We start from the raw sequence: 54518 nt of genomic DNA, 5'->3' as shown, positions 1-54518 counted from the left end.
CATGTCATCTAAATTAAGAATCTCCAAAATTGCCTAAGGGGTTTAAATTGGTTATATGGCATGGAATTTCCACAGGTCCACGTTATCACAGAAGAGATCAATTAGACGCTCACAATACGACAAATAGCTAGGGCTGGTGCCTGCATGGAAATGTGGATATCGCTTTTTACTCAACCAAAGTAAATGCCCGTACCTCTGTATGACCTGCCACTTTTCCTCAACTTCGTTTACAAAATGATATAATATTTATAGAGCCGAGACTGATGTAGTTAGACAAGTAGATAACAAAGATAAGTAATGCCAACGTGGAGGCTCGTGTATAGAATTTACACATTGGCTGTCCTCTATTGTGAAACCTCCTCCCACTAAAATGGTGAAACAACTCCAGGTATAGTTTCAAGCATACAATTTATATCAAAGATGCACAAAAACTTTGACCATAATATATGTATACACACATTGCGATGACAGGACATCATGTTCGTGTTTTGTTCTTCAATTCTTTGACAATCAATTACCAAATTTCCTTTTGAAATTCAAGGATCAGCGAGTTTAAGGCAGGCACAAGTTTTAGAATTTGAGAAAACAAGAACAGAATAACTTTTACAATATATATATATATATATATATATATATATATATATATATATATATATATATATATAGAGAGAGAGAGAGAGAGAGAGAGAGAGAGAGAGAGAGAGAGAGAGAGATAGGTCTTGCTCCTCTTCAAAGAAGAGAATATCTACCTCCCTTGCCTTTAAAGCCGATGATAGGACATCCAAATCAAAAATACATACCTTTAATGATAATTTGTACTACTAAAAATGTCTAGAAGCCAAGAAACAAGCATTTTGGTGTTATGCATCTGTAAAAATAAGTAGCTAAAGTAATATAAAACCATTTCTCATATCATCGAAGCATCAATATATATACATACATGTTTTAATGTCGCAATCATATTCAATAAGATAGATTTTTAATTATATATTTTATCCTCTATTTTAACATGTTCGTGCAAGTTAAAGTAATTTATTTTTGTATTTACAGATGCATTGGCAAAAGATTACTGTTGGGGGGAAAAATGGACTACCCCACAAATACAATTAAAGCACCCAAATCCGACAGCGAGCCGAGCTAAGCTCATAGGCCGAGCTCAGAAGGCTGCCGAGCTCAGAAGGCCGAGACCAGAAGGCCGAGCTCAGAAGGCCGAGCACAGAAGGCTGCCGAGCTCAGAAGGCTGTCGAGCTCAGAAGGCCGAGCACAGCAGGCCGAGACCAGAAGGCTGCCGAGCTCAGAAGGCCGAGACCAGAAGGCCGAGCACAGAAGGCTGCCGAGCTCAGAAGGCTGTCGAACTCAGAAGGCCAAGACCAGAAGGCTGCCGAGTACAGAAGACTGCCGAGCTCAGAAGGCCGAGCACAGCAGGCCGAGACCAGAAGGCTGTCGAGCACAGAAGGCCGAACACAGAAGGTCGAGCACAGCAGGCCGAGACCAGAAGGCTGCCGAGCACAGAAGGCCGAGCACAGAAGGTCGAGCACAGCAGGCCGAGACCAGAAGGCTGCCGAGCACAGAAGACTGCCGAGCTCAGAAGGCCGAGACCAGAAGGCTGAGCACAGAAGGCTGCCGAGCTCAGAAGGCCGAGCTGACCTTAGAAGGCCGACCTCGTCGTCTATATGCTGCGGCCATGCCCTGCAGCAGCCTCACCGCACCATGCTTTACTTGCCGGCCACGCCACGACATATCAATCAGGAACCATACCCTGCTACGACTGTCAACGCCTCACCATTCCCAAGAATGTACTGCACTGCGCGCCACAAGCAAGCTCTGGCTACGCGCCATCTCCTTCCATGATGGGAACGGGCCATCCACGGCAACTCATTACTTCACACGCCCACGTTCAATCGTGACGGTAACCCATTAATTCGCCCAGTCACATCACAGATAACCCTGCCACTCTCCCTATAAAAAGGGAGGCTTCCTCCTCCCAAAAGAGGGTTTCGGACTTCTACATACAGTCCCTCTCCTCCAAAATTAAGCCCTCCTCTGACTTAAGCATCGGAGGGCCGGCGCCGGAAACTCCGGCCACCGGCATTTTGCAGGTCTCTCGGAGGACACCGTCCGCCGACGGACCGCCGCCCGCCATTCTCGCGCCGGAGCTCCTCCTCTTCAGCCAACGGCCGCCCCCGGATCCAAATTCCAGCAACAATTACAATTAAAAATGTGACTTTTAATTTCTAGTCCTTTTTACTGATCAATAATTTCTATCTTCAATTTCATTATCCCAATTATCTATTTTGGAGTTGAGGGGAGAAGATATTCTTTCCTTCTGGGAGAAGCATAGTCCATCCTATATTATACATAACAAGTAACATATGAGGCCAGAAATTGGACGAGAAACTCCCATGACTACCCATAGATGATGACTGATGAGTGACACTATATTTCAAGCCATACCAAGACAATGTACTTTGAAAGATGGCATCTGACTTGCGCCAGAGGTATTTTTATAGAAGATGAAACCAACATCTCAGCAAGAAAATTCCTCTATTTTTTTTTTTAAACGTAAATGGACAGGAGAATACAAAAGAAAATTTGCAGCAGAATCTCTGTACAAAGACAAGGATAGCACTAAACAAAGCGAGCCTACCACCAGCTGAAACTGGTACCACGCGTCTCTTCCAAGCTGATAACAATGGAAAGCAGCAACAACTGAGGACAGCTCTGGTCCGCGCGGCAGAGACAATGGCCTGACCCGAGCCACCGGCTGACACCTTCCTGACCGGAAGTGGAGGGAGCTGTTCGAGGCCCCACCCACAGACTTCAGCCAAAAGTGTCCAAGCGTTGGCGCAGCTTGTCACCATCGTCCACACCAAAGCCCATTCTCTTTTTCTCGAGAGCCAGAGATCCCTTTGTCCCTTCTCTTGTTTGTTATCTATCTGCACCTCCTTCCCTCTCCCATGGCTTTCCTTATCTTTTCCCCAAGTCTTAAGCTCGGCACCCTCTTTTTGACTATTGGCAAGGAAAGAAGAAAGAGAATCTCCTTTCCTGTGGATAAATACAGGCCATAACCCGCCAAATATTCTTTGGCTTCTCCACGAGGGTACTGCTAATCATTTCAAGGAAATACAAGAGGCTCTTTTCAGCTTTAACCAACAACTGATGACAGAGGTGTCTCGAGACCAAACAAAGCAATTTTGATTCGTGGCAAGCGGCCTGAGGCTTGAAAGGAGCTCCTGCGTCCCCTGAACCAATGCACGATAAAGCCAAGTACCTTCTCCCGAGTTCCGACAATGAATTACACCCAAACCATGTTCTTACGGCACTAAATTGAATGATGACATGCAAACGATATCAATGTCTACCTACCAGCATTTATAGAGCTTGATGGTTTCATGTGGTCATGATGTAGCCTCGGTTATATGCATCAGCTGGAGTAGCCGGCGAACTGTAAAGCTGCATGAAGTTCGTAAAAGGGAAAAATGCAATCTTTTAGATGCATCTTACAATGCATGAGATAATATCAGCCTCAGCTTAGCCTTCTAAATGGATATGTAGCAAGAGACGCAGTAGGTTTCAGAAGCATATATACGAAAATATAACAGCCAGGAAACTGCTTGAATAAATAAGTATAAGCAAAAACTTCATTATAAGTTCACGAGTCTGCTTAAATTGTACATAGGAAGCAGAGAGGAATAATAGATTATCGCAGCCCGTAGCATGCAGGAATATAAGGCCATCAAAAATAAATGCGACGTAATGACATACTTAATATCATAATTTATGAAGAATCTCAGTTTAAGAAAATTAAATAGTCAATGAAGGTAATGTGAAACAACATCTTTGTTGATCTGATGTTCCTCAACTGGACAGTGAGCAGAGTCGGCTACTTTAGGAGGAGAACTCTGAAGTGGGCATTTGAGCATGTGCAGGAGAGCAATTCTTATAGTTTGGAATATGTTCATCAATAGGAGTTCCAAAGAAACTAACGGCCAACGAGAGTTCCTTCACTTCAAAGCAATAAAAGATAGCCGAAGGAATACCTACCAAAACAAAGGAGCAAAAGTGAAGGCTCACAACATGTATAAAGAAGCAGAGTCAGCAAAAGAAAGATTTAACTTTGTCATTAAAGATAAAAGAACGTGAAGAAACTTTCAGCACTTTTTTGCTTTTCTACATATCAACCCTCCCAAAATACATCATAGACTGTAAAGCCCAACAAATATATGAGAAGGAAAAAAAAGGGAAAAAGATCTCCAACATGGTCCTCAGATATGATGATTTTCTCTATAGAATGAACATTTTCTGTAATCCCTCAGGTCCATCGCAATATTTTCAGTTGCTCCGAAAAAGAAAAATATGACATGATCTTCTGCGATCTGCCCATGAAAGAAGCAGTGGTAAGTAAGCTAGTCAAGAAGCGACCTCGAGCCTCGGCTCGAAGCAGAAACCGGTGAAGAGCTGGAGGGGGAATCTCTTGGTCACGGGACTTCTGGCCGACCATTTCCACATTTTCTGGCTCATGTCGAAAGTGAGCAGCGCCGGCGACCCAAAGCTCTGTATGTAGATGAGGTCGTCGGTGCCGCTGCTTGCAAAGACGTCATCAAACTCGCCAAATCCTTGGAAGAGCTTATGAGGCATCCGAACAACCTCTCGCCATTGCTTGTTGCAGAGCTCCCAAATGCCGATCCCCTTGATGATCCCCGGCCGGTCATGCTTCCCGATCCCGCCGACCATAACCAGCCTATCTTTGAGGTTCATCAGCCGGCCGCACGTCAGGGAGCAGGGCACCGGTATCGCCATGCGCATAAGAGACGCGTGTGATGACCTCCCTGAGAGGTCATACATGACCAAGCAATGCCGAGGCTCGACATTCCCCAAAACACCAGTGGAGTAGATCAGGTAGTAGAGCACCCCATTGCAGATCACACACTCGTCACCTCCCCTCCATCCCACCAGGATTTCATTGAAGGGAGTGGCCCAGGACTCGCTCCCCGACTCATAGACATGGATGGAGAAGTCCCATTGGTAGTAATCCTCGGGCACCTGCCTGCATTTGGCAACTGCAACGGTATAATTGTGAGACTTCCGGTCCACCGATATGGCGAGCGCGCTGTAGTCCGGGTGCTTTCCACCTGGAGCATCCTGAAGCCTCTTCCAGTCTTTGGTGATCGGGTTGCAGACAAAGATCCGGCTCCTGTCCTCGCTATCCATGAAGCAAACTAGCCCGCAGGAGGAAGAGGTAGACCAGTTGCTCTTCTCGATGCAAGGGAAGTCGAAGCCATACCATTTCCGGAGGCTCGGGTCGTAGGCATAGCCGGCCACAGCATCCTCGCTGCAAGTGAACATGAAGTACCATGGCTTCTGAGGTAACATGCTGGTCCATGAGAACCTAACAGAGTGCACGGCCTCGTGCCACCTTTTGCATACCGACCCTGATCGAATTATGCTCGCGATGGGCAAGAAGGAGAGGACTTTTTCCAGGAGGTCAGCAGGAAGAATTGCGTCCAAGGAAACCAATGTGCCTCCGTCCTGGCTGCCGTCGCCTTCAGAAACTGGTTTAGATTCGACAACCTCGCTTACAAGGTAGGAAGTTGAATAAGATTCCCATGATATCTCGCCCTCCATGAAGGAACCTGAGAATGAAACAGAGAGGAAAAGGAGGGGAGAGGAGAGCAGGAAAGCAGGGGAAAATATATATCAGGATTAGAACAAAACTGAAAAGTTACAATAACCATACTGATAGAAGAATGGCAACAAAATCGCATGCAAGCATCCCAGTTTAAGGAGAAAAATCCGTTAACATAAAGCAAAAACTCATTTGTATTTGCATCGAACTGCAAAAACGATCAGATACCCCAGATGCTAAAAAAAAAAAAAAACTCTCTACTTGTAAAGATATATGGCACAAAGGATCTCTCTTCAGAAAAGAAGATAGCAAAATCAAAGACCTTGTGTTAAAAGGAAACCCGAAGAAAACCAAAACAAACTGGTGAGAACAAATCGTTGCCGACTATATATAACGGAAGCATGGCATTAAGAACGTGATAAAGTTAATATCTTGATCATGTAACTGTTTCAAAACTGTTGTAGTTAAAATAATCTCCGCAAGGGACAAAGCAGACCGTTCACATCCACAAAAGATCAAGCACCTACGAGAGAGAGAGAGAGAGAGAGAGAGAGGCACAGCCAAGCCTAACAAGCAAATCCCATGTAATCCTCCCAGGCCATGCAAATCAAATATGCTGGCCTTGTCATATCTAACCATCATTTAACCCTTGAATGTCTATGTATACATACAAAAAAAAAAAATCAAGCAAAAATCCCAATAAATTATAACTCCAAAAGGAAAAAGGGTTGGGAAAGAAAGACCAGGGTGCTCTTCACTGTACCTCCACAGTTGTACCAATAAAAAAAAAGAAAAGAAAACCGAGCCTTTTGGTCTTCCCTTCCGTTTTTTGGGTCAGAAAATCTCTCTATCCGAAGATCCAATTTTTCAACACAGAGATGGTTAATAGAGGGCATGAACCTTGGTATTAATCCTCTCTGCCTTCAGATTTGGAGCTGGGGAGGAACGGAAAGGCCCATAGAAACCTCTCCCTTTCTTCGAGATGGAGATGAAACAGTAGACTTCGTCTCAAGACATAAAAAGAAACAGAGGCCCCAAAGCAAGGCGGTTCTCTTTAAGCAAGCAAGAGAGAATGGCTGGAGAGGGAGATGGGAATGGGAGGAGAGGGGTATGCCTTGTGCGGCGACACCATATATGTAGGGCTCTGCTATGAAACCTAAGCTCTTTTGGGCTCCTTTAAGGAAATGATGGCCTCCCTCCTCAACTCCCCACTTTTAGCTTTGGCTCCATCTCTCTTCTTATCTCTAGTGAAAATATATTTCTCTCATTAGCTCCTTCTCTTGCAGCTTCTTTCTCTCATCCTTTTCGCTTGAAGTGTTACCTCCTATATATATATATATATATATATATGTTTGAAGGGGAAGGGTGGGCCTCTAGTTGTTGATTGGGTTGGGTTCCACCTATGATTGGTGGAGGCACCATGGGCCATCTTCACCTAACCTAATGGCACAAAGCTGCCATGTCCACTGGGTGCATTAAAGTCATGCATCCATGAGCATGCTCTCCAGTCAAGTTGGGTGGCTCATGAGACCCACCATGGCCTTCATGCGTGCCTTCCCTGGAGCGAATGGTTAGGAGAGGGACAGGATGAGGTCTGCGAGGGTCATGCACTTGGGCGGCCTGCAGCAGCTCAAGTGGTAATAAATGCGGTCGCGTTTCAGAGTTCAGATGCATGCGCTTCAGATCCATTGCACCTCTCGCTGCTGCATGCATGCTGCTTTCCTACCAAAATTGGCTCATCAGACTGCCCCGGTTCCCGTGCCACTCTCCACATGCTTGTTTATGTCATTCCAACATGTCATCATGGGATTCGGAATATAATGCTTGGGGCCACACGTATGGGGACACTTGTCGTATTCCACCTGTGCCCCTGCTATAAAAAAAAGAAAAAAAAAGAAAAAAAAAAAGAAGGAAAGAGCTAATGCCTTAACATTTTTACTGCCCTGTTTTTTTGCTGCCGCTTCCATCGAACTCGAGCATTGGTCTTTTAGTTCTATTGGCTATACTCATACTAATATAGTACAAGCAGCCGTTGTATCAAAAAGAAAAAAATTCGGACATTGCAAATGTAGAGAGAAATTAGGATGCACCAAAGATAACCACCTAGATCTCCATCCACGAATTTCAGTGACATAAGATTGTGAGCGGATGAACTCACCTTTTGATTGTTTTCCGGGGTGCTCTGACCCTCAAACATAGCACCAGAAACTGTAGTACTGCACAGAAGTCCAACCGAGCAGTGGAAACACCAGCCAATCCCATTGGCACTTAGTCGTCCTCCTTTTTTTCTTCTTTTGGTGAAGACTTCGTCGTCCTTCACTTCCCATAGTTTAATACATGATACGATCACTTTGACATTGGATGTAAATTAACAGGACGAATGGCTTCAATTTCCCAATCAAAGCCGGCAAAAATTGGCTTCCAGATGCGTGCCGAGGCGGCACTGAAGCCTGCAAAAAAAGATATTTAAGTTCATAACGTCAGTGACATGTCATGTTGTACCTGCAACATAAACGAACACAAGCCAACAGTCCGAAGGGTGATGGACTGATGGGTGCAATATTGCAGCAACAAACAACAGAAAAAAAAAAAAAAAAAAAAAAAGCATACTTCAAACATGGAGAAGCCGATGCAACTTACCGAAGCGAAAGTCCCGTGTCATGAGAAGAATCACTGCACGGTCTTAAAAGGTGGAGACGATGTCCAAGCCCATCCATCACTCACGATTCCATCTAATGAATCTTGGAGATGGATGGGATGTGAAGTGAGAACCACATTATTACCCATACAAAAATGGAACCAATGAGGCCGGCGTATAGATTACATTGCCGCGGGGGGCTAAGGCCCTGCTTGGAAGCAGAGCTTTTAAAGTTTGTAGAACTAAACTTTTTATTAAAAAAATATTTATTGTTTAATAATTATATTTTTAAAGCACCGTGGAATTTTAATACAGGTAAACAAAATGGAAAAAAAACTTTTGGTATGATAAAATAACTATAAAAGACATTGTCTAGTATTATACAATGGAGCATAATAAAATATAATATATATTAATACATAAATATATAATATAGTATAATATTACTATAATATAATATAATATTATTATAATATAGTTAATATAATATCGTATACTAAAGCATAATAATATAACATAATTTAATATTATATAATATAACGTATCAATATATTTTGATATAATGCAACATAATATTTATTTATAGTATAATACAATACTCTAGTATAAAATATTATAATTATTAGCATTATATATTAATATTATATTTTAAGAACTAATTTTTGGATATTATGGGTTGGTTCCTGCTTTTTATATACAATGAGATATTATAGGTTGGTTTAGATAAATCACTAAATTCTAAAAACATATTTATGCAACACCAGATATAATAGAATATCAAGTATATATTCAATACCACTATATCCATAACAGATTCTCAAATATGCATTAAGCATTAATATCACCAAAGTATTTTACATTCTTTATGTAATAACAACAAAAATACGAGAAGCAACATTCATGTTTACTTAAATACAAAATATAAAGATATAAATCATAAAATTCATGCTACATAAACAATTTAATAAAGAAAAGAAGTCAACAGGATAAGAAGAGCTACGATACGATCATGCATAATATCTATCTCATGGTTGCCCATTATTTGGTTTTGCTCTATACTCAGTTCTTCTGGTGGTTCATTAATCTCTAAGCAATGAGTAGATCTTCATTAGTATCATAAGGTTGAAACTCAAAATCTTTAATTGCATAATTTCTAATAAAATTATGAATAGCCATGAAAGCTATCACAATTTGGACTTGTTTATGATAAGAAATATTGGGCATGGTACTTAATATTCTCTATCTACTTTTCCAACATCCAAATATCCTCTCAATAGTGCATCTCAGTGAGGAATGTGTATGATTAAAGATTTCATGCATACCCCTTAATTGACTTTTACGTCGAAAATCTAGTAGATGATACTTCTTCCCTTTATAAGGCCCCATATATCATGGCATGTGATGATATCCTGCATCCACCAAGTAATATTTTCCTGCATAAATATATATGAGTTAGTATTTTACACCTTTGCCTGAAAATTCAAAATGTATACCTGCTATCATAATATATTTAATTATCTTGCATATGCCTACTGTTGCTGGTGGTCCAAACCGAGAACGATTGGCACAGCGGTGTGAACAGGGTTCCCTTTGAGTTGCTTTGGTTGCGCTTAGGGGTGGCAAAATATGACCCGACCCGCCAACCCGACCCGTGTTCGACCCGCCATAAACAGGTTTGGGTTTGGCCTAAACAGGTTCGGGTCGTAAACAAGTCGACCCGTTTAACCTGTTTATTAATTGGGTCGGATACGGGTTTTAGATATCTGACCCGTTTAAACCGTTTAACCCGTTTAACTGTTGGGCAGGTTAAACAGGTCTAAACAGGTTAAACGGGTTAAACAGGTTAAACAGGTTAAACGGATTAAACAGGTTAAACAGGTCTAAACAGGTTAAACGGGTCTAAACAGGTCTAAACAGGTCGGGTTGGGCAGGTTAAACAGGTTGGGTTGGACAGATTAAACAGGTTAAACGGATCAGGTTGGGCAAACAGGTTAAACAGGTCGGGTCGGGTTGGGTAAACAGGTTACCTGTTTATTAAACAGGTTAAACGGGTCGGGTCGGGTTATCTGTTTAATAAACAGGTCAGGTTCAGGTTTGCAATTCCTGACCCGTTTAATAAACAGGTCGGGTTCAGATTTATAGTTTTCTGACCCGACCTGTATTTGACCCGACCTGTTTATGCCTAACCCGACCCGATTGCCACCCCTAGTTGCGCTCCTCCCTCCGCCGTGAAACCTGCAAGCAAGCCTCGCACCACCACCGGGGTAGTGGGGGCCCTCCGACGATCAAGTCAGAGGAGATCGAAGGAGAAGGAGAAGGAGAAGGTAGCAGGTGAGATGATACTCTGGAAGATATATCTTTCCCTCCCCCTTCTCCCCCAGCCTCATATATATCAGGCTGGGGGGTTTTTCCGGGGATTCGTCATCGTGTGGCACGATGGGGCTGCCACTGACATGGCCGTTACAGGGCGTCGTGGGGCAGCGCTGGGTACAGCCATGGCAGGGCATAGTGGAGCTCCGCTTTGTACGGCTGTTACAGGGGATCGTGGGGCAGCGCCGGATACGGCCGTTGCAGGGAGTAGTGGAGCAGGGGGCCGCGGCGTGCCTCAGAGGAACAGTCTGTTGTTGTCGAGAGATTGCCGACTCGGGGTCGGATTGCTGGATCAAGGGGCAGCCGACTCGGGGTCGGGCTGCGGAGCCGAAGATATCCGATCCGAGGTCGGATTGCTGGATCAAGGGGCAGCCGACTCGGGGTCGGGCTGCGGAGCCGAAAATATCCGATCCGAGGTCGGATTGCTGGATCAAGGGGCAGCCGACTCGGGGTCGGGCTGCGGAGCCGAAGATATCCGACCCGAGGTCGGATTGCTGGATCAAGGGGCAGCCGACTCGGGGTCGGGCTGCGGAGCCGAAGATATCCGACCCGAGGTCGGATTGCTGGATCAAGGGGCAGCCGACTCGGGGTCGGGCTGCGGAGCCGAAGATATCCGACCCGAGGTCGGATTGCTGGATCAAGGGGCAACCGTAGTCTTCCTGGGCGCGCGTGCCGGTCACGTGGGGCATGGTGGCTAAGTTCCCCCGTAACACCTACCATTATAATATACTTAATTAAAATGCATACCTATGGGTGGGTGTGAAAATTGGAGCTCTTCTCTGCGTATAGCATCTAAAAAATACGAGTATCATGAGTAGTACCCTTCCATCGAGCACAAACAAAAGTGAAACGCATGTCAAAATCACAATAGGCCATAACATTTTGTGTTGGAATTTCTGTTCGGCTAGTCTATGGCATTTGTTTGGATGGAAAACTTTCACCAGTATATGGGTACCATCAATTGCTCCACTGAAGTTCTTAAAATAAGGCCATCAACAACTATCATCACAGATTTTACTTGGAATATTTTTGAACTCTCTATCAACTAGGCTAATAATATCCTTGGTCATTCTTAAAACAACATTTAAAACATGGGTGAAATATCTACTAATTGTTTCTCCTGAATGTTGAAACCTCTTGAACTATCCTATTTCCAAACCCATGTGCTAGAATCATTAAAAACATAGACACCAACTCTTCGACAAGATTATTTTTAGAAGCTTTCAAACCATATCTGACTTTCAATTCCATGGACAGATCGATAAATACATATTTTTTCATTCAAAATTATTGTTGGCGTCTATCTGGATTGTGTTGTAAAATCTCTAACGCAAGCCTATATCCGATTTGATAGGAAGCCCTACAAGGCTTATTGGCAACATATTTTGTGTAATATTCACTAATCATAGCAGCAGTTACAGTTAGTAAAGCATAAAAATTATCATCATCAACTATCTCACCTTCATTAGAATAATTCTCCTCAAAACTATTGTCAATACTACCCATATCTCTAGAAGTAATATTATGCAAAAAATGAAATATCCATAACAAATAAAATAAATGATATATAACACTAAGACATATAATACAAATAACACAAACAATATAAAAAACACCAACACGTATCATCTATAATATCCATAAAATCAATAGCAACTACAATACATTATCTAAGACATAAGACAAATACATATATTCACCATAATTCTATAATGAAAGTTCATAATTAAAATTATAAAACGTATCACCATAATAATACATCAACAACTACTTTCGCAGGTTTGTCATTCGCTTGAGCCATTCAATCTGAAGATGGGTATCGTAGAGGGCCACAAACATCTCCTCTCCAATGCATCAACAAGACGACTCAACTACTACTATAGTTGCGCAGCATATTTTTTCATTTCTTAACCTGATTTTTAGGGTTAACTCTTGATGTTCTCTTTCAAGGAGTACTTTACCAAGGCGGTTCTGTGTTAGGGCTCCTGAGAGCACCCTTCTCTTTTTTGTCTGCACGATTTTTTTTCCATGCCTTATGATATAAAGGAACACTTTCTATAATTATATAATTTTATCATGAGTATTTTAGTTTTAAAAAACTATAAAACTAGAAAGCTTTCTGACGTTTGCTAAAAGTACTTTTCCGATAAAGCTCCATTTTGAAGCTTCTACTAAGTAGACGTTTTAGGTTTCTGACAAAGCGATTTTTTTTCAAACACTACTATACCATCTAAAAGTATCTTTAGAGATTCAAAAAATATTTTTTAGCTCACCAAAAATTCTTCTAAATGGAGCGTAAAAATACTCTATACCCTACCCATATCATAACGTACCAACCACAGCAAGAAACAAGTGAGATTCAGAACCAAACTTGATAGTGGGGAGGATGGTGAAGGGTCCCTCGCGCTGTCATTTTTTTTCTCCACCTACTTTTTAAGACGTGCACTCAATAATGACCCCAACTACCCACGGGCGGAATGAAATTAATTACTCTTAAAGTCGATGGTGTCTGTTTCTTATGATCGTTTTGGCTTAAATTTTTTTTATAATTTGTATATAGATTAGATTAAATTCTTGTGGTTTATGGAGCTAATTAATCATTATATTAGCTAAACAGACAATATATTCTTGTCTCGGCCTTAGACCAGGATGCGGTGAGGGAGACACCCCTGACAAGTGACAACAAAAACAATTATAAGTAATGCTTGGCCTACCCTTAGCATTAACTGGCATGAGCAGGACACCGGATTTTTATGTGCCATGCACGGAATAGGCGGTGGACGAAGGATTTTATTATCTCCTAGTGGCTCCAAAAAAACCGGGCCACATATATGCAAGGGAGACGCTAAAAAGGGTGCACGAAGCGATAATTATATATATCAAAATCTTGGTTTGGGGTAAAACGAGAGCATTGATAACTTGATTCTATGGTGGTACAAATCGAGTGATTTAGACTGATTAGGGGGCAGGGTGGCACGGCATGTACCCGAGGTCGTCCTCCGAATGCCGTGCGGCTACTATTTCGGCGCGTTGCTTGCGCGAACCAATGGAATTACCAATTTGCCCCACAATCCATTGTAGTGCGAAGGGATTCGTGCGAATTAAAAAAATGTAAATGTAATTCCGGCCAGATCTTTCTCGGAACTTTTGACGTATGTCTGCTCTATTGAGGCCTTCCGTTTAAAGCCAGGCTTGTTTATGGTTTATTACCACAAATTCACTTACTAGTTACGACTAGGCCAAGGGTATTCTTGGGCTTTTCTTCTGCCAGTGTAGAAGATAAGAGATAGAAAAGTTTGTTCGATGGATGACTACAATTCCATTAGATTGATAAAATATTTTAAATTGTAATTTATATTTTGATTTTTTTCATATATATATATATATATATATATATGAAAGAACTGTTGGTCAATGACAATCTGGTTGAAGTCTTTATTGGCTACCTAAAAGGAACAATAATAAGGAGTCTTACTGATAGGCCTACTGTATCTGGTTGGCTAGAAATATTCGAGTTTTTGAGAATAGAAGGCAGCATTTGAAGACGGTAATTGACAGGAGCATTATTCTATACGGCTGAGATCCTCCAATCTCATTTCTCTGATGTACCTAAAATTGAAAGAGACATCGTTCAGCTTTTGCAGCAACTCGAATGGCCTATATCTCCTGAGAGCCATTACTTCTAAGCTTTCTTAAGATAAATTTTGATGGAAGTGCGACCGATAGCGGGAATAGGTGCGGTGTTGAATTTGTAATCAGAAATATCGACTAAAACAGAATGATCTACCCAGTCTATTATATATTTATATTTATATATATATTCTCAAAAAAAAGAAAAAAAAAACTTTTATCCTTTTGTTTTGGCAGGGTAGATTCACATAGATGGGCAATGAGTTACACAGTGAGCAGGAGACAAGATTTGAATCCAAAATTGTGCTATAATCATAAAAAAACCCAGCTTAATAAGTGGGCAATTCCGACATGCATATATCTATAATGTGTATTAGAGAGAGAGAGAGAGAGAGAGAGAGAGAGAGAGAGAGAGAGAGAGATATTTTGGATAATGCATTGAATCGATACACTCCCCGCAAACTTCATAACAACCATTGTCAATTTTAAAATGCGTTATTAAATCACATAAAACATCAAATCGGGTCTTGTCCGGGTTCAGGCGGAGGTGGCTACGTGTCCAGCTCATCTGCAGCCCTTCATTTTAGGCCCCGTCTGGATTTGATCTGTGATCTGATGGATTGGAAAGACTGGTAGAAGAGATATGTGGGACCCATCTATTTTCTATTCAAAAGAAGAAGGAGTGTACGGCCGCCCTACCTGCCAAGCATGGTGTCGGAGTTTCGAAGGCGGGGTCCGGGCTACAGCCGGCGGGGATTCAGGGGATCGGGATCCTGATCCATCAAATCACCACCGCCCACTGCTCACACGAGTTCTCGTGATCCCCCCTCTGACGCATCGGATACCGTGCCTGCTTACCCCCTTCGGCACTTTTCCGTATGCGCGTTTGTTCATTAATTAATTTCGATTTTCTTTATTCCTCCCAATTTCCGACCTTGCATCGTTTCTCGTGCCGGTCTCCGTCCCCTCTCCACTGCCACGGGGGACCGGGAACCAGGTGCGTTACTGTGTGGTTCCTAGACATCGAGCATTACTTTGTGGCAACCCTGTTCCCTCCCATGCCACACCTGATGCACGTGACTCACATATTTAGGATATTTTGCGCCAAAATCATTTTTTAACACGTGCGGCAGATTATTTTACCGTATAACATTCTTCTATGCCCACAAAAGTTCACCTCACGACGAGCCGTGCAGGCTGGCTTCAGAAGGCAAGGCCTCTAGGCTTTCATGTCATACATTAGAGGACACAATTATTTTAATACCATGTATAATGATCATGACGCTAGCTATGTATTTCACTTTTATCTAATTATAAACTACGTATATAATAATCCAGAACCTCACCTAAAATAACTAGTCGTAAGTATTATTTAAACTTTTTAATTCTATATAAGTATCCAAGATCTATCCAACAAATAACCGAGAATCCATACGGACGTATATTTAGTCCTACATCGGTTATTTACTAGATAGATTTTAAATACTTATACAAAATTAAGGAATCCAAATAATATCTTCCGACTAAATATTTTTAGTAAGATCCTAAATTGTTATAACATATGTAAAGCTATCCCATTAAGACGTTTATATGCTATAAAATGGGTAGCGCAAGTTAGAATTTCGAAAAGGAATTAAAAAGCAAAAAAAAAATAGTTTTTGTTTGGACCTACGCGCTAGCCAACTGCGCCACAAGCAAATTAGTTATAAACTATTCTTAGACGATGATCCGTTGTAGTTTACTTCTTTGACTCTTTGTAGGTGTTTCAAAAGCCTGTTCGGCCCATATAATGATATAATACAGTATCCCTACTGTGAGAATGAGGCGACCGAGGTCCTTGACTGCTGCATTAGGTTGCTTGTTACTTCCTTAGTTGCATGCTAGGCCTTTCTTGTTAACTTCTACCCTCACTACCTCTCTACTTCATGGCAGCTGCGAGATACTTTCAGTGAAACCAGTGAAGGTTCAGCCACAGTTTGCACAAATAGAGAGAATGCCATTAATCCAAAACCTGACTGCCCAGGAAAGACCTGTGCCATTGATGCTGCGCAATTTACTTCCATTGCATCTTTGAACCATATCTTAAGCATCCAATCCAAAACTCAAATAAGCACGACAAAATGCTAGCAGAAAGATCCCAAGATCTAGCAAACATAACAAACATTACAAATATGCCAGGTGCTCATTATCACCTATTAAAAGAATCTAAAATTCCATGAGATCCAACGTGTTACATATGAAGAAACGAAGGGCTGCTTATTTCTTACCTCTCCTCCTGTGTGATACATTGATCACTTTGTATTACATAAATACAACGCTTCCAGAATTTGAATATATTGTGAAGCACTAACGCACCTGGCATGAATATCTGTTGCTGTCTAGGGCAGTCTTTTTATCATGCAGAGATGCTAATGTGCGCGTTAAAAGCAACAAAGTTGGAACCATATAGTATCATCGATACAAATAGTTATTGCACATCTACAACTAATGAAGAGCATTGCACAACAATGCTGAACTGATACCATCACGTACCCCTGAGAAGTCTTTTACTTGCCGCACCAACCATATAGACACGGTAACTGATACAGGATCATTGAATAATAACTCTCATATAATGGGCACAAGGTAACTGATCCAGACACACTATGATTCAGACTTTATCTGCGGAATACGTTCAACCATTGAATAGTAACTCTCATATAATGGGCACAAGTACTAGAGGATCATTTAATTTCCCATGTTCTTTCGCACTCAAAAGGGTTTGCACGCTGCACCTGGAAGCAGATTCTTTACCTTGACCTATAACAAGACCAGATCTAAATATCAAATCTACGATATCCTAATAGTACCATAAATTTTTCCAGCAACTAATCACCAAGATCTAGTCTGTCTCATCTAGCAACAATAAACAATTTACTAGATACAAAGTGAGATTACAAGGAAAGAAGACCATTTACTCGTGGTTTCATGATATGGTCGTTTGACAGCACCGGCGGCAGTCAAACAATTAAATAGTTATCAGTGGTCGGAAACATGACTCCTTTCGACAATCTTGCAACACCGTCAGCAGGGTCAGCAGTTGCATCTGATGAGTGACATTATGGCATCTTTGGTTCCTGAATAATTTTAACCAGCATATTTGAATAATTCCTTGAAACAGATACTTATTCCTTCTCACATTGTTAAAGCTATTTGGAGCTGAATTCGTACCAAAAAGGTCCTTTTCAGTTTTTCTGAAATACCAAAAACAACCCTCACTATTAGGGCTTTATCCAAGTGCCCAGAAACGCTCTTTAGACGAATACACTTAATACTGCTGAAAAGAGTGGAACAAAGAGGGCCTAAAATTCTAAATTGGAGGTTGAGGTAGAAAAGATTACTGTATAAAGTGAGTCTCTGTACATATCGTCTTTTCCTTCCATTTTGAGCTCATAATTCATAATCTGACAAAGAACCAAGTGCTGCAGCTGTTATGAGTTCTTTCTCCCTCTTTTTTTTTTGGAAAAATGCATATGAGAAAAAGTGAAAAATAAATTCAAAAAAAAAGAGTGTAATGTATCTTACCTCCAACACAGGACTGCCTTCTTCTACTACATGCAAATTCTGAAGGCCTCCCAATCACCTGAGGTTTAAAAAAGGAAAACAGCTTAACTAAATTGGTCAAAAGATATCTAACCAGAGAACTCCAGGAACAAGATTAAGTAATACCTCCAGCTATTACAGCCAAATCAATTATATTAAACATGTAGATATTTGGAGAAAAAAGACACATGCTTAGCTTCCGTGAAAGCACTTTATATAGCTAGATAAAATACCATCATAATTTTAGAATGTCCTTTTTCAGGAGGCAGAAAGTAATCGGATTCTTTTGAAAGATTGATACATTAGTACATGCAGGAACTTTGTAGTCTGCTATCAAATTGCAATGCATACAAATATACACAAATATGCGTGGTATTTAAGCATGCATTATTTTACATAGGCGACGATACGTAATCTGCAAACCATGTAGTTTTGCCAAATCTATCATAAACCTGGATTGGCCAGCGAGATCACCTCAATGAGGATCTGACTGTTACTGGATCAGCTGTGGCTTACACTACTGGTCTGTTTCGATGCTTGCACCCCATAGCCGCAAGATATGCCCGCTAAAGAGCATAGAAATAGGGAGAGAAGCAAACTGCATGATTTGGAGACCGCGGAAGCTGAGATCATTGAAACCCATGACTTCAGGGTAAATCACCTCTTCTTTACCCCTGAAATTTCAGCATGCCATCACCTTCCTCACCTTCCTCACCTTATGCAGTACAAGATTGTCCCAGGGATGTGGGATGTATGTGTCCAAACCGGCTCTAGAAGAAACGCTTTAATAATTTATGCCTTGGAGATGGTTGTAGACAAATTTATTGATCGAGATGTCAGCCTTATTTTGTCATTGCTATGTATTTATGGCCAATTTCTGAGGTAGAATGCTAATGAAAATGCAGCAAGGTAGGAATCAATTTAATTGATAAGGCCCAAAGTCTCTGGTTTTATTGAAAGATGTAGCATGGTTTGTAATAATGTTTGTTATTACAGTTTTGTAAGCCTCCATCCCAGCATACACAAATACTTCAAATTAAGTGCCACATCTGTATCCAATATATAACGCACACCAGTAAATGCCAGATACGATATAAGATATGTGTCACCTATGTGTTCTAGTTTTTTGATATTAAAAAAGACTCCACGTTCCCAAAACATGTGGCTACAGGAAAGGCCAAGGGTATATAGCTGAAAAAAAAAAAGATAAAACATAAAGGCTGAAAAAGGTCAGGACAAGATTACGGCAATGCATGTGAAACAGTCCAGTAATTCTGCAAGGCTTATGCTGTTTCCGCATATATCTTCATGAATCTCCACAGTCTTTTCAAAAGTATATCTGATGACCATCTCTTCCACAAAAACAGTGAAAATATGCAGCAATGAGTCAAACTGAGCAGGAAAATAGACCACAAACCTAACAATACAGTTGTCCTATTCCCTCTGATCAAAAAACTAAATTCATAGCACAGTAAGCATGAAAAAGGATGACAAAAAGTAAACTGAGGGGAAAAAAAAATTCCTTTAGGTAAGTGAACACACAGCATATTATGAGAGGGTCAACTGCAGCAGTGCACTAAACTATGTTACAGGGGTTTGGGTGTGGGTATCGGGTATGGATGTCAGTCTAGGAGCTGACTTGTCTAATCCCCAAATTATTGTGGTTTATGTATATGCTACAGTGAACTCACATTATAATTCATCTTCATCCATATCTATTTTCCTCTCCAAGATCTACTACATAAATGTGTAAGTACAAAATGGCTTGCTAATATTCTAAATTATTTTGGTCCCATATGGCTTCCCTGGCAAGCCCCAAAGCAAGAATTTTGCTCTTCCAAATACTTACTTTCTATTTGGGAGGCTAATCAACCTGCGGATTGGCTCACAAATGGAAGGGATGAAGACTTTCCATTCTATGGCTTCTGAGTTACTGTCTTTTATTTTGTTGTATTATTACGATCGTTCTTTTTTGAGATTTTGAGGTCCTGAACCTCCCTATGTAGCAAAAAAAGAAAAAAAAAGAATTTCCATGTATCTATGCCACAAGCAGATTCAGATGACAAATCTGACAAACCCAGCATTTACTTTTGTCTCAAAAGATAATACTGTGGTTTTAACTAAAGGACAGAGGTGGTGGAAGCCATTATAATAGTCTTTGTCCAACTCGATTGTGCATTCATAGAAAATACTGTATAAGAATGGCCCTAAAATGTTATGGCTATCACAATTTAGAGAAATGTAATGACGGTAATAATGACTGGTTTTGGAAATGCTGATTTACAATAAACATTAAAGTGTATCTATGATAAAATTACTTGATACAAATTATATCATTCCAATACAAATTACTATTTCTATAGTTACATTTATGTACTAAGCTGTTTTAAATGTTATGGCGGCTCATCATCAGTGTTATAGGACAACACTTTTTGTTTAAATTTGGCATTACAACTCTCTGTAATGGTCTCAATGCACAGTCATCATGGTTGAATAACAGTGGTACCATGGATGGCATATTTTGAAGGCAGTCCACTAAAAAAAATACACACATACACAAACATCATGCTGTACATCTGCTCACCATCAAGCTTCAAAAAACTTCTTACCATCCATTAACCCAAGAAATCATAAGTCATGATATTAGGTTACATCTTATTAGGAACTTATCCACCAGTACAAATAAAAGTAGAGGTGACTATATGTCCATGTGTTAATCTTTGGTGAAATAGAAGAAGCCTTTTGGTGGCCTAAGTTCTTGGGTTGGGTAGCCCCCTTCACTTGAACTCTAAACCTGTTTGGCATTTTTTTCCCAGATTCTGGATCTTTATCTTTGGTCAGATTGTTCCTAAAAGACTATCTTCTGAATATGTTGATAATTGAATATGGATGGGTCAATTTTTCCCAGACTCCCAGAAACCATTCATAATTTTTTTGAACCATCAGGATTAACAAGGTCGGTAATTTAAAGCACCACCAATCTACCATGATAACTATGTAATCGGTGCTTTTTATTATAGAAAACCTAAGAAAAACAAAAAAAAAAAACTTGAATAATTTGACAGACCTATCCCAGATCACACTTGTAGGTGAATCCATGGAAAAAAGACTTTAAGTTCCAAAAGCCTCTAGGAAACTGCCTTATAGCTTAAAACAGAAAAAAATAACACAGACTGGTGATGACAGCCAAAGAAGTTTTTTTTTTAATTAAAAAAAAAAAAGAAGCATCCAATTATTACAAGAACACGAGAAGACTCAATAGGGGAAAAAATTTGACATGGATTTTGCCTTGGTTGTTGCAGATGAAATGATTATAAAGAACCCAGATCTATGGCAGTGATTCTGGTATACTCCACAACAAAAATACAACATACGTGATACATCAAACAAAAAAAAAAAAAACAAGAGATTAGCTTACAGATGCCAATAAAGCAAAAGTCAAAAAATGAGATGCCAATAAAGCAAACAAGTCAAAAAAAAAAACAGCCATCCAATGCCTGCAGATGCCAGTAAAGTGATCAAGTCAGAAATAACAGGTGTCAATAAAGTAAACAAGTCAAACAAGTCCACACATATTCATCTAAGAAAATTAGCTTACAAATGTCAAAAAAGCAAATAAGTCAAAAAAACAGCTATCTGATCAATACAGAAAGAGGTTGACATAGATTTTGCCTCAATTGATACAGATGGAATAATTATAAGCAACTCAAGTCTGAGTAGTTGGATGCGATACATTCATGCACGAATTAGCTTCAGATATAGTTTTAGAGAGCAACACCATGTAAGGACTAAATAAGATAGTTTACATTATCTACCCATTCTCAAGAGGCCTGCTAGCATGTCTGTTGAAATAGATCTTTCATGAACCTCATCGTACCATTGTGACACCAATACAAGACAACATAAAAAACAGATAAAGGATTAATGAACAAATTGCTCAAAACCGTCCAAAACCAAGAAAAGGAAGGAGTAGTTTGTGATGCCAAACAAAAGAGTAGTTCATATGCTTGAAAAGGTGAAATCAAGAGACATTCTGCAAAGAAAATCTACCAAATCATGGTGTTGCTAGCATGATAAACTTCTACAATTACTTAGCTCATCTAGCAAATAAAAGAGCGACATTCAAGATGCCCATAGTGTTATATCACCATTCTATGCCTTTGAGATTTGTGCCAAAAAAAACACCTATGCAGTAGTAAGAACCAAATTGTTGTATGCATCAAAATGTTAGGCTACGAATAAGAGACAAGCACAGAAGATGAGCACCAAAAATTGTAAAATGGTAAGTACAATATGTAGCGACGTGCTGACGTAAGGTGTTAGACATGATGCATTTGTAAAGGTGACTTGTGACAATTAAGGAAAATGCGGAGCTACAGTGAGTAAAAATGCATCCGAATGAGAAATGAATACCAAGGGCATGTGGCTCAGTTTTTACATTAAAGGACAGAGAGACTGGCATTGACAGTGTATGCAGTCCCTTATAAGTATGGGTGAAGAAGAACTCATAGAGCCACCATGGTAGTTAGGATAAGTCTAGTTTGGTCATGAATTTTATACATGATTAATAGAGATAATTAAGAAAGATTCAGAATAATGCATTTCTCACTTCACCAACTAAATAATATATGAGAAAGGAAAGCATTATATTTGAATTGTAACAAATACCTATAGTCGATCGGAAGACGATCATCCATCATTTCTCAAAGCAACAACCCATCAGTTAGAAATATGATGTTGCTCACATAGCAATAATACATATGGAGAGAGAAAAGCAAACTAGGAGAAACTTCCTCATCAACCATACCCCAAGTGAACAAGAAAGCTAACAACCTTGTGTCCATTAGAATAGTCTAATAATAATACAACCTAGATGCTGCTGAATTTCAAGCAATATTCAACTAAAGATTCCAATGGCCAGAAAAGGAAAGAGGCCATACCAGATCTGTTTGATGTTGCAAATGAATAGTGCTATATCCAACCCTTTCACCAAGTTTGATACCCATCTATTCAGCTAGTAGTGAGGAAACAGACTGTGAAAGAACACTACCTTATAGTATAAAAAGAATTGCCATAAGATACAGCAAATCAAAGTATGCTATAGCATCAATTACCTGCTCATGTCTTGAATCTAGAGTTTTGATGTTAATTTCAACTACTAAGATTTGATGGTCAAAAGGGTAAATAACATGCAAGACTAGAGAAACTGAAAAAAAATATAATGGCATGCAGTTTTCGTGGCAAAGGTAGGATTTCAGCAATATATCACTCACAGAGCCAGAAGCCAAGAGATTCTTTCTTCAGGCACTAGAAGTTAGAAAGCTTAGAAGTTATGCAAGCTAATACCTTGAATCAAGTTTCACCGTACCGGATCCGGTAGGCGTACCGGTCGCCTACCAGACCGGTATGGTTCCGATTCGTTCCGGAACCGGCCGGTACGAACCGGCCAGCTTTTTTCCGTCGGAGCCGGAGAAGAAGAAGAGAAGGAGAGAGAGCGCGGGGAAGAGAGGGAGGGAGGAGACCCGTGGCCGCCATCGGAGAGCCGCAGAGGGGAGGCGGAGGCCGGAGAAGGGCGGCGGAGCCCGCAGGGGGGCGGGGGAACCCGCGGGGGCGCGGCGGAGGCCGGAGAAGGGCCGCGGCCGCGTCCCTGCCCCTCGCAGGCTCCGCCACCCCTCCGCGGCTCTCCAATGGCGGCTACGGATCTCCTCCTTCCCTCTCTTCCCCGCGCTCTCTCTCCTTCTCTTCGTCTTCTTCGTCTCCGGCACAGAACCAGCCCGTACCGGTTTCCACTGCTCCGGTATACCGGTTACAAATAGAGCTGTTAACGGGCCGAGTTGCTCGGGCTCGGCTTGGTAAAAGCTCGGCTCGTTAGTCAAACGAGCCCGAGCCCGAGCCCAAAATGAGGCCTGTTTAAATTCGAGCTCGAGCCCGAGCAGCTCATGAGCCCAAATGAGCTCGTGACTTAACGCAACCAAATGAGCTTGGAATTCGACAGTCGAGATCATTTGGAAATCCTGCATCCAACGGGCCAAGGCCCTCCTCTCCAGCTCTCCTAGTCTCCTAAACGGCTAAACCTCCTCTCTAGCTCTTAGTCTCCTACTTGGTACAATTTGTAAAATATTAATATCAATTTGGCCAATAGTTTAAGTTTTTATGCTGTCAGCAAATAACAAATGCTAAACCTCCTCTCCTAAAAGGGAACCTCGGGTAGGAGCTAATCGCTGCCGCGTCTAGCCCGGTGGGTGCGGAGCCCCGACTGCCCTCCTCGCCATTGTTGTCCTCGTCGTCCTCCTCCTCCTCTGCGACGAAGATTATGCCGGGCAGCACGACGCCGTTGGAGTTGCCGCCGGCGCCGCCACCGTTAGGATTAGGATTCGTGCTTCGGGCGCGGGCGCGGCAGCGGACGTAGGAGGCGAGGAGGACGGTGGAGAGGAGGACAAGGACGCCGAGGGCGGCGGCGATGGCATAGCCGAGGCCGAGGTTGCTGAGGTTCTGGAGGAAGAAGGAGGATGAGGAGGTCGGAGGGGAGGCGTGGCGTTGTCATCGGCGGTGGCGGCGGCGGAGGAGGGGGAGAAGGACATTTTAGGAAGAGGAGGGGGAGAAGAAGGGGGTTTTGTAGCATGACAGAGAGAAGCGTGGGCGAAACAGCGGAATTTTTTTTTGTGGGAGAAGCATGACTCATCACGTCATTGATGCTCCTTCTCTCTTTCCCCCTTGAGTGAAAGCCAACGGCAGATCGATGGGTTCGCTTATGAATTTTGAGGATTCATATGGGAGCCCGAGCCCGGGCTTGGGCCCGAGCCTGAGGCCGACTGAGCTCGGGCTTGGGCTCGTAATTGAAACGGGCTTTACGAGCTCAAGCCCGAGCCTTTGCTTCACCAAACAAGCCCGAGCTCGAGCCTAATATAGAGCTCAGTACCGAGCCTGAGCCCAAGCCTGAGCCCGAACCCAAGCTTCTGTGAAACGAGCCAAGCCCAAGCCTCCCAGGCTCGGGCTCGACTCGGCTCGTTAACAGGCCTAGTTACAAGCCAGACCGGTTCGAACTGGCTGGTACGCGCCGGTTCGTCGGACCTTGCCTTGAATTACACTAAATAGACAGTGGATCAGAAAGATGGTAGAATAATCACCTTAACAGCCAATCAAATTGGCTGGGCGAAAGCTGTAAACTTGACCACCATTAGCCCAACACCTTCAAGATCCTGGGGAAAAAGAAATGAATATAAAGTTTACCAGAGTAGTGTTTAAAGTTATATTTTCCAAAACTGAAACCATCTCACAGATATAACTTGAAGGCTTCTCTTTTTTTTTTTTCATGGCAGCAAGAATCCAAAGTTACACTGAATCAATGACATTCGCGATTTATTAACTGATTCAAGGTACTGCTGATGTTATACTTGAACAAAAAAGATAAATGAATGAATGAATGAAATTGCTTAAATTATTATTAAAAAAGGATCTGAAACTTTTTAAACAGTTGCAGAATGGACTCCTCTAGAAAACTCAAACCCCTAAAACACAATCTTGATAAGGTATTTAAATAGTTAATACCAATAACAGGACTAAGAATACCGATAAAATTAACTTAAAAAAGAAACAAGTCAAGAAATCTTGAAAAACATGCACAAAAAAAGGGAAAAAAGTATTAACTGGCCAGCATTACATAAGACTACGCACTAACAGAAGCACTGAACATATATATATATATATATATATATATATATATATATATATATATATATATATATATATATATATATATATATATATATATATATATATATATATATATATATATATATATATATATATATAGGGATTGATAACCTACTCTCTGTTATGGTAGGTTATCAATCTATCCATTTTTTATTAGACAAAAAATATCCTTACTTTTTATAACTTTTAAGGGTACTTCATGTCTTTTTACAATCTCACATTTACTCACCCTCTTAACCCCTGAATTAATGTTCTCTCCCTCTCTCTCTCTCATACATATACATATACATACACATACAAACATACATACACATACATACATACATACATACACATACATACACATACATACACATACATACATATATATACATACATATACATACATACATACATACATATATACATACATACATACACACACACATATACATACATACATAGACATACATACATACATATCCATACATGCATACGTATGTATGTACATGCATGCATACACACACACACCGGAGAGAGAGAGAGAGAGAGAGAGAGAGAAAGAGAGAGAGAGAGAGAGGGGGAAAGAGCATTAATTGGGGGTTGAGAGGGTGAGTTAATGTGAGATTATAAAAAGACATAAAGCACCCTTAAAAGTTACAAAAAATAAGGGTATTTTTTGTCCAATGAAAAATGGGTAGATTGATAACCTACCATAACACAGAGTAGGTTATCAATCCCATATATATATATATATAGTTGAAACATCCTGCTCTATTGCAACAAAGATTTCAACAGAACTCCAAGAACCCAATTCTTGAAGAGAGTACCGGAAGCATTGAACACGAAAAGAAATCAAAATGCCCTCACTCCATCGCAAGAAAGATTTCAAAGAGAACTTCAAGAAAAACTCACTTCTTGAAGAGGGTAGCGGAAGTATAAGGAAAAAAAAGCAAGAATAAAATTCTTCGCGAGGCTATCAAGGATTCCAAACCTGTGGTACTTGGGTGGTCGACAGTCGTACACCGGCAGCCTCTGCCGCTGCCTCCCCGATTTTGATCCAAGAATCCTCCGAGCGTTACGGTTTTGAGGGTTTTGATCGAAGGGGAAGAAGCCATGGAGAAAAGGTGCGAACGTAGAGATTGGAGAACCCAGGTTGGCTATTTACAGGGTTAAGTCGGCCAGCCGATTGCCGACATACTGAGGCCGGGTTCAAGTTTGTGGACCGCTCTGAACCGGCTCCGGCCTGGCTTTTCGGGTCTACGTGAAATCCGGAGTACCCGGTTATAATGTCAGTGTAACCGGTTAAGATTCGCTGTAGAGAAGGGACAGCAGAGAGGAAACTAGGCCCTGTTTGGTCTCCAAATGAGTTTATGCGGCTTTTTAAATAATTCTATTTTTTCTTGAAAATTATTTATAATTAATGAGATAAAACTATTTGATCCCCCTGCTTTAACCCACCAATTTTGAACCCAGGCTCAGCCTGATTGCAGAAGACTAGAACCCAGCTGAAGGCAATTTGGTCGAAACATAATAATCTTCCTAGATTGGTTTACTCTAATTAATATCTTGTGTGGCTGATTTAGAGACCAATCTAGCATGACAACTAATAATGTTCTTAGGATTTAGGAAATAGTTGATAACTTCAGTTGAATCAAAATTTAAATTTGAAATACTTACCATATATGATTTGCAAAAAATATGGCTTTCTATGTAAATGAGTCCAGTTACATTTTGTTTTCTTTTTTCATCAATAGGGTCCAGTTAGAAAGGCTACAGAGTGGGACTACAGAAGCTTGTTTCTATAATACTAGCAGGCGAGGAATAAGAGAGAATAAAAACTAAATAAATCAAATGACTTCTCCCTCAATTGCTGCTCCAGTTTTGTGCTACATATAGGAGTGAAAGTTTAAAGCCTTGTCATGGCTTAGCTATCTGATAATGCAAAAAGCTTAATGCCTTAAGAAGGTAATATTTTTCTCCTTTTCCAAGAGCCAGTTTCAGGCTTGTTTAGATGAGTTTCTGCTTACATGGTTAATGTGTACCTGCTAGAGATTGGAGACTAACTTGAATTTGATGTGAAATGGATGGACTCTCATCTTCACCTACACATCTTGCCTCACCTCATTTTCCAGCCTTGAAGAAAATGACCCAGGGAAATCTTGTTCTCCTTCTAAAGCCTCGTCATGGCTTGGCCATCTGATAATGCAAAAAGCTTAATACCTTAAGAAGGTGATATTTTTCTCCTTTTCCAAGAGCCAGTTTCAGGCTTGTTTAGATGAGTTTCTGCTTACATGGTTAATGTGTACGTGCTAGAGATTGGAGACTAACTTGAGTTTGATGTGAAATGGATGGACTCTCATCTTCACCTACACATCTTGCCCCACCTCATTTTCCAGCCTTGAAGAAAATGACCCAGGGAAATCTTGTTCTCGAATTGACTGTTGTTATTCTACTCAAGTAGTTTCCTCATTGAATGACTTCATTAAACTTAGAATAAGATGATCTTGATCTGAAAATGTTAAACCCCCTCCAAAAAAAATCTCATTTTTGTAGTTTTTCCTTCCTAAAATGTTTATAAAGTACTATCACTTGATCTCCTGAATGAAATTTGGGCTCCAACCCTATTTGTAGTTTTTCATTTTGCTTGATTCGGAATTGAGACCGTTGATTCATGATTCACAATTCACACCTTTTGACTGAACTAACTTGATAGTGCTAAGGTTGAGAATTGGTTGACCATCACGTATTAACACGATACAGTCATGTTAAGATTTGTGGAGATTTAGCAGATAGATATTTGCTTGAAGCCATACATTAAACAATTACTGGGGAGAGAATACAATAAGATAAATGAAATAGTCTTTTTCTGCAAATTTGCATGTCATATATGAGTTATGAATTGTGGATTCTTGCAAAATGGATTTTTATCTTTTCACATGTGGAGATAATTATCTTTGAAGGGACTAGGCAATATTATTCGACGGATGCAGCTTTGCTTACTACTGATCTCAAATATTATGGAGAATGCATGCCCACTCGCCCTAAGGCAATATCAAATGGAGTATTTCAAAGGGACAACCCACTCATTTTTGCTCTCCCCCTCGCTATCTACCAAATATCTTTCTTGAAATATAGCATAGATTATTTTAAACACCTCTCTCTGTTCCTCTCCAAACAACTCTTTAAAGTAACTCATATGGCAACTCACAAAACCCTAAACCCTAAACCGCAACAACTCCAAAAACCCTAAATATTAAAAATCTAAACTCTAAACCCTACATGGCTACATCCAAGCCTTCCATAGGTAATCTCATTTTGGTAGATTAAACTGAAGGTGCAGCAGCACCGGATCCGATGACTGAAAGAAGCGAGTGCACCGAACGAGGACCATTAGGAGTCTTAACGTCCCCAAGCTTTTCTACTCCAGCCTCACTCATAGTTGTGAGACCAAACACAGGCCAAAAATTGAACTCAAACCAGTTGCACTGTTTCCAACCAACTTTCAAATTTTATTTATAAATATTATTTTCTTGGAGTTCTCATAAGATCTGTTCAGATATCTAAATAATTAGCAATTACAAGATTGACTGAGAAACCAGACAGGATTGATATGAGTATCGAAGTTATTGCATGGCCTGAATGAGCAATTTTTAGTAACACATGATCCATGAACGCTGGAAATATTCATGGCTGTGTCATAGACATCCACAAGCATTGTCCCATTAGCAGCAGCAACTAAAACATCCAATAAACCACCTACCGTTACAAACATATCCTCAAATCAGCAATTTCCTCAATTTAAACCTAATTTATAGTTATAACCAGGATTATCCATATACCCTGCTGCCACATTACAAACTTACGAGCCCGGAATATATTTATGCTATCAACTCAAAAAATAATCATTTGCTATGTAGAAATAGAAGTTAATATGATACTTTAGATAATGCAGGTATTAGGCATCACGAAACCTAGAACTAGAACCCACTTTTAGAGCAAAAAGATAACCACATTCCTTGGCAAATCACTAACTTCAGTTAAGAATTGGCTTCCCTGTGACATTAATCTAATTGCAAATTCCAAGTTCAGCAAACTTGCTTTTTCGTCAGATCTCATGTTACATGCAAAATTAGTGGAAAAGGTCACCTTTACTCCAAATAGGAACCTGCGAACTTGAAATGCAGAAAGGAAACTACTAGTACAAAGAGACTCCTGCATCGTAACTCTTTTGTTTCTCAAAATAAAGGGATACACGAAGCATATTCCACAGGACAAGCATAGTTGCAACTTATAACTCCAGCAAGCTAAGTTCGTTTGTTCAGATCTCACATTACATGCAAAATTAGCTAAAGTGATCAGTTTGATTCCAAGTAGTCGTAATGTACATATCCAAAATGCCAAAAAGAAAAAGATAAAGACCTCTACATTGAAACAGTTTCATCTCTTGCCATATAGATACGCATAGCACACGCATACTCGTACATAGTTACAACCTTCTCGGTCATTCTCCACATGGATTTTTAGCATGCAACTTTACGGGGAGAAGACTTGCCTGGTTTGTGTCGTCTAACCTTCACCCTCTTCTTCTGTGTCAACTTCTTCTCCAAGTCCTTGACTCTCCCATTAAGATCAGAAATAACCCCTAACTGCACTTTTCCTGCAAGAAGCAACTTTTCTAACATCTCCCTTAGCTTCTCATTTTCTTCCATCAGCTGCTTCTCCTCCATGCTCATATTGGTACTTGAAATTGGTCCAGCCATTGGAATGGAATCTTTAGGTTGAACCACAGCAATTCCCTCTTCTTTTGGAGCTGGAGTGCTTGCTTCATCAGGAGCTGCTTCTACAAGAGACATATGAGAGGACTCTCTATGGAGAATTTGCTCAAGGGATGAAGTTGTATCCTTATCCATAGTCGCTTCCTGTAGAGTTTCAGGTGCTGAAGGCATGTCTGTATCTTCAAGGACCTTATTAGCAGCAGCCAGTTTAGTTCCATTCTCCATGCCAGACTCAGAAGATCTAACTTGTACTGCAATTTGGTCCTCTGGCATCTCTAGGTTCTTTTCTACCACGCTGCGAACATCGTTACCCTCTTCAGAAGCCAGCGTAACAGGTCTTGCACACGTAGCTTCCATGTTTATAGTATCAGCAGCTGCATCTCCTATTGCCTTCTCTGCGAAACAATTTTCCTCTTCCGCTAGCAACATGTGAGGCTCCTCCTCTTTGGTTTCAGCTTGACTGAACCGAGCACCAGGTGCCTTGGCAAAATTAGATTCACTGACTCCTGGTATAGTTTCCAGAAAATCTACTGCATTGGTGACATGCAAAGTGCTCGGAACTTCCACACTCTTGCTGTCAGCAGTCGCATCTCCTGCTGTCTTCTCCTTAGAATCACTTTCTTCTGCCAATGGCAACATTTGGAGCTCTTCCTGTTTTCTGTCGGCTTCACTGATAGCATCCTTACCCTCAAAATTAGATTCAGCCATTCCTGGTAGAGGTTCTACGAACTCTACTGCATTAGAAACAGCTTCATGCTCTTCAACTTTGATTTCACCGGCTCCCCCAAGGTTGCACCCCTTCAACGATGGTACCAAACTGTTCTCCACTTCTAGATTCACCTGTGTGTTTGGTCGAGCACCATAATCACAAAACTCTTTGTTCGCTGACTCAAACTCTCGACAGCTAAGCCCTTGCATCTCTAGATGCTCCTCCAAATCCAACTTGGGAGCTTCATCTTTGGCAGAAGGTACCTCCTGAACTTTCTTGATAGTGGATACCAAGGGCACCAAAGGTTCCTCTAACTCAAGGGAAGGCTCTTCACTGAGCAGTTTTGACCCTACCAATGCCCCACCTTCAGAAACAGTTTGTTCCTCTCCCCGCAAAGGTGCTTCTTCATGCTCCCCATTCGCAACAGAAACCATTTCTTCGTTCAACAAATGTGCAGCCTCTCCTGGTGCAGCCTCTACCTCTTGATTTTCTAGTGCATCTCTTTTGTCCTCTTCCTCAGCCTCTTGCATTTCTTCACTAGATGTGAAATCTGAGGTACACTTCTTATCAGATAGTTGTTCACAAACATGCTCGGCCGATGGTTCAGCCACTGCAACCGATCTTCCAAGACAAGTGTGATCATCAGAAGCTTTGCTGCTAGCACTTTCTTCAATCTTAGCTGACTCATGATCTGCAGTAGTTTGTCTGCTTAGAGAATCAAGCTTCTCTTGCAGGCAAATGAGCTCCCTTGCAACAGATTTCCTGGCCTCCCTCACACTTTGGTGCAAGCCCTGGTAAGTTCATGTCAACTCGGAATTAAGACTCAAACCATTTCCAAAACGTGAGAGAAAAAGAGATTCATATTGTAGAGAAGTGCTGGTGATGCAAGCATAAATAGCAAATGCAACTAAATGACCAACATTATTGAACCTCTTTTCTCACTCAAACAAAGATTGTTTTAATAAGATTATGATCAATTGCAACAGAATTAACAAAAAAAAATGTTTAAAGCCCGTACCTGGATTGTATCCAGCTGCAAAAGCAGATTCATTATAGTCTCACCGATAACCACCTTCTGCTTCACATCTTGTCCCTCTGAAGAGGTTTCAAAACTTTGAATTTGTTTTTTAATATCTTCCACCTGTTGACGAATTCGAGCTACCTTGCGAAGTTTCTCCAAAGGTTGCCATCTTCTCACTTCAAACCCTCGATATGCAGACTGAATAAGAACTGCTGCATCTGATTCTGCTAAGTTCTTTCTTTCCTTCCTGACCTCTGTCTTTGTAATTTCTGCATCCTCCATGCCTCTGCTTTCCTCAATCTTTTTCTCCTGGTCATCAGATAACCCACCCTCAGAGTCGTTCGCTTCTACTCCCTTAGCATTCTCTGTAACAGCTTTCCCTGGAGCACCTTTCATTGAAATGATTGGCACTGAATCTTGGCTACTCCACGCCTCCTTCCCCACTTTGTTTGATGTCTTCTCCTTAACATCAACAATCCGGATTTCTTTCTTAGGAATTTCCTCTTTGGCCTCCTTCCAAGTTGAGCCATGTTCTTTATTGTCCTGATGAGTTCTCTCTTTCTCAATAAGGCCAGGTGGGCTAGGAGATCGGGATGCGCTGTTTCCATTCTTCCTTCTTGGCAATGGGTCCACTCTTAAACATACAGGAGTCAACTTTGACGACTTGACAGGTGATGATTGTTTGCCATCCAAAGACTTCTTCACTCCACAGTCTTCATTTTGTTTTTCAGAGATGATGGACTTCTTTTCGTCACTCTTTTCATTTTGCTTCTCGTTCCTCATCTGACTGCTTGCTTCCATCTGCTTAACTGGAATGGTTTTAGTTTTGGCTTCCTTTTCACTTACTGCTTCTTGCTGTGCTCGAGTTTTAGGCTCATCCTCTGCTACTCCTGCTTTCTCCTCCCTGTTCCCATTCTCCAGAAATTTCAGTGGGATAATCTTAAATTTTGGTGTTTCTTCTGAAACTTTTGGACCGTTGTTGATCTCCTTCAAATCTTTTACAGCCTCCTCCGGTTTATTATAACCAGGCATCCACATAATTGGCCATGGAAACTGACTCCTCCTCTCTTCATTCTGCGAGCCCTTCTTGTCATCTCCATTCTGCATCAGACCCATGCGGCTGTTAATGTCCAGAGGGATCCATCCATTCCAAATTCCAGGCTGTGCCTCAGAATTTTTGTCGGTGTCTTTCTCCTTCAAATAATTATGAGGAGCCCATGCTGGTGGATAAAAAGGGTAGTTTGGCAATTTAACCAGATTGGAGGAGTCACCCTCCTTCGGCTTTGGCTCTAGATCTGGCTTTTGTTCTTCAATCTTCACACTAGTATTCTCGCCCCCGCACTTATGATTTGGACACCCGCAGCAGTGATTTTTAGCCTCCTCATAATCATATCGAGCTTGATCAAATGAATAATGAGGTGGTGGCATGAAATAGGGCGGGCAGGCATCAGGATAAGCTAGATACGGTCCACTGTAGTAACAATGAGGAGGTGGCTGAATATGAGGGTATAGAGGTCTGAAACTACAATGCCCTGGAGAGTAAATATGGTTGCAACAGCTATGGCATTCGGTTGGATTTGGGTGGCTGGTGCTGCCATTGTAAGGCCATGGTCCAAAAGGTGAGGGAGGTTTTGATGAATCTACTCTCATCTGAGGAGGTACAGCTTCCCAGTTTGGATAGTAGTTATAAGGATAGGGAATGCGGTGAGGAAAATTCTGAGGGTACGGGTCCATGTATCTGCAAGCAGGAAACATTTTTCCGAGAGCTCGCGATAAAACTTTAACCCAATAGGGCAGGTTCTATGGCAGTGAGAACCTGCGGAGATTTCTCCCTATCTCACGGGTTAGGGACGAGAGATCGATCGATAGAATCGTCAATTCTGCAGGAACAAGCGCATAAAAAACAATGAAGTATTAGAAGCAATACAAGAGTGCAAAAGTGAGACCTGCTAAGCAGACAGCCAACAGCAACTGAACATTCTCTGCAGGACAGGGATCTCATCAAACAAAGCGATGGAAACAAAACAAAATAAGCAAATTTAAATATTTTTTAGACTGTAACCAAACATCTTCAATTACATCAATTAAAGTGGAGAGTCCATTGACGTCTTGCAAAACAGAAGGAACAGAGATGGAAACAGACAGACAAATCGGCACAAACCTCCCTGGAATTTTGATAAAATGAACATTAAATGGTGCTCTTCACAAGGCACGGTCTCATACGATGAAACCTTAGTTCGGATGGTACTGCCTCCTGCCCTCTAATTACGGGTAAAAGGTGAGGGTCCTGACCGTTCTAGAGACAAAATGGATGGTATCTTGAATTATACCTCAGAATTTAAAACAAATGGGTGATCTCACTTTAATAAAGTAATCATAAGGCATTAGATTTATGGCGCTGAGTTCAATGGTCGCATAACTCGTAAGGGCCCTAGTTAAGTCCCCAGTTAAGAACAACTTCGGTAAGAGGATCGAAGACAATCTCGAGTTTGGTTTCTTCTTTCATGATGTTCAATTGGATATCGGTCGATAAAATGATCCTAGCGACCTATTTCATTTGTTGCAGATTTTGTTTGAATTGGAGAGGCATATACCTCAATGGATCAATCAAATTTTATCTGTTGCAAAGTTGCCCAAGATAACATTTTTATGAAGAGGAAGATGCCAAAAACAAAAAAAAAACCGAAATCACTTAGTCTCGACGCGTCGAGACAAATTCAACAGCACAAAAAGTTACCATTTTCTCCGTTCATGAACCAAATCAAGAAAATAACTCCAGAAAACTAAATTCCGAGCCACACTACTCAACTCAAAGATGAAAGGGGACAAATGCAACTAAGAGCGATGTGAGAAAGGGAATGGGAGAAAGGACTTACAGATGAGGCGGATGTTTGATTGTTTTTGTAACCTTCCAAGCGATCCCACGAACCAAATGACTTTGTTACCGGTGCGACGCGGTCCGCAAACCCTTTTGCTTTCTCCTTTTGCTTCTTCTCTACCTTCTCTCTTGACGCCTTGGAGCTTCGCGATCTTCTCCGACGGGAACGAGCAGGCTTCTCCCCCTCTATTTATTTCCAAGTTCCCGAGACCCTTCGCGCCTTCCAGAGCTTTCTCGACGTGGACGCTGGAGAATGTTCGGCTCCGTTCTCGAGCTTTCTCGGGCCCTCTGGTCCGCCACGCGTAAATATCTGATTTATTGGCAATCTATTCTTAACAAAATATCATAAATCATAAAAGTCTTCAATAAATTATAAAAAATTATCAAAGACGTATATTATTATATTTATTTATGAAGTTTATATTTACATCTAATTAAATAAATAATGTTAGTGAAATTGTTTGTCTTATTTGGAAAATCGAAATCGCTCATATTTTGTTATATCCTCTTGTCATTTAAAATTATTATAATTATTTTTAAAAATTTTCTGTTTCTTATTATTTTTATTAATTGTAAAACTTTTTTTCTGATTCCAAATGCACTAATGTTCTGCTAAATTATCAATTAAAATATTAAATAAAAATACATCTCAAACATATAAATATAGTTTTTTTTGAATTATTTGGTGTAAATATAATTTAATTCTAATTTTTAAAAAATTAATTTATTTTATTTTTAAAAAAATTAATATACTCTTCCGAACATGCGGTCAGATTGATGCTCACGTCTTGTTTCTCACGGATGGGATAGACCTGGGTTGCAATTTTACAGAAATAAAAGCAAGATTTTTTTTCATATATACCTTCTAAATATATAAAATTATATAAATACTTTCGTAAGAATATTATTTATAGATTTTTTTATATATATACACCCATATCATTTAACGTCATTAAAAAATAAATGGCTTAGAATTAAAATGACTAAAATATCCTTATGAGTAGATATGAAAAAAAATTATAAGGTTATATACGCAATAGCAACTTTACGAGGGTATTCATGCAATTTTTTATATTTAGAAGGGTATATATTCAAAAAATATATTTAAAAAATTAATAATCGGTGAAAAGTTGCTAAGTCTTTTATGATTCTGTTGGATTAACAAGTCAAAAAAAGATTGAGTCACATTGTTAATTTTCTTTTTTAACATCTTAGACTCAATCAAGTTGGAATATTAGGTGATTATTTTGGTAATGCTATTCTTCATTTAATGTTGATATAATTATCATTATGAAATTTATGACATCATTATTTTTAAAAGATTAAAGCATATCAAATTTAAATTAATTATAGATGATTAAATTAGTATAATATTTTTTAGCGATTTGTAAATGCTGAGTTGATGTTTATTTTTTAGGCAAGAATTTTATAAAAGTGACATAATTTATTCTATAGAAGTTGATATTAACATGATTTAATCCTTTTTGTTATATTTTTTTATTAATGGTTATTTTTACTGAATTTTGATTATTTTTTATTAGATTTTTTTTAAAATGTATATCCTCCTAAACATGTGTAATTGCATGAATACCTCCATAAAGTTGCTATTTGCATATCTATCCATATCAAAATTTTCTTTTTGCATGTATACCCTTAAGAGTATTTCAGTTATTTTAATTTTAAATCGTTTATTTTTTAACGACGTTAGATGGTATGGGTACATATATAAAAAAGAGAGTAAAAAAAAATATACATACAAAATAAGTATTTTATGAAAATATATATGTAAATAGTAAGAGAGTATATATGCAAAAAAAATTCTAAAAGCAATTGCTGATGGCTAATAGAGTAAACATGTCGACAAAGTCACACTTAAATGCACTTTTGGTAAGTTAAGATCCACTTAATACAACACCTATCCCTTCTACTCTTTTTTTCCCCATTCTTTTTCCTCTTGAAAAGAATCCCCTCTAGTCATTTGCAAACACAGTGCGCAACAGATGGGCTTGGTCAGATTAAGACTATTAGGCTGCCCAAAACCAGGCCCAAAACCCAACTCAGGCGAAGCCAGCTAGATTCGGCCAACTGAAACCCCGAATGATCCAATTTTTTTACTACACTGACGACGTATCATAAATTTTTCTCATAGTTGTATCTAAATCTTATTTGTTTTTTTCTCTCTTTTTAAGAAAACAGGCGACTATAGAAATCTTATTGGTTTGCCCTAATTTATTTATTTATTTAGTCTTTCACAACAACTACACGTATCTTTTCTCTTCGAGCTCGAGCTTAGTCCAACCTTTTATTCGCCTGGCACGTCCATTTAAGTTGTATCTGGGCTCGAAGATGGGCTGTGTCAGCCCAATGGCCATCACCATCTCCGTATTTTGGGAACCAGTATTCCTTGCCCGGTTTAACAACGAATTAATTCTCATATAAGCGTAAAAAAGACCAAGTCGACTGCCCTTTTATCCACAACTGATGGAGTCTCAGGACTTCATCTTGTACATAGTTTACATTTTTTTTGTTGTTTCTGTGTTTTCCATCCAAAACCATGTTTAGGCTTGGATTTTTAGTCAAGTCATGTACTAAGACTGCTAAGCAAAAAAGGTCCACCTATGTATGATAGAAAGCCTAACCCAACTCCAAACTACCACACTTAATTGCTTGAGCCTTGACATTTCTTCAATGCCCACGGCCATCACTCATCTCTAGGAACAGAGGAGGATAGATGATAGTTTTGGAAATAGAATTGTACATGTTGAATGTATGGAATAAGTGGGAAAGAAGTTAGAAAATAGAAAAAAAAAATATACAACATAAGTATGCAAAATTATGCAGAAATCTGTAGAAAACAACATAGAGAAAAGAAGAAAAAAAATATTGTTCATATGAACAGTAACCCGACCTGTTCACAAAATAGTAACCCAACCCGTTATTGTTCACGGAACAGTAACCTAGTCCGTTACTGTTCACGGGACAATAACCCGACCCGTTACTGTTCACGAGACAGTAATAAACGGTTAGAGGAAAGATATGAGCTATTGGATAAAGATTAGTGGAAAAATTATAAAAATCGTTTTGGAGAATTTTAGGAAGATTGTTCAGCTATTTTGGGCTATAAAAAGAGGGGACAACAACCATTAAAAAAAAGAGAAGAAAACCTAAAAAGATGAGTGCCATCGTGGGCGAAGCCTTGAGAAATCATCTTTCTTCTACTTTCATCCAGCTTCTTAACTTATTTCTTCTTAAAGCCATCTTTTCGACCCCGTCATCCTTCGTCTCGATGCCTTGGTGGAATGTAGCCTAAAGATTCTCATTGAATTGAAGGGACTAAACTCGCATAAATAATTATCCGACTAGTTCTATCGTCATCTTTTACCCAACCCTCTTTTCTTCATCCATCAATCATTATCTCCACCCATTATCATTACCATCGTTGCCATCTATCACATTCTTGGAATCCAAATTTACTGGCTGTATCTTTTTGTTGTTCGGTTGCAGTTATTTTCAGTTTGCTTCATTAGTTATACTTTGTTGATTAGGCTTGATATCTAACATGTTCTATTTTGTGTTCATATATTTCTATGATGATCTTTTGAAATAATGAGCATAGTGCCTAATCAACCGCACCATAATTAACTATTATAAAATCAATCTACATATGTAATGGTTGATTATATGTTGCACCAACAACAAGAGGAAAAGGCCATCATAGAGAGTACTTCAACGTTCAATATTCCGCCCATCATGCAACTGCAATAAAATGTAGAATAGCAATAGACAATATTTTGGCCTTAAAAATGGTCAAAATTTTCTTTATTATTGTAAAGGAAAACTAGCATGGTGGCTTTTTGGGTGCATCAGCTTCAAAAATATTCAGATTCAAAATTCATAACTTCGTCATCAGCAGGATAATCTCTGGACCGTCCAAGTGGCAATGCTATTCTCTTGGTTTGTGCAAAAAGAACCTTTGTAACTAGAGAAATTCGACACCTAATTGTATTCATCCTTCTCTCCAATGTTGTATAGCTAAAGAAATAAATGAACTAAATAGAGGAAGGTTTTAAAGAAGAGAATAAAATGTCAAGAGCCAGAGCTATCTTTATATATATGTATATATGGGGTCAGAGAGCTATCTATTTTAAACAAGTGATTACATTAACATCAAACATCTTTTAAGAGAAGAGATACGTAACCATCTTACTCATAAGACCATTTTAAACAAAAAATAATAATAATAATTACAACTTATAGTAGATTACATCATGAAGAGACCTGTACAATTGAAAGATAAATATTTTCCAATTAAAAACAGATAAATATTATTTACCTTCAGGTCTTTGTTGGAAAAATATTATACAAGTCGTTTAGGTTAACCACCACCCCTGCGGCGCATGAATCTCGATCTCCAAAAGCTTGCATTTTGTTCATAAGGGTGATACATGTACCGATATTTTGACAGAATGAAACCAATGTACAAGCACCATACAGAATATTCGCGCTATAAGAAAAAATTGTAAACTAGTAGAGCAGACCTGCATTCCGTTGGAGTGCCCATGCTGCTGCAGAAAGCGATAGCCATCTCATCATGCAGCCAGAAAACTGCACTGCAAAGGATATGAAGTTCCGATATCTCCTTGCTCCTGAAAGGCCTGATGCTAAATCCCTGTGCTGTGGAAGATTCAACAATATTTTGGTGATAAGCTAGTTTACATGTTAAAAAATTACAGTTACAAAATATATCGCATCAAAGATACAATCACACATAAAGAGGTAGCAATTTCATTAGTCTAGCATGTTTCAACATGAAGCACCGAACAGTTGATTATGTATTCACAGGACTCCATATCTACAATTTGTTAAGAATAAAACTATTGAACCAAACACTAGTGCCTAAAACACTAAATTTGCTGACTAAACACCTTATGAGTTTAGTCCAAACCCTTTTTTCCCCCTTATTATCTCTAAAAGGGGAATCAACCGAATTACATACAAGTCCTAGCCACCAATGAACGAGAAAAGCTTGATTTTTCTTATTTCCACACATGGAGTCGCTAAAAAAAGAAAAACCTGAGCACCACAGCAGAGCATACTGTGCCAGAACCAAATCAAACAGCACGGCAATGGGAACAGACAGGTCTCACTGCTTTGTCCTTACAACCAGTTGGGAGCAAAAGTATGTGGTACACCCTGCTCAGAATTAACACTCTCGACTTGGCTTCCAGAGTGGCTCCCAAGACCTGCATCACTAGTTAGCATTGCCATTAAACTCCCACCATGCACTCTACCTTCTGGAAGAGAAACTACAGGATGCATTGCTGACTTCTGATGCCCACTCCAACTTGATTGACTTTGCCTGCCAGTTTCCATATTGGTGAACATGTCTCGATCAACAACCACCTCTTTCATCTTCTCGGCTATGTGGCCACCGTGAACACGATGGTCTTCCACCTGGGCGGTGTGTGCAGCACAGAGCCCAATTTTTCCCCTGGCAAAGCGATCACATGGGGGGCCACCAGCACCAAAAACTGAACCTGCTTGGCCCCAAGAGCAGCGCTTACCTCCCCCATGTGCCTTGCAGAAATCAGTGCTTCCCTGAGCGCTCTTCCCACAACCCTCAAACTTGCATCGCTTCCCCCCACCATGACGAACACAGAAATCAGTCCGCCCTCTAGCGCTCCTAGTGCACTCCGGTGCAGCACACCTCTTCCCCCCACCGTGGGCAACACAGAACTCAGTTCCACCATGCACACTCTTTGAACAACCACCTGGGAATGCACAACGCTTCCCTCCACCATGCCCCTTACAGAAGGGTGTGCTTCCTTCAGCTCCCTTGGTGCAGCCTGGAAATGTGCACCTCTTACCTCCACCATGTGCCTTGCAAAACATTGTGCTGCCCTGTGCGCCCTTAGTGCATTGTGGATATTGGCAGCGACGGCCACCCCCATGGGAGATGCATAGACCAGAATGAGTTATCCAATGGGCAATGGGCAAATCGACCTCACAGACATAAGTTATGAACTCATATCTGACCTCACAGACATAAGTTATGAACTCGATCAAAATATGGTTGAGCAATGGGCAAATCGATGTCCATCTGACCCACTTCTGCCTCTAGGTATCCAATTATTAACGTTCTAGGATCTTAAAAAAAAAAAAAATCCTTTAAGATTGCTATACCAAATATTAAAAATTGATATGCTTGATAGTCATGTAATATAGAAAATCCTTAGTTTACATTGCAATGTGCAATGTAATTTTGACCTAATTCATTCTCTTTCGCCAGATCTAACCCAGCTCTTGAAGTAAATAAGACGCCTATGATCATGCGATAAAACATCAAGTATTAACGCTCTAGTATCTTATAACAAATTAATTCCTTTAAGATTTTTATACTTAATATTAAAAAAATCAATATGCTTGATGCTCATGTTGCAATGTGCAATGCAGCTTTGACCTAATTCATTTTCTTTCACCAGATCTAGCCATCACTTGAAGTAAATATGATGCCTATGATGACACGATAACCCATCAAGTAATTCTAAAGAAGCGACACCATGAAATCTGGAAGTCCACAGCATCTCAAAATGAAAAGTGGTGCACTGATATATGAAAATTAACACAAAAGGGGCGTACATGGGATAATTCTTGATCCTATCTGAAGTCTAACACAAGGTAGCTGAGCCATAATATAAGAAGCATTAAAATTGCTCAAATAATGAGAAAGGATGTGCACTAGATCCTTGGCAACCAAATTAGTGTACTGATTTGCGCATGCAGGTCACCGCCACAAATGTCAAACATGGGACTGGGTCATATAGGTATTCTATCATTTGTGCATCACTATGAATTGGAGTAATGGTTTGTAGGATCAGTGTAGATGATTTGGGAACTCAAGATCTTCGTAGGCACGCTGGCCCACGTGTGTCTCCCATCTCTGTCTGTGTCCGCGAGAGAGGGAGAGAAAGAAAATTAGAAAAAAGTAGTTCTTCTGTCACAACAAAAAGGGGAAATATTATATTGTATATCAAAAAAAAGGAACTATCTGTTATGAATAATTTATTGTAAAACATAAAGAAAATTTAAAAAAGTAGTAGCAGCTTAGATAACATGTCAGTCGTCAGATCTGCAAAATTTATCCCATGAAACATTGCAGTATTACACATAGTTTTAATCTTGGTTATCCAATTGAAGATATCAAGCATCTGTTAGCTTCTAATAGTCAGACATGAATGCACACACTTCTGGTGTGAAATTCAATCATTTTAGAATGTGTATTGTGCAAATTTATGAAATCCATGGGGTCTAGATGATAAGATCCAACGATTTAATTATTTGTAAAGGCATAAAAAAATGATGTCAATTAGTTTTATTGACACAGAAGAAATGGAATGTTAATAGATCTGCACAACTAATAGAGGGAGAAAGAGCATTCAAACAGCCATTAACATATTTGTTAAGATGAAGAGGCCTATCCATGGACAGACACAGGTTGCAGTAGATTGGTGCGCGTAAAACATGCAAGATGAGGTCAGAGAATAAACACTTAAAAGGTAGAAAAGGCAGATTTAGGATCGGACAGGCAAACAGAGAAGGATCAACCTATTCTTCATGAAGAATGAAGGTAGCAGAGTTTGGGAGAGGCATGAAGATAGAGTAGGAGTCTTATGGTGCTTGAGTTCTCAATATGCTTTGAACTTTCACTCAAAGTGGAATTAATACTGGGCTGATTTCAGATTTATGTCCGAGACAAACTTATTGGGCTAAATTTACATATGTGAGCTATGCATGTCAATTCTTGTCATTTCTTCAGTTTTTCAATCTTGGAAACACCTCTACACTAGAAGCACTGCAACATTGCATCCGAAGAGATCGACAGCAAAATGAGCTTTTTGGCATTAGAAGAAATATCTTAACTCAGATCTTATATTCATTCCAATTGTCCCATGCCAGATTATCATCAAAAGTACAAAATGATATATTATACTCAAATTATGATTATTCAATATCACATTTTCAAAATAATGTTTCCATTATCTCACTGCAAAGCCAACGAAATGAAATTCCGAAAGGTCCAAAATAACATATCACACCTTCAAATGATTTGATTTCAATATTATATCCTTAATATAGTTTATTTTCGTTTTAGTTTTATTTCCCTAATCTTAGTTAATGTTTTAGTTTGGCAAAACTATCAATAGAAATTGTTGGAACTGAAGCTGAAAGCACCAAATACCAATTTAGACCCAACCAATATCAAAACTAAAACTGAGTTTCGAACCTTGGTTCTCGAATAACAGAAATCACTACCACCAGGATTCATGAAACAGATTAGGAGAGGTTAATTTTCAAAACAAAATAAGGATAACTCAACAGAATAATCAGTCCATTAACCAAAATACAGAGAAACTGATAATCACAGCATATTTACACAAAAACCAAAAAATGAGTATTTAAACCAGCGTTGGAACCATTAAAGTAGATAAACAGATGATGTGAAATTAGTCAGTGATTCCAGTAGGAATCATGATTAGAATAACGTCAGCAATTAGAGAACATATATTCCTTAAAACATGGAGGAACAGAAACGCATATGATGCCCCAAGATTAGAGAACTTGTCTAAATTAAAAGCTATATAAGCACGCGAATCTGATCTGACAAATCCATCCAGATATCAAATTACCAAATTAGATTGATGAAAAGTTCCAGTCACTCAAAGCAAGGCTTTGAAAAAAAAATGCCTAAAAATAACTAATATAAACAGATGGTAGATCAGCGAGATTATTGGAGGGATCCACCTACTGGAAGGAAACAGCATGCAGACCAAGACAGTAGCTCGTCCTTGTGAGAGCTAGACAAACCTCAAGCCACGCGCAAGGTTCACGGACTACCTATGTTTCAGTGCACAAAACCACTGATGATGATGTATCTGCATGAGGAAAAATAGTAAGAGAAAGGGCAAGGTTAATAGCTTTTAATTTGTCCGTGACATAAAATATAGGTGCAGCCAATAAATTAACATACTACTTATAAATTTTATAACTATACGCATGTATATTGTAAATAGCACTCCAGATTCACTAGACCTTTATATACCACTACCTTCCGTATCTTGACCAGCAATGAGAAATACACGGTTACGCTCCGAATACGGACCACGCCTCTGACCTTCACCTAAAGATGAAGGCTTTTCCTTGTTCTAGAGCAAAATGTGACGGCTTTTTTCAAAGACCAAACATAAAAACGGAATAAAAACAAGAAAAAGAAGAAAAACCAAGTAAAACCCTCAGGAATCAAGAAATTACAAGCGCAAACAGACCAATCCCAGAACATCGATCGGATTTTAATTATAAAAACACGAATCCCGCAAGGGTTCATGTATCGAGTCCAAAGTTTTCTAGACAATCCGACGAAAAAAAGATTACAAATATAAAAAAAAAAAACTAAGAACGAAGCGAAAGCCAGAGTTTTGAAGAAGGAAGAAGGAATTTTAACGAATAAGAACACGAAATTCGAACAAGATTTTTCAATCCAACAGAGATATGACACGCGAAAGTTTCGTCAGAACACGAGCTACCTCCAAGGAACGCCGAACCGAGCAACAAAGATCAAAAGAGAGCAGGAACCCGTATAAATACACAGATCGCGCCGGCGGCGCGAGAGAGACGGAAAGGAAGGGGGCCGCACCTGGCATCGGTGATTCCAAGAAAAAGGAATCGAAGAACCCGAGCAGCTTGAGATCCCAAGCGAGGCGATGGGGACTAGGGTTTCTCCTGGACGGGAGCAAGAACCAGAGCCACGGGGGGAGAGAGAGAAACGAGGCAAAACGAAAGCAAGAGGATAAGAAAAACCCCAGCTCCCGGATAAAAACAGTAGAACCATGGAAACCAGCGCAAGTGGCCGGAAAAACCATTATATTAAAAAAAGAAATGGACACATGAGTCCTCCTTGCTCAACCTAATTCCAACATAGTCACTTTCTTCTTTCAAAAAAATATTAATTTAAACGTTTGGATCAGGGAGACAAACAAGTGCTTTGTTAATTCTACTAATTATTTTTAATATGACGTTAATTTATCTATTATCATTATATAAATTCTTCAAAACCTTTTTCATTATTCAAAATGTCACAATAAGGAATTTATAATAAAAGAAATTCGTGTTATAACAAATAAAATAATAATTAAAAGAATTTTGCTGCGGTGCTTCTAACTTTTCCGATCTTAGCCATAGATTCGAGAATCAAGTCTCAAAATAAAATATTGGATAGTCGATAATAAAGGATCAAAATCTATATTTTTTTTTACCCAACCCCAATTACTCTTCCGATCTTAACGAGAAATTGGTCGTCATCAACACTAGTGAACATGTTATTGCTACTCCTCCGATGATCTAAAACGTTCTTTATGGTGTCCACCCAAGCTGGGAGGGATCTACCGACCTAGTGATGGCCTTAGCTATCTCCTTTCAAAGGATGATGAGGTCTTTAGATGGGACATCATCAATCTGGCAATAGCCTTAGCCATCTTCTTTAGAGGGATGATGAGGTCCCTAGGTGGGACACCACGAATTGTCAAAGTCAAGCATGATCCATCCAACGATAAAACTAATGGAGATGCCATCGTCAAGCATGCTAAAGGAATGAAGTGGCGGTATATGTCATCAGAGTAGGAGAAGAGATTGGCAAGGTTGAGTTGGCTTGGACGGCGAGGGGTGTGGAGGTTGTCAAAGGCTAACACAAATGGTGATAGAGAGGAGTTGGAAGTGGCAATCTGAAGGCTAAGGATGGATGGAAATTTGGTGGAAAAGAAAGCGACGCCATTGCCATTGTTGTTGCTGGATTCTATTTTCATCACCGGTTACCTCTTTATTTTTCGGTATACCTTTTTAACAATGGATGGCTACGGTTATGACTTTATTCTTATTAAAAAAAATATATGAAGCACATAGGAATCATTTTTGTTAAACGCTTGGAGCGGTAGGATCATTTTGTCCCGTTGAAATGGTATTTAAGGCAGAAAAATAAACTAATTTGAGATTTGGAAGGAAGTCATGGACTGATGTGTTAAAATACCACGTCGGCGTTGTTGCGCGGACCCGAGCCTTCCGAGCCGGGTGGTTAGGGGCCGCCCCGAGGCAATGACACGTCATCCTTGGCGTCAGCCTGGTTGGGCCCCACGCAACGAGAGTCAGCGGTAGGTTCGTGGTTCGTCGGCGCGGGTGCTCGCTGCTGCGGCGTCGGGTCTCTTTTTCGGTCTCTTTTCCTCGGCGCTGCTACAGGTTATGCGTCCCGACGTGCGGGCCCCACGAATCCCCTGCCTCTGAAATGTCGTCCTCTGGGTCGACGCTCTTCCGCTAAAGGTTATTAGAATCTGACTGGTATTTATCGCAAGATTTCCTCTCTCTTTTTTTCTTCTTAATTTAAAAAAAAAAATTTATTCGAAAGAGGTTTTATGGTCAGATATTGATACTGTGCCCCCACCTTTAAGCCATTTTATTTTTCTTGATACTACTGGTTAAACTCACATTAGATTATTTTGAACAACCGTTGCACTAAAAAGATTATATGCTGCCTCTGCACAAAATGGGTTCATATTGTAACATAAAGGAAGGTTCACAGTAAGTTATTTTCCTTAAGCATTACGTAGCAGGTTTGCATCTATGGCTGACCATTTTGTCCCACCTACTTTGGATTTAGAAGTCAAATCATCTGCATGAGTCTTGTTAGCAATGCATTAGAAATTGCCATCTTCTTGATGCTGCCTATCCTCTTCTTGGAAGGAGACTACCTTTGTTTGGATAAACTGCCAACCGTGACTCTTGTTGTAGGAGGTCAAGGCTATGGAGTAATTTTATAGCATATCTCCATATATAGTGGATAGATAGGAACATTTGAGAGATTGTCAAAATAATAATATAATAATATAATAATAAGATTTAGTTTGGTATTGCTATAGGTAGTAGAGCTTTCATTTATAGGACTTTGAGTAGTAGAATTTTTGCTAGTAAAATCTTTTTAATTAAAAGTTATTTGCTTTTTGGTTATTGTGAAACTTCAATATATTTGGTAACTAAATTGAGAAAGCACTTTTAGTATGAAAAAATGACAATAAAAAAATATTATATAGTGCTTTTAAGTATCTAGCTATTATACTATCAAAAACCATTATTATAAAGTATTTTTAACTTATCAATTATTTAATTTTATATTTTATTCTAAATAATATAACAAGTAATATTTTTTTATATTTATAATAAAAAATATAATAATACTTATGCAATACTATTATGTTATAATATTTTTTGATATAATAAAATGATAGTATTGCAGTACTATAATATTATTATACAATTGTTGAATCAAGAGGATCTCTAGTATTTGAAACTGGTCTTGAAGCGTGAATTAACACTGTCCTTAAGCGAATTTTGTCCCCCACTATGTTGCTATTGGTGATCCAACAAATTCGCTCCAAGATATAACAAAATCGAAATAGAATCCTAGCCAACAAAACTAGGATTCCTCATAACAACTGAATGAAAGATTTTGTAGAAGAAGTTGTATTAATCTGTGAAAGACATTGGCTAATTATAACCCTGAACTAAACTCTGAACCAACATAACTATTGGAACAGTATTTGTTCAAAACATAATTGCTCATGCGGTTATTTTGTGCAAAACGGATAAAAACTGCCAATCTACATTTTATTTTACACGTGCATGTGCCACGTGCCACTTGTCCAAGTGCCAATCTTTGATTAATATAATAATGACTTTCTCTCTACAACTTCCCACCAAAAAGTCATTTTATCATGTGTAGGATATGAATGCTTATAAAGCTATCTAAAAAACTCTACATAAGCAATGTGGGACTAAAACCCCTCTCAACATTACAAACTACCAAAAGAAAGGAGACTTCCAACAACAACAACATAATATAATAATAATGTTAGTATATTATTATATTATATTATATTATGAAAAATTAGCATGGATATTCTCATCTCTACAAAAATTTATGGAAATAGAAATACCATTATTTGTTTTCTCAAGTAGTACTTTCGCCAAAATGGAGCTTTTTCCCTATAGGCTTCTTTTAGCTTTTAGAAGGAATAGAAGGCTATTTCAAAGTTTTTAACAATCATCTCGAAATAATCTAAAAAAGTTTTTGACCCTCCAACCACACAAGGCCTATCAGGATCTAAGAGGAAGGACTAAAGGAGACATAAGCTTTTATGTAAAGTAGAATAAGATCTTTTATGTAAGTAGGAAAAGATTAGATAAAAGTAATGACAATGCTGTATGGAGGAGATTTCTTACTATATAATCATAAACTATTTTATTAAATAAAAACCTTACTGAAAAAAAGTCCCTCAGCTGTGTTATAGCTTTTCCTTTGCTTTAGCCAACTCACATTTGCAGTTTGATTGACCCTTTGGGCGAGCATTGTGAGTCACTGAAGAAAATTTGTTATTTTTTATTTTTTTCCAAAAACGTCTTGTCAGTTGCCACAATCCGATGCGGACTCAATATTGCATTCTAAATCTGACGTCCAAAAACTAGAATTTTACCAAGATTACACGCGTTCATCAGGGATTCCGAAAGTGCTTTCAGATCCCCATCCCCTTTCCTCACGTGCCAGAAGTCGCGCAGAGTCGACTTTTCCTCTTGTTTCTATCACAGACAAACTATGGTCTTCTTAGTCTTGCAATAAATGTATAAAAGAATGAAGAATATTATCCCTGAGAGCGAAGAAAACAAGCATTAGAGTAGCCTGGGCGTGTGGACTCGAATCTTACGTTACGAAGCCTACCTCTCAAGTCTACGGCAGGTGATGCTATATTTGGTAGGGTCAAGCCACGAAACCAAAGATGGTGACTCGGGCATTTTGAACTTGGTGAGTAGTGCTCATCACTATGAGATACTTCTACACGTCTTCTGCATCAATTTTTAAATATATTTTTTTTCTAATTCTTAAGAGTATATATATACATATACTCGTTTTATATAATAAAAAAACAAAATGTTAGTCTGACTTTTGTCGGTTCGAGTCCAGTTCCAGCGAACGTAGAAGTGAAAAATAAGACTAGAGTTTTTGCCGAGCAAGGATTCTGAAAATAATCCACGCTTTAACAAATATTTGACTCTTGATGTTTAAGAGAAAAAGCATTTGAACAAACCAACCAAAAGTGAAAGTGCTTTCATCCCTCCTCTTTTTTCCTTTTTTTTTTTTTTTTTTTTTTTTTTTTTTTTTTTTTTTTTGCTGAAACGGGCATTTCATACATCAATACATCCCTTCTTTTAATCTTCTGTCTAATAATGCAGGCAAGACTAATCGGCGGATTAAAAATAAAAGTCTTGAATCAAATGAAGATTATAGTCATGCGGTGCTCATGTTTGCCATTAGCATACGGTAATCGAGCTCAAAGTGCCCACAAGTTCAAGACAGCTTAGCTCTAAATAACACTATCTTAGGTCCTGCTATAGCAAGTTTAGTCCACCTCTATTGCAACAGTAAAGTTCTATAACATCACCTAAGATTTCTATGATGGTGGTTTTGAGTTCGCAATAATGATTTTATCAACATAAAGAACAAGAAATAGCTCTTGTTATATCTGTGCATTACAACCATCATAGATGATGTGCAACAATGTTAGGAGCATCATACAGCAGCCAAACTAGCTGCAGCTGAACTCTTTTAAAAATGTTATTCCACAGGGAATTAATGTTCCAAGATAGCGATATTAATGTATCATACAGACTATGCAACAACGCCAGCAACAATGATCACAAGACAAGAACATAATTAGATAATTAGGTAGATTATGATATAATTGAAAATAGAAAATAGTTGATGCTATACAACACTGTTATGACTTCTAAGAATAAATATTATGACGAAATATTACTTTACTTCAAAAATAAGCTTGCAAAGTTTTTGGCTCCCCAACAATCATTTAGGAAACATCATGGAGAATCATAAAATTGAGGCACTGACTAATTTCATTTCATGGCAGCTTTGATGGGTTTTGCATCTTGGAAACCAGAGGGAATGTGGATTTAGGAAATGTAAAATCAGCTTTAGTACAACATATTAACAAAGTCATTACCCAGTCCTCTGGAAATTCAATTCCGGCTACAACAGAAAATCATTTCGGCCTCCAAAAGGACAAGCATTCACATGTCTAAAACTTCTGCGATTGATGACATAAGCTGCAAACTAGTGCCCATTCAAGCGGCCAGCTTCAAAATCATTGCATGCTACAGAACTGGTGCTCACCCTTGTAGGTATCCTAAGCAGGCACCATCTCAGGCAATGTCTCGAATGGGAAGTCTTCATACCCAGTGATGCCGGTGATCCTTATCCGTGTGCGAGGCTGCATAGGTTATCCAAGAGTTAATCAACTTGAACACCAGAATGTCTAGCATGTTTCAAAATTATGTTGGCACAATGTACAAACAATGAAGTTGTTTTTTGTGTCAGGAGAAAGCTCGAGTATTAATAATGTTAAATTGCTGTGATCAGGATGCCCAAGAATACCTGTCGGTGGCCGATCGTCCTTCGATAGTTCTTTTTCTTCTTGAACTTGAAAACGATAACTTTTTTATCCAAACCCTATGTTAAAAGAAAAGTTCCAAGTCAAGCAACTGATTGCTTTTGAAGTTACATCAACTGCTGGAAGAGGGCTACCTGTTCTTCAACTACTGCATGCACTGCAGCATTGGTTACAACTGGCTGCCCGATATATGTCTTTGTCCTAGTTCCAACTAGCAATACTTTGTTTAGGATAATCTGCAAATAGAATCATCACACACGGTCAAATGGGTATAATATTAACTAGTTATCAAGAGAAACAACTTTCAATAAGAATTGACAGAGCCTGAAAGACAGCAGATTGAATTTAAAGGGCTCTTGAAGTTAGTTTATGGTAAAGATAACAGAGCAAGCCATATATTAGATGGAGTTACGATAACAGCTCACCTTTTAAGAAGTTTGATTTGTCAATAATCTTGGCAACAACATGGCATGTCATTTTACAAATGATATTAATAATGCTCTGACACTTAAATTTCATCTATTCATTATAGTTTGAGACTCTACATACTTTAAAAAATAAACACTTAGTTTTTGTACACCAAGTGTTCCCATGAGAAAGTACCAAAGGGTTCAAAAGTTGAACTCTATAGACACTCTGGCATGAAATGGCACTCTACTGGAGGGAGATTCGGCCACTGTGATTAGCTGAGTCCGAAAGGGCTCGAGTAGCTATGGGAGAGTTCACCCCCTGCTCCGTAACATTTGGGATATGGCGAGGGAGGTCACATTACAGGCCATGCATGTATATCGTGAGGCCGACGGGGCGGCCGACTGGGTGGCGGTATATGTTGCAAGCCACTCAGGAGGTACCCTATGGTCTAGAGAGAGAGAGTTGCCTGGAGCACTTCGGGACTTTGTGTTTTCTGACTCTATTGGGTGTATTCGTACCCGTGATGTATGAAATGCCTGTTTTAGCAACAAAAAAAAAAAAAACACTCTGGCATGGCAAGTTTCCCATGAGACTGATTCTACATAAGAGATAATACCTGTGCAAAACCAACACATGAGAAGCAGATTGAACGAATACATCTCCATCCTATCTCATGGGGTAAAGTCATGCAAGCAGCCTATAAGTTCTAGGTTTTTCTCTTTTGGTTAAAGATTCTACTGTAAATTTTTTATAGGTCAGATACTGACACTAAATCCTGAAACCTTACCCACAATCCGAACATATCCTAGATAAGAAAAAACCTAATGCATTTCCACATGGTTGCAGCATTTCTCCATCCTCTTAAAGCATCATTTTGTCCAGCAGCTGTCAGCTCCTGTGAGGGAAAACACACACAAATTGCTTGCTTTAATTCCAAAAGGGATCTTGTTTTGAGATTAGATTTCAATTTATATCTAAAAGAGATCATCAAGTAAAAATGCAAATGGCCAGACGAACAACCTAAGACAACCATAAACCACCTTCTCTCTCTGTGTGTGTGCGCGCGCGCGCGTGTATGTTAAATGTACTCCATAAATAAGGAAGGGAGATAAATTAGTAAGTAAGACCTGTTTCATTGCAGATGAATCAGAAAAAAGATAGCTCCGCCCCATATATAACGTACAGTAACCAGCTGGACACCTTTATCCAATTCCCAGCATGAACTAGGTATCCTCTAAATCAAATAACAACTTGAAGTGATGACTAGATCCTATCAGCTTAATGAAAATAAAGTCTAACATGGACAGCTAGCTTGTAGGAGACACCATCTACTTCAATAAAACCTAGTTAGACACAAACATCAAAATTCTTTTCCTCAAAAATAGTTGCAGATTTTCTTCTTGCTTCAAAATGTGTCTCACCTCTTCTAGATCCCAAAATACTCACATCCTATTTGTCAAACTGAGTGCGAAGGCACAAAGTTCAGCCTCTACACTCCCTGCTCCTTTTACCATAAAGTGAGTCAACCTGATACCTTTGTTATTAACATAAACAAGTCCTGAAATATTCTGGCCAATGAAGTAGCATCTATTGATTCAGAAACCAGACTAATCTGATTACATGACAAAACAAATAAGCCTAGAAGACCTTCCAAAATCAAACTAAAGAGGATATTTTAACCCCCACTAATGCACTGGGAGCATAGCAACCTTGCCTTGTATTTTTACTTCTTCCTCCTTTTATCTTTGATTTTTTATTCTCTTTTTGATCCACAAAGAATCTCACCCATGCAAGGTCATACAGTCCCCATCTTACCTTTCTTTCTTCTTTTTTTACAATAAAAGAAACGGGTAACATTCAACTCTACCTGTTAAACATGGGAGTAATACATAAACAATCTCCTTAACAACTGATGTTAGAAGGCAAGGTTGTAAAAATCTCTAATATTACAGAAATTTTTTAAAAAAATAAAGAAAACGCAAAATCATGGTAAATTTCAACTTTGTTACTGTGCCTAATCCAAGAATATTTCACTAATTCATATAAAAACATCACGGGTGCCATATCTGCCACTCATTATGATGCCTTCGATGCGATTCCATGGTGAACATACAAAACCTAAAATTGATCATGCAAACTCATGTTTGGAACCAACATTTTGAGGCGATTGACATTGAATCAAGCCTATAAGAAATACTCATTCCCGATTACCAAGAAGGCGTAGCTCTAACCTTATCATCGACATTGGCTCCTTTCAACCTTTGGGTATAGATGAATCTTCCAGGGAAAACAATGTACTGCCTCGACCCAACCTGGCAACCAACAACAAGTAAGTTAAACATACATGCCCAAATTACATGAGAGATTTTTCAAAAAAGATTCATACAAAGCTTCAATTTTTGGCTCACCATTATGACCGCGAAGACGTCCTCACCCTTGGGGGTCGCAGCGGCGGCTATCTGGGCCTCGACGGGCTCCGGCATCGACGGCTCTTCGGGCTCCTCCGGCGATCCTTCGGGAGCCGCCGACAATTTCCATTTCCGGGAGAACAAAGTGGAAGGAGAGACCAGGGGAGGAGCGGAGAGGAGAGGGGCTGGGGAAGTCGAGGAGCGGTCGACGGAGAGGGAGAAGGGTCGGGCTTTCCTGTGGAGGAAAGCGAGGGTGGGGCCTCGATTGGGGGGAGAGAGAGTGGCTGCAGCGGAGGACGGGGAGAGGGCGGCGGCGCACGCACTGGAAGCCATCACTCGCTTCCCTTCGTGGTGGCGCTGGGGATAAGGGTCGGGGTTAATCTTATCCAATTTATAATTGCTTTATTCTGCGGCAGCAAATACTAATTATAATATTATATATATACTTGTTTATATATTAAAATTTATATAAATATTTTTTTTAAAAATAATATGTATATTTTTATAAAATACATTTTTTGTATATATCTTTTTTTTTTCTTCTCACCAACACCATCTAATACGTTAGTTTAAAATTAAAATGACTAAAATACTCTTAAAAGGTAGACATATAAAAAGAAACATTTATAAATATATACATGCAAATAGTAATTTTGTAAAGATATTCATGCAATTTTACATATTTAATAGGATTTGCATGTAACAAATTTTAATTTTAATTTTATTTATTTCAACTTGTTTTAACACTAAGATTAGTCTAGTGCTTTCTCGTCAATGATTTCTATGAAAATATTGTTCATTAAAAAGATAGATTCAACGATTAAAATAAAAAAAGAGTTACGAAAGTTTTTTCACTAATTATATATTTATTCTTCTTTATTCTCCATTTATAACAAATCACTAAATCTTACCTGACCATAAACTTGCTTGTAATACTTATTATTATAGATGCATATATAAGGATATGTATCAAAATATAGAAAAGGATTAGAATCTTTTAAAGGCACACAATAGTTTGCAATGTTCAAACTTTCTCGTTACTGCTATGCTTATGGGTGAAAGAACAACATTAATTGTCCTGAACAAAATCATTAAAGGACTTCAAAACCCTTTTGACTTATTAATAATCTCCGCAATCATGTGATAGAAGATCACCCCTTCATTTTTTTTTAGAGCTTTGATTTTTTGAAAAAAGAAAATATCTAGTATATAGAACTC

General features: G+C 39.3%; 4 protein-coding genes, 1 long non-coding RNA gene and 1 pseudogene across 14 annotated transcripts; all 6 read right to left on the bottom strand.

Annotated features, from left to right (window-relative positions):
- Nucleotides 1-4095: 4095 nt before the first annotated feature.
- Nucleotides 4096-6937, bottom strand: LOC103710870 (F-box/kelch-repeat protein At3g61590-like). 2 transcript variants are annotated; one of them, XM_017843741.3, is made up of 2 exons: nucleotides 6390-6937; nucleotides 4096-5633 (listed from the first exon to the last, which is right to left on the bottom strand). In XM_017843741.3, the coding sequence occupies exons 1-2, from the start codon at nucleotides 6520-6522 to the stop codon at nucleotides 4411-4413; spliced, it is 1356 nt and encodes a 451-aa protein (XP_017699230.3). In that variant the 5' UTR covers nucleotides 6523-6937; the 3' UTR covers nucleotides 4096-4410. The 2 variants fall into 2 exon arrangements, with proteins under 2 accessions (XP_017699230.3, XP_008795007.3); XM_008796785.4 differs by having other exon boundaries at nucleotides 6527-6937.
- A 2413-nt stretch (nucleotides 6938-9350) lies between these two features.
- Nucleotides 9351-14689, bottom strand: LOC148703560 (uncharacterized; annotated as a pseudogene).
- Nucleotides 14690-16502: 1813 nt separating this feature from the next.
- LOC103710872 (uncharacterized) lies at nucleotides 16503-25450 on the bottom strand. 4 transcript variants are annotated; one of them, XR_015987373.2, is made up of 5 exons: nucleotides 24974-25450; nucleotides 21653-22879; nucleotides 17829-19198; nucleotides 17645-17707; nucleotides 16503-17497 (listed from the first exon to the last, which is right to left on the bottom strand). It is a non-coding gene; the product is annotated as an uncharacterized LOC103710872 (long non-coding RNA). The 4 variants fall into 4 exon arrangements; XR_015987371.1 differs by lacking the exon at nucleotides 24974-25450 and having other exon boundaries at nucleotides 21653-24007; XR_015987374.1 differs by lacking the exons at nucleotides 21653-22879; nucleotides 24974-25450 and having other exon boundaries at nucleotides 17829-17886; nucleotides 18321-21646.
- Nucleotides 25451-29883: 4433 nt separating this feature from the next.
- LOC103710873 (uncharacterized) lies at nucleotides 29884-44854 on the bottom strand. 6 transcript variants are annotated; one of them, XM_088722402.1, is made up of 8 exons: nucleotides 44616-44812; nucleotides 44031-44127; nucleotides 43731-43857; nucleotides 39463-39598; nucleotides 39258-39342; nucleotides 34923-35234; nucleotides 32044-33926; nucleotides 29884-31816 (listed from the first exon to the last, which is right to left on the bottom strand). In XM_088722402.1, the coding sequence occupies exons 7-8, from the start codon at nucleotides 33799-33801 to the stop codon at nucleotides 30062-30064; spliced, it is 3513 nt and encodes a 1170-aa protein (XP_088578528.1). In that variant the 5' UTR covers nucleotides 33802-33926; nucleotides 34923-35234; nucleotides 39258-39342; nucleotides 39463-39598; nucleotides 43731-43857; nucleotides 44031-44127; nucleotides 44616-44812; the 3' UTR covers nucleotides 29884-30061. The 6 variants fall into 6 exon arrangements, with proteins under 6 accessions (XP_088578528.1, XP_088578527.1, XP_088578532.1 ...); XM_088722401.1 differs by having other exon boundaries at nucleotides 39258-39598; nucleotides 43727-43857; XM_088722406.1 differs by lacking the exon at nucleotides 44031-44127 and having other exon boundaries at nucleotides 43727-43857.
- Nucleotides 39682-41255, bottom strand: LOC148703559 (uncharacterized). Its single transcript, XM_088723016.1, has 2 exons — nucleotides 41166-41255; nucleotides 39682-41041 (listed from the first exon to the last, which is right to left on the bottom strand). Exons 1-2 carry the CDS (start codon nucleotides 41253-41255, stop codon nucleotides 40082-40084), a joined length of 1050 nt encoding a protein of 349 aa, XP_088579142.1. The 3' UTR covers nucleotides 39682-40081.
- A 5042-nt stretch (nucleotides 44855-49896) lies between the features above and the next one.
- On the bottom strand, nucleotides 49897-53696 carry RPL21C (Ribosomal protein L21). The gene is made up of 5 exons (XM_008796787.5): nucleotides 53301-53696; nucleotides 53124-53204; nucleotides 50616-50717; nucleotides 50466-50540; nucleotides 49897-50301 (listed from the first exon to the last, which is right to left on the bottom strand). Exons 1-5 carry the CDS (start codon nucleotides 53631-53633, stop codon nucleotides 50218-50220), a joined length of 675 nt encoding a protein of 224 aa, XP_008795009.3. The 5' UTR covers nucleotides 53634-53696; the 3' UTR covers nucleotides 49897-50217.
- Nucleotides 53697-54518: the final 822 nt, after the last annotated feature.

The sequence above is a fragment of the Phoenix dactylifera genome, chromosome 5 (assembly GCF_051530095.1).
Source record: "Phoenix dactylifera cultivar Ajwa chromosome 5, Ajwa_hap1_PhDact_Kaust_v1.1, whole genome shotgun sequence".
Taxonomy (NCBI): domain Eukaryota; kingdom Viridiplantae; phylum Streptophyta; class Magnoliopsida; order Arecales; family Arecaceae; genus Phoenix; species Phoenix dactylifera.
The sequence above is the reverse complement of the archived record's forward strand: the minus strand, read 5'-3'. Positions and strand labels throughout refer to the sequence as shown.

Bases quoted from the DNA above. Each gene is read 5' to 3' on its own strand.
- RPL21C (XM_008796787.5), bottom strand. From the start codon at position 53,633: ATGGCTTCCAGTGCGTGCGCCGCCGCCCTCTCCCCGTCCTCCGCTGCA. The intron at 50,541-50,615 runs GTAGCCCTCTTC...CTTTTAACATAG, and splicing joins ATGCAGTAGTTGAAGAACAG to GGTTTGGATAAAAAAGTTAT. The intron at 50,302-50,465 runs GTATTCTTGGGC...TAACCTATGCAG, and splicing joins GGACGATCGGCCACCGACAG to CCTCGCACACGGATAAGGAT.
- LOC103710873 (XM_088722405.1), bottom strand. From the start codon at position 33,801: ATGTTTCCTGCTTGCAGATACATGGACCCGTACCCTCAGAATTTTCCT. The intron at 31,817-32,043 runs GTACGGGCTTTA...TGAACTTACCAG, and splicing joins TGCAGCTGGATACAATCCAG to GGCTTGCACCAAAGTGTGAG.
- LOC103710870 (XM_017843741.3), bottom strand. From the start codon at position 6,522: ATGCCCTCTATTAACCATCTCTGTGTTGAAAAATTGGATCTTCGGATA. The intron at 5,634-6,389 runs GTACAGTGAAGA...TTTCATTCTCAG, and splicing joins TTATTGGTACAACTGTGGAG to GTTCCTTCATGGAGGGCGAG.
- LOC148703559 (XM_088723016.1), bottom strand. From the start codon at position 41,255: ATGATCATAGGCGTCTTATTTACTTCAAGAGCTGGGTTAGATCTGGCG. The intron at 41,042-41,165 runs GTAAACTAAGGA...TTGGATACCTAG, and splicing joins ATTACATTGCACATTGCAAT to AGGCAGAAGTGGGTCAGATG.